The 72,089-nt window shown below is 35.0% G+C and overlaps 3 protein-coding genes across 21 annotated transcripts; all 3 read right to left on the reverse strand.

Moving 5' to 3' along the window:
- Positions 1 to 2,283: 2,283 nt before the first annotated feature.
- On the reverse strand, positions 2,284 to 5,453 carry LOC145305649 (uncharacterized). 2 transcript variants are annotated; one of them, XM_080147353.1, is made up of 2 exons: positions 4,717 to 5,453; positions 2,284 to 3,354 (listed from the first exon to the last, which is right to left on the reverse strand). In XM_080147353.1, exons 1-2 carry the CDS (start codon positions 5,371 to 5,373, stop codon positions 2,887 to 2,889), a joined length of 1,125 nt encoding a protein of 374 aa, XP_080003479.1. In that variant the 5' UTR covers positions 5,374 to 5,453; the 3' UTR covers positions 2,284 to 2,886. The 2 variants fall into 2 exon arrangements, with proteins under 2 accessions (XP_080003479.1, XP_080003478.1); XM_080147352.1 differs by having other exon boundaries at positions 2,284 to 3,429.
- Positions 5,454 to 6,316: 863 nt separating this feature from the next.
- On the reverse strand, positions 6,317 to 22,160 carry LOC145305648 (lon protease homolog, mitochondrial-like). Its single transcript, XM_080147351.1, has 27 exons — positions 22,047 to 22,160; positions 21,422 to 21,608; positions 21,015 to 21,084; positions 20,579 to 20,700; positions 19,964 to 20,057; positions 19,512 to 19,567; positions 19,019 to 19,130; positions 18,611 to 18,774; positions 17,913 to 18,028; positions 17,633 to 17,697; positions 17,349 to 17,413; positions 16,472 to 16,605; positions 15,777 to 15,882; positions 15,286 to 15,379; positions 14,771 to 14,870; positions 13,728 to 13,801; positions 13,074 to 13,162; positions 12,544 to 12,639; positions 12,068 to 12,202; positions 11,571 to 11,653; positions 11,192 to 11,255; positions 10,670 to 10,774; positions 10,274 to 10,340; positions 8,800 to 8,927; positions 8,347 to 8,449; positions 7,802 to 7,958; positions 6,317 to 7,344 (listed from the first exon to the last, which is right to left on the reverse strand). Exons 2-27 carry the CDS (start codon positions 21,524 to 21,526, stop codon positions 7,236 to 7,238), a joined length of 2,613 nt encoding a protein of 870 aa, XP_080003477.1. The 5' UTR covers positions 21,527 to 21,608; positions 22,047 to 22,160; the 3' UTR covers positions 6,317 to 7,235.
- A 556-nt stretch (positions 22,161 to 22,716) lies between these two features.
- On the reverse strand, positions 22,717 to 55,071 carry LOC145305650 (uncharacterized). 18 transcript variants are annotated; one of them, XR_013874672.1, is made up of 46 exons: positions 54,934 to 55,071; positions 54,258 to 54,371; positions 53,996 to 54,072; positions 53,177 to 53,217; positions 52,780 to 52,835; positions 52,386 to 52,457; positions 52,055 to 52,172; positions 51,742 to 51,847; positions 51,201 to 51,346; positions 50,928 to 51,042; positions 50,631 to 50,693; positions 46,262 to 46,371; positions 45,775 to 45,896; positions 45,384 to 45,474; positions 44,959 to 45,053; positions 44,435 to 44,543; positions 43,873 to 43,930; positions 43,233 to 43,365; positions 42,424 to 42,497; positions 41,796 to 41,882; positions 40,431 to 40,587; positions 39,808 to 39,870; positions 38,746 to 38,858; positions 38,025 to 38,139; positions 37,477 to 37,623; positions 35,355 to 35,450; positions 34,761 to 34,859; positions 34,418 to 34,539; positions 34,136 to 34,175; positions 33,534 to 33,656; positions 32,798 to 32,951; positions 32,491 to 32,564; positions 32,127 to 32,250; positions 31,637 to 31,764; positions 31,226 to 31,368; positions 30,822 to 30,935; positions 30,383 to 30,478; positions 29,891 to 29,978; positions 29,405 to 29,490; positions 29,073 to 29,130; positions 28,698 to 28,759; positions 28,450 to 28,552; positions 26,900 to 26,988; positions 26,228 to 26,781; positions 25,748 to 26,167; positions 22,717 to 25,587 (listed from the first exon to the last, which is right to left on the reverse strand). XR_013874672.1 is itself a non-coding variant. In XM_080147357.1 (45 exons), the coding sequence occupies exons 1-44, from the start codon at positions 55,021 to 55,023 to the stop codon at positions 26,145 to 26,147; spliced, it is 4,908 nt and encodes a 1,635-aa protein (XP_080003483.1). In that variant the 5' UTR covers positions 55,024 to 55,071; the 3' UTR covers positions 22,717 to 23,012; positions 26,131 to 26,144. The 18 variants fall into 18 exon arrangements, 3 of the variants coding, with proteins under 3 accessions (XP_080003483.1, XP_080003482.1, XP_080003481.1); XR_013874660.1 differs by having other exon boundaries at positions 25,748 to 25,818; positions 26,131 to 26,781; XR_013874659.1 differs by having other exon boundaries at positions 22,717 to 23,874; positions 23,966 to 25,587; positions 25,748 to 26,781.
- Between the last annotated feature and the right edge of the window lie 17,018 nt (positions 55,072 to 72,089).

The following is a 72,089-nucleotide window of genomic DNA, read 5'->3' on the forward strand; positions in this document are numbered from 1 at the left end:
TTTTCGTATTTAATTAAGATTTAAAAAAAAAAATTAAACTTTTTTTTTTTTTTTTGGGGGGGGGGAGGGTGGTTAGTCGACCCCACTATCGACAGACAGACATCGTTCTACTTTGTATTATAGATATGTTGAAATTCATGCAGCAAAGCCTCTCTTTAATTTTCACCAAAAAAAAAGATCACTACGTTTTCTCGTATTGTTTCTTTTAAATCACATTTTCATATTTTTGACATGCATTATTTTTATGGATGTAATTATCTTAGTTAAAAAAATTACCTTATAAATAGTGTATTTGAGACACTAATAAGCAGAATTTTCTTCATAAGCTTTGAGGATTCCTAGAAATTAGGGTTGGCAATCCGTCTAATTTTAGGACTGGATTCGGATTCTGACAAGATTCCGTCCAAAAATAAAACCGATTCTTATTTTTTTCACGGATTCCGGATTCTAGCAATATTTTAAAAGGCTTTAAAAAAAAAATAAGGGATTAAATTATACCGGGTACTGGGAAGAATCTAAAGCTGCGTTTATTCATATTTTCACAGAAGCTTTTCTCCTATTTCTTGGTGGTGTAGGTGGGTTGGGAGAGATGGGGGGGGGGGGGATCTTTGCCTTCAAAGAGGGGGGGAGGGGGGGAGGGGTCGAAAGAAAAAACTCAAGACGCTAATTTTATCCTAACAATTAAGAATCCGAATCCGCTATTAAAAAACGGATTCCGGATTCGGATTCTGGATTCCAAAATTGGCCAAAAATTGAGCGGATTCCGGATTCGGATTGACAACCCTACCAAACAATGGAGGCGTCTTTATAAATATGGTCCGTCAGTTTACAAATTCAGCTACTTTTTTTTACTAGGTACACTTATTTTTTATTCCAATGAGTGCTTTAAAATAATCGAATCTTTTACTCTAGCAAAAAGGGATAAATAAGCTTGAACTAAAATATGTTTTTATTTTTGAATATTATTGTTAGATTGCTATTTCTGTGGTACTGACAATAAAGTGATTTGTTTTAGTTTGTAAGGGGGAGGGGGGTATATTTTGACACATTTGCGTAAACCTGGTGTATAGGCTTTATCTTTGGACTGAGAGGATAGGTTATTAAAGATAAAATCATTCTTATATGATGAATTTTCACAATTTTTCAGATTTTTTGGATAGGCATACTGGTTTAGGAGCTGCAGGCCTACAATTGGTCTCTGGACAGGTAAAAAATAAATTTTTTTAAAAAAAGATTTAGAGGTTAACTTAAAGAACAAAATTTGCATTTTTTTTTTAATGTTATTTACATATTTGAAGAAAAAAGAAGCATATATTTTTTATAAGCTGGCCTCTATCTCTTAAAAAAATATTTTATTTCTTATTTATACCTGTACAGAGACCACCTGGAGGCCTGCAGCTCCTGAACCTGGAGGTTTACGCAAAGTGTTAAAACTCCCCCCCCCCTTACATCAAAAAGAAAAAGCTATCTTTTTACATTTGAATTTGGATATACGAAAGGCAAATTTAGAATCCATGCGTTTACTTGTACTGTAAGCAATCTGCTATTTTAGTTTTGTAGATCTTGACTTCCAGATTATTTGTAGGCATAGTTTAATAAATCTAATTTATTAGTACGAACATGGCCAGCCCTTTAGCCGTTTTTAGTAAAACATACCTATAACCAATGAAATAAATTACTTATAAAAATTTACCTCTTCAGAGTTAACCTTTGATAAAATGTACTTGAACTCAGAATCCAGATTTGAGAACTTAAGCTCATCATCAGTAGCAACGTTTTCGCTGTCGATATTTTCGTTATGATCATTTTCTTCAGTTTTAGTTAGTTTGTCCAGATCATTTGAGTCTACTTTTTTACATTAGCAGATAAAAAAAAATTGTGAGAAAAAATCATTAAAATTGTATTTATTGTGATATTATTAGGGTAGATAACTTTGATTTTAAGTATTAGTTTAATTAGATATTTAAAATAACTTACAGAAATGATGAAAAATAAACCGTTGAAGGCAGTATATTCCACACTTATCTTTTTTGACATCCAACAAAATATTGATTTTTGTAAGGGTAGCGAGTTCGAATCTGCTTTTTATTGAATTGTACGAATTCATACCTTGGTACCTAGAATTTTTATATTAAAATCCCTTTTTTATTGAAACAAATATTTTGTTAAAGTCAGATATGAGTTGTCTTATTTTAACTCAACATTGTTCTAACAGCGGTTTTTATCTTAATATCTGTTCCTGCTGCCGCATCTTCCATTCCTTGACTATTATCCTTCTTGGTGGGGGTAAGATTTGGTTTATTTCCATCCTTTGAGATATCATTCGACTTAGTTACAGTATTCTCTGAGTTATCATTTGACGCAGTTTCATCAGACTTGTTTTCTGTAATCTTTGAACTCTTCTTGATGATTTTATCTTTAGGTAGATAAAAGTAAAAGTCTTCGTTTTCGGTTTCTATTCAAATTGACACTCAATTATCGTTTGAAAAGCTGGCAATCTGTCAAATTTTTGGACCGGATTCGGATTCTAACAAGAATACGTCCAAAAAAAAAGACGGATTCCCGCGGATTCCGATTCTTATTTTTGGCAGATTCCAGATTCAGATTCTGTATTCTAGCATTTGGAAAGGCCTTTTTTAAATTAAAAAATTTAAGTGCTTCATATGTCCTAAAAATTAATGTTCTTGGTGTTCTCTATAATTCACTTCCGAGAATCGAACCAGATTTTAAAAGATATTGTATATAATGATGATAATCTTTGCCTTCAAAAAGGCGGAGTTGAAAGAAAAAACTCAAGATGCTAATTTTAGCCTACCTATTAAAAAATCCGAACCCGCTACCTATTAAAAAACGGTTTCCGGATTCAGATTCGGATTTCAAAATTGGCTAAAAATTGGGCGAATTCCCGATTGCCAACCCTAGGTGGGGGATTAAAATCAACATTTTAGTAAAGTCGATTTTTGTAAAAATATTTTGATGAAAAAAATATTTGAGTGTTCCTTGGTTATCATGAGCTTGAGAGTTGAGATTTTCAGTATTTACTTTTTGCGCTGTTTCTTCAGTGGCATTATAATCTTTATTTGCAAGATTAGCTTGATTCTCATTTAAGTCTTGATTTACATTGGCGTTGTCATCATGAACATCATTAGCATTTGCTCCTGCAATACCAGACTTGTTGCCTACAGCAGCCAATGGCTTCACATCATTTATAATTTCATCATGGATATCTCTCTTAATTTCAACCATATAATGATCATCATTTGAGTGCTCAGTGGCATCTTTTTCTTCATTTGGAACATTTTCTGACTTCTCTTTTTTAATATCTTCGACAGGAAAATCATCCACTTCGTTTTCCTCCAAAATTATATTTTTTTCTTCCGTAGATTTTTTTACTTCCACTGCACGTTGATTGGTTTTGTCTCTAGGGTTCTAAATTTTAAAATTTTGTTTAAAAAGGGAACTATCCACGAACGAGAGCAAGTGATTCTAAGCACCTTCCAGCATTGATCCATAGTATTTTTTAGTGAATATACTAGGTTTATGTTTATTATTTGGTTTATCAACTTTTTACCATGGTTTTATATGAAAAAAACTTTGAAATGTAAATCTTTTTTTTGTTGATGCAATATCTTTTTGAATTTAATCAAAATATAAACAGTTTGAACTCATCAAAACATTTGAAGATATTGCACCAAAAATGATTTACTTTTCAAAGTTTTTATATAAAACCATTGTGAAACCTAACTTTTTAGGTAGTCGATAAACCAAATATGAAACATAAACATAAATTTTCAAAATTGAAACAAACAAGAGGAGAACGCCAAGTTATTTTATACCTCTTCAAACAAAATAACAAACTTATTAATTGGATCTTACACCAGACTAGCATGTACTCTAATAAAGTGGAACTCGTAGCTGAATAAACTATAGATCCCACCTATACTAGGGTGGGTCGAATTTGAACATTTTTTTTCTGAGACCAAAGCGGGGATCTGCAAACGATTTTTATGAGTATAATACACCTCTGGATGATTTAAAATTTATCCTAAGTCTTAAAACCGCTGACGACCAGACGTTCAATTGTATAGCTATTTGTAAATGAGTGTCGAAAATTTATTGAATCAGAACTATGGCTTCATGGTGCTCCCAGGAAAGGCATTGAGGAGTAGAATCAGGAACTTTTGACCGTTTAAAAAAATCTCGTTCCTAGCCTTAGAAAATCTCAAAAACCTCTACAAATTGGACAATTCTCAATTAACAAAGAAGTTTTTTTGGTCATTTCTAAGGCTAGGAATGAGATATTTTGAAACGGACAAAAGTTCCTAAAACTACTCATCAAGGCCTTTTTAGGGAGCACCATCATTCTGATTCAATAATTCTTTAACTCTCATTGACAAAAAACCTCAATTTACGACTATTTTTCACCTGTCATATTATCCACGTTTTTTTTAATACCCATTCCTATAATTTACTTTGTTTTAACTACTAAAAATATGTGAAATAAAGTGTGACGCCTATTTTATTATAACAGCCTAGCTACATGGAGGACAGACGGACAAGTGGACTTTTATAGAAAATATTTTTAAACATTCAAAACTTAAATAAAATGCAAAAACATTTATATAAATTGAACGAATATTAAGGATTGATAATGCACAAGAGCTTTGATCCCACAAAAAAAACACTAGGTATGTATTTCCCTTTTACAAGTTTTACCTTTTCAGATGAAATGATAGCATCAGCATGATTTACTTCTTCCAAGATCTGCTGATCAACAAACCTTACTCCAACAGCTTCTATCTCATTGGTAGCAGTTTTGCGCTCAGTGCAGTCATCAATAAAACTGGTGAGTATGTTGATATTAGTATTATCCTTGTCATTATCCTCAAAATGGATAATATCTTCAAGTAAGTCAGCATTACTTGGGTCTTTCTTAACCTTGTTACAATCGTTATCTGAAGTAATTTCAACTTTAAAATCATTGACTTCATCAGTAGCATTTTCATCCAGAGTTTTAGTGAGACTATTTTCAATGGTCTCATAGTCAAATGTGGCAGCGGAGAGATCATTTTCGATGGCTTCTGATTCATAGTTGACAGAAGTATTAATGGTATTAACACCGTCATAGTTGTTAGCAGAAAGGTCATTTGCAAATAAATCAAAATTGACTGATATATTGGTATCAAGTTCATTACTGATACCAGTAGGAGTATGCTCGTTAGTAGCATCAACAATTTCAGAATCTGTATTTTCTTCTAGTATTCCAAGGAGAGGAGCACCAAACATAACATTCATATCATTGGTGGTGGTATCAAAGTCATCAAAGGTGTTGGAATAAAAATTGTCTTGCTCACTGCCGGTCGTTTCAACCATTTTTAGAATTAACTTATTTACCTAAACAACTTTACGATTTAAAAGATAAAAAAAATATATTTAATTTTATAATCAAGATTCCTTAACGAGGAATTTATTAGATAGTTTTGTGTTCAAATAATTCCTAGGATCTTATTATTGACATACCTCATGACAAAACCGTCCCTAATTTAAAAATTGACTTAAACTTGAAAACAATAGTATGTTTAAGAACACATTCTAATACTAGCGGCGTTAACAGCAGCCTTTAAGGGGGGTTGCTTTAGTTAAAAACAGTGGTATAGGTAGGTATAGGTCTAACCAACAATTTAATTTCATTAGAAGAAATATTTCGAAATTACAGCTTTTTTAAGGGGGAGGGGGGCGGCTACCTTAGGTAGATACGGAAGATTTTTTAATTCAAATATATTTCGCCATAGTGCTGCAGTAGTTATTAATTTAAATGTTATGATTGAGAAAGAATTAATTCAGCTGTACTGAATGAATGTGATAAACTAAGAATATCGCTTAAATAGAACAGTGCTTATAGTAAGCTTTCCTGAAATATATAGGGGAAAAAAAACACAATAACCAATCATTGCTGAGATCCTTTCCAATTCAGAAAACATGTCTTTATAGGATTGGATAAAAATAACTATTCGTTTACAAAGTTAAAAAATCACACAAAATATTCAAAATAAAACTAGAAAATTCGGATACATTTGTCATATGCAAAAAAAGGTTCCAGGACAAACGCAGGAGTCCCAAACGTTTGAGTGGACAAACGCAGAAGTGTTAAAATATTAATTTGATTCATTATTTCTATACAGATTAGGGTAGTCATTTAAAAAACCTATTATATAGTCTAAAATAAGATTAGTTTAGATTAAGTGTTCACTCTAACGTTTGGGACTACTGCGTTTGTCCAAGGGCCGCAAAAAAATTTAATCATCATTACTAGGTATAAATTTTCATAATTCATTTATTTACAAAACAATAAATCATTAATTTTCGTATAAAAAACATGATATTACAATGAAAGATCACAGAATTAGTTTGATTTAATAATAATATCCATAACAGTCGTTTATAAATGTTAAATTCTTAACAATTTTAGGTTTAATAACACTCATTAAAGCACGTAAAACAATTGCTTTGTTTGAGAGAGAAAAAATATTAAAATGCCGAAATATTAACAGAATAAAAAAAAGTAAAGATTCAACCTCTATATAAGCCCTGACCTCTTTTAATATGAATAATAGCTTTAGTAATATAACTTGAACGGCAATTTTGAATAGGAGATCAAAATTATTACAGACATCTAGTAATCAAGGCATGAAAGATATTTTCAAAATCTAGAAATGTATCTAATTTCTTCTAAAAAGTGAGTGTGTTGTCCAATTGCATATCTTTACAACTAATAAACCGTTATTTTTCGATATTTTTCGCCAATTAACAAATGTTCAACATCTTAGAAGTTACTAGAGGTTGCACCCCTAGCATTTAGTTTCTGCTTGTTTGGAGAGGTAGGACAGAGCAGAAAATAGCTTTAACAAAACAAAGATTTAGATCTAAAATCAAAAAAGTCTAAATCAAACCGGTACATATGCGAAGCTTTCCTAAAAAGAAGAACTCAATCGGTTCAGTAGTAATGGAAATCTTAAGCTTAAGACAAAAAACTTTACTAGGTATCTATATCATAGGATTATACACATTTTCAGCTTTCTAAAATATTTGTAAATGTACTAGATGCTTTGATTAAAAGATTGATACAATAATCCTTTGTAAACTAACAAAACATAATATAGGTATTTGATGAAAATTTTAGAAGTTTTCAATGAGATGATTTTCTTGGAAGATCTTGTTTATATCAAATTAATTTTTCAGTCTTCAGCCGACAGGAAAGCATGCTTGTATACGTCTTTATATTCTTCTGCAAAGTAGACTGTGACGTCATCCTTGATCAGCTGTGGTAGGTCATCATAGTCTTTCCTAAATAAAACACATATTTAGTTCATAAACTCACCGCAAGATGCTGCTACCAAATATTAAAATGTGAGATTAGCTAGGGATTTAAGAATAGGACAAGTGACGAAAAAAGCTCTTCCCTCTCAAAATAAGAACTTAGCAAAACGATGGTCATAAAATAATTTTTCAAAGGGCACAATGATGCCCATAGAATTTCAGATTAAAGCGCTTTGTCATTTTTAACCCAGCAGCTTTAATAAAATTGAGAACACGTGGTTATACAAACTAACAAAAAACTAGGGCACTTTCTCCCCAAAAGTTTTAAACCTTTACAGTAGCTATAAGAATCCACACTGTAAAGGAGAACCATATGATATCATATCGGTTCACCCGTTATCAAGATCCTTCGGTAAAAACGCACACAGACAGACATCCTGAAACATTTATGTAATGATAAATAAACAAATAATTGTACACAAACCTATTGTCTTTTGGTAGTATAACTATTGTAACTCCCGCCCTCTTGGCCGCGATAACCTTCTCCTTGATGCCGCCGACGGGCAGCACCTTGCCTCTCAAGCTCAGTTCTCCGGTCATAGCCAGGTCAGCACGGATTGGCCTTCCGGTTGCCAGGGACACTGAAATATTCAATCTATTAATTATTTGTTAACAAAGAAAATATATTGTACAATAAAATACCCAATGATGATAAATAAAATTACCCCTTATGTAGATTAAATTTATTGGTTGAAAACTTTTGAAACTAGTTTTTGTTTGATAAAAGTACCTTAAGTATTTCGCCAACTAATAGATAAATTGATTATAAAACTTTGGGTACCCGCGTAATTTACAGTCTAATGTCCCCTCCCTCCCTGTTATGTATATAAATGAAGAAAATACAAAATTTTCACTGGATAAATTTACCAGGTACTAACACTTTTCTATCTAACCGTTTGTGTATCAATCTTCAATCCAATAAGCAATCAATCAATCAATTCCAATAATCAATCCACTTGTGAAACATACCTAAAGCTGTAACAATAGTGACACCCGCGCTAGGACCGTCTTTGGGTGTAGCTCCCTCGGGTACATGCAGAAATATTCGGTTCTCGTTGAAGTAGGTGTTTTCCTAAATTAAAAAGTATTTGTATTAAAGCAAACTTTTTTTTTTTACATATTTTTATAATGCAACATACTCCATTTGGTTACTTGGAATCTGTTATTGTTTTATCCCTTTCACTGAAGAGTGCAGCCTTTGATTAATTTGTTTTTATAACTCTAAAATTGTTAAGAAAAATACACAAAAAAATCGGGGAAAATATAAAATACCTTTTTCATTTTGTTCAATTACAACTTTGGCATAAGTTCAAATCTAATTTTTTTCTGATATTGTAATATTAAGCCAGGAAGTATAAGTATCAATGAAAAAAGGCACATAAAACTTAAAAATTGAGGAAATTACAAGTATGAAAATATTACCTTTTCATTTTGTTCAATGAAAACTTTTGCATAAGTGCTGGCGATTCTAATACTTTCTTTCATAACATCTCCGAGGTTTCCTGTGAACTCCAGAGCTCCTCCCTGATTAGCTTCCCTGGCTTTCATACCTAAAGGGTGTTAAAAAAAATAACCAATCGCTCACAATTTGAACCACCATAAGTACTTCAAATCTTGGAGATAGGCCCCGAGTTTTAAATGGGGCACGTAAAGACCTTTCTTTAGACACCTTAACAAGGTTTCTAATTCAATCTATGCAAATTTGACATAAAAAAAGACATTCCCTTCCAACTTTAAGGCATGACGGCTCTGTCTATTCCTAGTTCTTGAGGATTGCCAGGTCTTTCTTTTTGATGCCAAATTGGCTAAGATTGTGTTAGAAACCTTGTTAAGGTGTCTAAAGAAAGGTCATGCCCCATCAAAAACTCTAAACATTATGGGGTCTATCTACAAGATTTTAAATACTTATGGTGGTTCAAAATGTGAGTGATTGGTTTTTTAAAAGACAAAGGGAGAGGTAGGTTTCTGGTAAAATACGTAAAGGTTATGTGTTATAAGTTAAAAACAGTAGTAGAACGATAAAAATTTATGTTAACTTTTTTTATAAAAAATTTGTCTATAGTTCTTTTCAATAAGAAATACACATATTTAGTAAATATTATCGTTCTACTACTATTTTTAAGGCTTAAAACACACACCTTTACGGATTTTACCCGAAACCTTCCTCTCCCTTTGTAATAAAATATGCACTTTCGGCGTAAGGCAAATTTCTCTGCAAGGGCTAGGTCTTAAGATCTAGGGCTCTGGAAGGGTGAGTAGATTCAAAATTCAATATTGTTTTCTCATTGTCATTGCTTGGGCATGAATTGTATTATTTTTTATTAGATTTGGACCAAAACTGTAAGGTTTATATGGAAAAAAGTGAAGCGATTGGTTTTTATTTAAACACCCTTTAATTAGGTAATGGTAAATATTTGTAATGTCACAGAAAAATATTTACAAAAAAAGGATTGTGCACAAAGACTAAAAAGAGCAAATGATTTTTAAAAATTATTCTAAATATAGATAAGCGAACAAATTAAATAGTTTAAATTAACGAACTTCTACAACAAAAAAAATTCGAAGATAAATACATCAAATGCTTTGCAGACTTCAAGGTGTCATTAAATATCAACAAAAAAAAGACGCGACAATATTGCTAGAAAAGGTAATTATTTAAAACATCCAGCCACTCCCCCCCTTCCAGTTCTTGCATGCTCCTTTCTAGGGAGGGAGGGAACACTAGACTTAAAACTTGTGAGGAATTAAATCTCGATTGGGTTTAACAACCTATTCCATCAATAATAATCTACAGATGGGGTTATATTGTTAAATTCCTCAACATCCGTATTATAGCCTATTTTTTCTAAGAATTTATTTTATTTGACAGTCAGACCTTGATGGAATCAAAATTTACCTATTGTTTCAATGTACAATGAAGACCCGCCATGCGAGGTCCACGCTAATCCCATGGCAACTCCAGCCTAAATGAAAAATTTATTTCAACTGGATGAATGAATCATATCGAATTAAAGACAATTTAAAAAAAAAAAAAATTATTCCCTGTTTTGTTGGGCAGGGCCATTAGCCCCATGAAACCATTAAATTAATCCCATAATCCTTTAAATTTACTTTCCGCGGATAACTGTCACAACTCATAGGTGATTTCAAAATTTATTATAATCACTTAACTCTTTGTTCAAAGCTTGAAATCGATAGGACGAGGCTACTAAAAATCAGTCCTATCCGATACAAATACATATTGTACAGTCTAATTATATAAAATCCTTGGTTCTACACAAAAAGATCTTACCGGTGTAGTATCGTACATCTTATCGGACGTAAAAACTGGTTTTCCAACAAAATCTTGCAAATTTTTCTCAGAAATCTCTATGCTCTCTTCCTTATCATTAACAACCTGAAATAAAACAAATAAATCCGCAATCCGTCCAATTTTTCATCCCAAAATCCGAATCCGCAATTTAAATAACGGATTCGGATTGTTAATTTATATGACTTTTGTGGCACTTAATAATTTTTTTATTTAAAACGTGGCAGACGAAAACCTAAAAGTACTTAATTGTTTCTTAACTACAAGTAATATGGTGGGTAGTTTTTTTTTCAACTTTTCATGCTTAGTTTAGGTTAGGTTAGTATAAGTAAGGGTTAAAAAATGTTCGCTGTAGGGGCTAGCATTTTTTATATATAAAAAGACCTTTTAAAATATTACAAAAATCCGCAATCCACGGATTAATCCGCTTTATTTTTTAACGGATTTTTGTAAGGATCCGAATCCGACCCATCGGCTGATTGCCAACCCTAATAAATTTCTTACCTTGAACGCAACTTTTCTGTATATCTTTTCTATTTGTTTTCGTAGATTTCTTACGCCAGACTCTCTAAAAAACGTAAACGTTTGGCAAATATACTTTTTTCAGTATGACTTTGAATTCATTCGAAATCGATAAATATTCGCTGAATTAGAATCGGTTCTTAGCCGGTATAAAACTTAGGTATGTATATCATCGTATTACAAACAATATCCCACGAATATCAAAATAAATTATAACCCGGTTTTGCTAACCCGGGCCTTCGATCCATCGGGTCTATCAAAACTGGCTTTGATCTTATTATTTATCTGATTTGTAATTGATTCATACATAGAAGGGACAATGAAAAATGTTTTTTTTTAAAGATTCTCTCCCCATTCATACCTGCAATATGATTTGATCAACGTATTGAGACCCTCGTTGGTAACAGTTATTTGGCTGGAGGTCAATCCGGTTATATCTTCAACCTAAACACAAAATATATTACGTTGATGAAGATCTTGGAAACTGCAAGTAAGAAAGAACGAAAATTTTCTATTAAAATAATAATAATACATGCATACGACTGTACTCGAAGAAAAACGCCTTTACCCAAGGAGGGAAGATTTATGAGTCATCTCAGAAAACGCCTTTGACTTGCAGGCAAAGGTTGTATATTTATAATGAAGGATTTGTCAGTTGGATTTTGACCTTATCCTATTATATATAGTAGTTAGGTGTTTTTTTGCCAATAAAAACAGAACTGAATGGGTTCCCACGTTATTGTAAAGTTTCAGATAAGTGGCAGTATGATTTTAGGATATTTTTCTTCATCTTTCTAATCCCATTAAAACAGAGCCTCTAGAAGCTAAGGACACAGCCGCTAGTATCTCAAATAATACCTGAGGAATAAGATATTTCTGTGCAATGGCCAACTTTTCCTCGGCTACATAGCCAGAGATATCAATCATCTCCATTCTGTCTCTCAATGGCTCGGGAATGGTGTCAAGAACGTTGGCAGTGCATAGGAATAGAACCTAAATAAAACAATCCTATGAACATAAGTTTAAGACAAAAAAAATTAACAAAAATCATAAAAGCAAAATTCACTTCACAAAAAAAATCAATTACAAACTTTTGAACAAGACATGCATCTTGAAGATTATAATTTTCAAATTCATAGATGAAAATTAAAATCAGATTACATTTGTATTAAAGCGGCATAAAAAGTGGCTTGATTTACAATAGACGTTAAAACATAGAGTGGTTTTGCTACACTAATTTAGTAATTGTAGAAAATTGGCAAGTTTACGTTGTTGAGTGAACAAACCCTATATTAGAAAAGCTACGCTTTAAAAAACAACAAGGACAAGTTTACCTTGGAAAGGTCGATAGGTACATCCAGGTAATGGTCCATGAAGGAGGCATTTTGTTCAGGATCCAACATTTCCAGCAGAGCAGCAGTGGGATCACCCTAAACAATAATTCAACTTTTATTTCACTACAACAATTTAAAATTAAACTTCAATGTGTGAGAATAGTAATTATCAATTTATCGCATCAGTTTTCCTCGGATAGGAACATGAAAAATTACAGGATTAATTGCAGTATATTGTTGGCAATGGTCAAAGGCCGCGGCTAATAAGAAACAGCGATTATTATTTAAATTTAATTTTCGTAGAAAAAGTCCTATAGTACGATAGGATACATGATTTTTCAGTATTGTTTTCATTCAGCGAAAAACAGTCGGATTCGGAGCTGTACTGTTATTAATTAGGTACTTTTTTTGTAGTTATTAATCAACGAAGTTAATCATATCTTTAAAAGCATATTGGTTCTAGTTTCTAAAACAGTAAGTTTATCTTCTGTACTAGCACTGGTTTCAGAACTGTAGTATTATAAACTGACCTGCCAGCCGCGACCCATCTTGTCAATTTCATCAATAAGAATGACAGGATTTTCTATCTTTGTCTTCTTCAGGGCTTGTACTGCTTTGCCTAAATATTTGTCAAGTTTAAGATAGATGACCTATTTAGGTTATAAAACCTAGGTATGGAATGCATTCTGAATTTTCACAACAAAAACATAGATTTTATGAGGTAGGTATTTTACTGTTTTTATCTTATTTCAATTCATCGGCTAATATCCTATTCCTTTAGATCCCTGAATTAAGTTAGCTCTAGGTGTGGAAATAGTTATTTCTCGTATCGTATTATAAACGGCTTTCCGCGGATATAGAATGTACAATTATAAGATTAAAACTAGTTTTTTTAGCCCCGTGGTGCCGAAGGCACCGGCTAAAAAACTAGTTTTAATCTTATGATTGTACATTTCTATATTCGTAGAAAACTGGATATAATACGATGCTAGACATAGTTTTTTCGTATGGATGAGAACCGGTTCCTATCCACCGGATTCGAATGAATACGAGAAAGAGATTTATCAGATATCTATTTTACATAGAAGAAGTGTATATCCAATTTTACTTTATTTTATTATTTTTAGACTTGCGAACATTAATTTTAGGGTGGCTGCGCAGTGCGCAGCTAGAACTATACATACCTGGCATAGCTCCAACATAGGTTCTTCTATGCCCCTTCAACTCGGCAACGTCGGACAACCCACCAACAGAAAACCTATACAAAAACAAAATTAGTTTTCATGAAATATTTGATGTCTAAAATGTTATTTTCAAACTAATATTTATTTTCTAATAATTATGTCCAGTAAGAGAGTTCAGGCAGGACACATATGAAAAAATTTTAAGGCATGCGCAACTTGCAAGCTATATGAGTCATGGTTGGTCTAAAAACTCACCCCCCCCCCCCCCCCCCAAAGGATTTGGCCCGTCCGGCATACCTATGGATTCGTCTTGCAATTTAGTACAAGGGTATTGAAAAATATTATGACCCTCACACTATGTTTTTTGTTGTATATGATCCCTCAAAGTTGCATGGGTATATTTTTTAAGAAAAATCACGCAACCTTTCCATTTTAACAATTTTTGGGGGGTATTTTTCTAAATTTATTTCCCATGTAAAACCTTAACCAAATTTAAAATCCTTTGGGGGGGTGAGTTTTTAGACCAACCATGACTCATATAGCTTGCGCATGCCTTAAAATTTTTTCATGGGTGTCCTGCCTGAACTCTCTTAATGTCCAGTGAAAGATATATTGTCCTCTTAGCAAGGAGGAAGGGAGGGGACAAAGGATCGAATATTTAATATTTTAAGGGTCTAAAACCTTGGGTACCAGCTTAAAGTATTCGTGAAGGATTTAGGCTGAATTTGGGGACTTTGGGTACTGGCGCAAAATTACCGCGGAATTTGTTATAAATATTGTTTGAAATAGTAAAAAAATTAACATTAAAAAAATATGAGGTTTACGTAGCACAAAAAGCTAAATATAACTATTTACCTTTCTAAGATGATTCTTAATTACCTAAACACTTAATTTACGGATTCTCTGATTAGTTCCTTCTTCCCTTTTATATAGATCTTAACAATTACTAGTTCTAAAATGAAAAGGGAAGAAAAACGTAAGTTTCATTTTATCTCCACTTTATAATAGCAAATTAAGACACAAAATTAGTCAATTTAACCAACCTGAAAAAGCTTCTGTTGAGAGCTCTTGCTATGGATTTGGCAATGCTTGTTTTACCAACCCCTGGGGGCCCAGACAGGCACACAATTTTACCCTGGGTGCTTCCTACAGTTTACCAACATTCATTAAGCTTTATTAATTCAAGAAGCATGGCTGACAACCTCTATAAATAACAAAGCACAAAAAATATACAAGGTTGAAAAACGGAGAAAGTGAGTTATATAGCAGATATTTAGTTGTTATAAAAAAGAAGTACAACAGAAAATGTGTTATAAATCATAAATATAACAAAACCCTAATTAAAAATTATTTTGAAGTATGGCCGACAGACCAAAGTACAGCTAAGTAAATTAAATCTAATCGGTGCAGTGTAGATAATCATTTCCCAAAAGTTCTGTCGTATACTTAGAATATCATCCTAGAAAATCACATTTCTCCAATAGCTTTAAGGACTGACGTAAAAAGTAAATTAGAGTAGCTTCGCTACTCAAAAATAAATATATAAAAGCTTAATAAATTCCTTTAAGTTGGCTGACAGCAATAAATTCTAGAATTCTCTTCTTAACATCTTCTAATCCGTAATGGTCCTCGTCTAAGATTTCGGCAGCTTTCTAAACATACAAAATTACAATGTTACTAGACAAAATGCTCTGAGAAATCGTCACAAAAAAACATCCGTTTATCTTTTATATCCGCCAAGCCAGGTTTACTATAGAAATTAAATGGCGACTATAGTTTCCACGTGTCAGAAGGAAAAAAAACAGGTTAGGATAGGATGGATGCTTTTAAAATGGAAAAAAAATCAATTTCTCCTTTCAATCAATAATAAGTTGTCAAAATCTATGTTAACGTGTAATTTTATAAAATTGTCAAAGGCCTTTTTGAAGTCAAAATGCATTAAATAGGCCATTGATGCACGTTGAATCTTTTAAAATTCAAAATAAGGGGTGGAAGTTTCAGTGCTAAACTAGTTACGTTAAGCGAAAGCGCCATAAATTACTTAACTACCTTGATATCAAGATTCTCCGGACTAGAGACTCCCCAGGGAATAAGGGTCAACCAATCCAGATAGTTACGGGTCACTGAGAACTCACTCGAATTACTGTCCAGAAATCTAAAAATAATTTAGATTTAGAAACATAAATACTAGAGATCGTAAGGGATAAGACAATGGATGTTAAATCAATGAACATTTCATTGTTGATAAAACAAAATTATCATTTCTCTGTTGTAAAAGTTTTTGTTAAAAAGTTTGAACACTGACAGTTTGCTAGGTATACACAATCAAGATTTAACATTAGTATATCCATAGATAAAGATATCGAACAAAAATCAAACTTTAAAAACTGTGTTAACAGTTTAATATTTCCCCTCCCTCCGTCAGAAATATAAAATTTTTAAAATGGGTTAAACCTAGAATTTTTTTGACTTTACAATAACTTAACAAATGAAACAAGGACAGTTTTGTCCTTGAGTGACGAAATAACAGCCACCTAATAATATTTTTAATTTACACCAAATGATATTATTATTAGCATAAATCATTGATTAATAGAAGAACTTCAAACAGCAATAGTATGAAAGTAATCTAAGATACTTCTAAATAAATCTTATTACAACATTGTAGTGAATCTTTTAGTTGTGTTTTCGATGTACAGAACAATATGCAATCCTTAAAGAGTAGCTTTGCGTTTTTTCTGTACCTCAATTTACTGATCTCTTCATCAATGACAGTCTTAGTAGATTCCGGCACGTTCAGACCCTCCAGTCTTTTTGTATATTTTTCTATGATTGTGTCAGTATCATCTTTCTCCATGCCAAGCTCTTTTTTGATCACCTTGAAAGAAAAAGTTTTATGTGTTGGTTCCTTTTACATTAGCAGAATACTAGGCCTGAGTGCCCTGTTGACACCCCCCTTCCCTTAATTTTTAATTTACTAGCGGCTTCGCCCCTAGCCTCTAGGGGCTGTGCCCCAAGAGATGATAAAAAAATTGGCAAAATTCGTAAAAGGACCAAGGAAATCCTCTACAAAAAAAAAAAATGGGGGGGGGGGGTTTTGGTTTTTGGGGGGGTTGGGGGTGTCCCTCATCCCAAGAAAATAGCCTAAAACCACCACAGGACCAGTAGGTATATTCCCTAAAGAGTAGAATCCGATCGGTTCAGTGGTTACCGAGATCTTAAGGGACGGACGGACGGACAGACTGAAAGACATCATTCTACTTTGTATTATTGATTATAAAAATAAGGGTAGGGGGGGGGGAGGTGAATTATCAGTGTGATGTACTTTGAGTGAAAGCAGTAACTACTATAAAACATGTGTCTTTTATACGAGAACGTCCAACCTCCCCACCCCCCATCGCCCTCGACAAAAATACATTTTTGTTGTAACCATATTAATAAGTTTTAGGATGTTTTAGTGTCTTGCAGTCGCATTTATCAAAAACTATAAATATAATTTCTACCTACTATTTTTAATTTTCTAAAAATTATCTTAATCACATTAAATAATCCATACTCCTAAGTCCTAACCAATAAATCCCTTCTCTTGAAATTCTTCAAATGAATTTATATTATGTTTACCTTAAGCTGTTCATTAAGCATATATTTTCTCTGTTGTGTTTTTACTTTGTCCTCTACTTCTTTTCCTAAAATATAATTTTCTTAATTATCTTGTTTTCTCCAAATTCTTAAGTTCATTCAGGGATCTTAAGGGATAGGACAATGGACGATAAATCGATATACACTCCCAATGAAAAGTTACCAAGTTACTGTAGTATTATTCACATTCTAAAGTGCCCAACCTGCCTGCAAATATGTGATTTCTGCCAGATAAGTTAATATTAAGAATAAAATTGAAATATTACCTATTTTTTGTTGTAGCTTGCTCAACTCATATTCTTTCTTCAACAGCTTCAAGCTAAGCATCAGTCTAAGAACAAGAAAAATGGTTTTTGTCAATTAACTTAAGTGTGTGGCGATGAGTTACGCCTGTCGTATCCAAATTATAATCCCAACTTGATGTCCTAAAGAATCTGACATTGCAGCAGGTTACAATTAAGGTTTACCAAAATCACATTCTTGGTTAGGCTTCGAACCCTTTACCCCCATATTATTAAGACATAATCATGTATTAGAAAAGTTTACCTGTTTGGGATATTTCTCTCCTGTAGGACCTCCATCAAATCCTCTGTTTCTCCAGCAGTCAGGGCTGCTCCAAGGTCAGACAGGTACACAGGATTGTCCACCACTCTCTGTCCAAACTAGATATACGGATAAATATTTAATATTATGTTTTGATATTAGGTGTTTTTCCTGTTGTTGTTGTTTGTAGCCAAACATCTATTCATCCATGATCATCATTCACTTCTGTTGCCAGGTTCAGGAACCTGGCTGCTTCCTTAGGTCTGTGCCAAAGATCAGTGACCGCGAGCTCGGTCACGTTGCTTGGACACGTGAAGAGGTGCTGAGTCGAGTGGGAATGATTATTGCAGTTGGGGCAGGTGTCGATAATATTTGGGTTTAAGCGGGCCTTGTAGCTGTTGAGATATTTGCTGTAGCCAGAGCGAAGTTAGGTGTTTTTCCTGTAAATTACTATCGAGCAATGACTCGACCCCCCTCTCTTACTTTTAAAATAAAGTGAAAAAATGAGTTGCAAGTTTTTTTTCCCCCCTAAGCCTATTCATCTACAGTGACCTAACACTGCGGTGGCATCCCATTAGTATTACCCACTATAACCTAACCTAACGTAACAAACAAACAAACGAAAAATGAACCCCTCCCCCTTAATAATACAAAAGAGGGATTGGGGGCTATCCAACAGAATTAAATTGATATCAATATACCTGAAGCATTTGTTGTAAGCTATCCCTGTACAAAGGATTGAGTCCCATAATATCTCTGATGGTCTTGATAACCTCTTGAGTCATGGCCTTCACCTCCTCTGTAGTCTCATATTCGTCATGAACCACATTCTCAGTTTCACCAATTAATAAGCCTTCTTTAATATCTTAATATAAATAAGATTTATGTTTCTTTGTCTGAAGCTCATGATCGCGTAATGCTGGCCCTAATTAGCCGTACTTTTCAAGTAATCTTTATAAATGCCTTGGGATGGCATTTAGCTATCATTCCTTCCTAGCCTGCCTTCCCACAGAGCCTAGAACCGAAGATACCCCCAAAAAAGAATTAGTGGTGTATTTCGTCCTCTAAAAATTAAATAAGTGCTTCTTATTTATTTCAAATTGATTTACCCGTTTGTTCAGTTTCAGCTTTAGCTTCTGGTGTAGCTTCAGTCCCATCAGGGTTCAATTTAACAGTGAATGTATCCGGAGATATTTGAACTTCTTGCTCAGATTCTAATACCTGAGGAAAAACAAGGATGTCAACATACATAAAAACGGAGCTTAATAAAGTAGACGAACAGACATCCGAACATTATAAAATATAGAAAAATAGGGCATTTAATACCTATTCCATTTTATTCATAAGTTTGAAAGAAAATTCATTATGTATCTATCCCAAAACGAAATTAAATGCAGGATGTCTAATATGGACGATGTATAATGACATGCAAACATTTTGAGTGGCAAAAAAACAAATGAAAACAACCTTTGGCGATATTCTCTTAGAAATTTTCAAAATTTAAAAAAATCCTGAGAGGATTTTACCCAACCCTTTTGTCTAGTATAGATTACCAGAAATACAGTGAATATGTGTAATTGTATAATAATCGTTGTACTACACCTGTCCATTAAGTTGAATTCTTCTATGTGCCATTAAAACCATTCGAAGCTTGTTTCCTAAGTGAAGATTTTATTATAAAGGCATTTTAGGTAAATTTCATGTTATAAGTTATACTTTTAGTTTCATTACATAGGTATGTTTTACTATATTTAATGCTAGCGGCTACGCCCCTGTAAGAGGCCTCTTAGGGCAAGTGAGTAAAGGAAATGAGTCGACCCTACACTTTCAATTTCAGATTTAAAAAGCATAGAAAAATTAAGTTGGGAGAATTTTCTCCTTTGGATCTTCATTGGTTCTGTAAGAATCTTTACTCTAATGTGAACCATATAGGTTTAGTGGTTAGCGAGATTCTTCACTTCACACTGATAGAAAGTCAGACATCATGTTACTAATATAATTATACAAGGATAAAAAGAAAATCTTCTTTCTGCTTTCCATTAAAATAAATTTACCTAAATCTTGAACCTCAACAATTTGAGCAAAAGTACCAATATTGTAAAGGTCGGATAATTTGTCCACTACTTCGTTAGTATTTTCATCGTTTTTCTAAATAAAATTTTAATAATATAAAAATAAACAAATGAAACATGATGACTTACTTGTAGCATTGTTTGATTATCTAAGCTTTTTAAATCAAATATAATAATAATGGAAAATTCCTTTTAACCATTTTTTGGGTGCTTGAATGAATGAATGAAAAAACCAACAACATTATTTTGTTTAAATTATGTATTCAGGTATACAAATACAGCAGATTGCTTCATTTGCCTAAATTCTTTACATAAAACCTTTAACCTTTAATTTTCATTACCAGCTATAAAATTCATTGACACAGCCACAATTTTGATTGCATAAATAAATTAGGTAAACGAGCGTAAGTTATACAGAAACAATATTATGTTAAAAAAATGTTTTATTGCAAGAAGCAGGACCTACATTTGACGTTATACAAATAGCAACAATATGTACATTCTTCTTTTTACTTTTTGGTTAATATTGTTATATTTCTACAAGATTTTCAATAAAAAAAAATTAAGCCGCAGACGGAAAATTAAAATAAACTGTACCTTGACAAAGATGCCACAATAGGGTTGATTCAGCTTCACCTTTCTTCTCAGTATTCCAACAAGCTTAGGGTCAGTTACTTCAACAATCTTGATAAACTTAGGAAACACGGGATGACGGTTTACTAAAATTAATAGATCATATTTAAGCTTTGTATTGAGTAGAAAAAGTTTTGAACATTGTATTATGTTTGGCTTATTGGTAATGATGACATTAATATTCCCTTAATAGATCTCGTGTACATTTGAAATGATTATGTTCTAATTTTTAGGAAAGCTTCAAATTTGTCTTCAGCTGATTTTAATAGAATTCTAGATCTAATGCCCTTTTTTAACTAACTATCTAGTTTAACTTCAAATAACATATTCATTTTTCGTGTATTTTCAGAAGGATGATTATTTCTCTAATATTAACCTTTCCCTAATATAAAATACTAACCCGCAATAATAGGAACCACAGGCCAGACATCGGGTACTGTCTGAGTCGAAGGCAGGGCAGCTTCTTGCTCCTAAAAAAGAATATTTACTTGTTACATCGACTTAAGGACATTAATAAACATAAAAAAGTTTATAATGGTCCTGCAAATATTCGTTTAGATTAAGTTTGGTCTTCAAAAGTAATAAAGATAATCAAAAGTTAAAGATAACACGAAGTTTTTAAAAAACACAAAAAATATGAAGAATCACATTTTAAATTAAATAGGTAAATTTCCAGATTTTGGTTTTCAAGTCTCGATAGGTATTGTGAAAACTACATGGTAAAACAACTTCTCAAATCAAAAATTATTAGTTCAGGTGCAGTTAGAATAACTATCCCATGAGTTGTCGAAACATGAGAATACTTACATAAAGCAAAGGTGCAGGAGACTCTGGTCTATTGATGTTGGAATTATCATCTGAACTATTGCTTGGATCATCCCCTCCATCCTGCCCGCTGCTACTGCTGGCCATCCATCTGGATCCAGGTATACCAAAACAGTTAGATTGGTTCCAGCCTCGCTGGCTTATTAATATTTCGTTCCTTGTTCTATTTCTAAAAAGTAATAATAAAGGATAAGGATGATCAATTAAAACGTTTATCTCATCTTTACATATAACTTATAAGTAACGAGAAGTCTGTCTCTAGCGAAGTTTCCCATAATTCCAAACAGATTACTTTTTTTAGGAGAGGGTGCCTCAGCCCTATCAAGAAGAATTGCTCCTAAAAAAATAACCTAACCAATCTTTTTCTTTAAATCAAAGAACTACTAATTAAAGTGGAGGGTCGTCTTGCCCTAAATCCCCTTTTCCTTCACGGGGCATAGCCGCCAAAAAAAAATAAAAGAATAAGATTATGTATTTGTAAATATATCTTGAGTTTATATTACAGTCTAATGATCGACTTACATTACATTTTTCCTTCTAAACAAGAAAATTTTGAAAAAGTATTTGCTTATTAGTAATTTTTTCTCACTAAATAGTGCAATGTTACCTGTTTAATGTTGGATTACTTAGACAATTATTATTTCTTAGTGTTGTTAATGTTCTCGATTGTAATTGTATTGAAGAATCTATATTTGGTTTTATATTGTTTGTCCATGAAGATGGTCTGAATGAGAAAGCAATAATTGCATTTTTTTATGAAATGAATTGCATAAATTGTGAATTTTAATATTTTTTCCATAAAAAAAAGTAAAGGGGATTTTGCAGCGGGGGATAGGAGACAATAGAAACAAACAAACCTACTGGAATTTAACTATTTATCTAAAAAAGCTATCATGTTCTGAAATTTCTCTGAAATGAAAGCCACAACCGCAAAATTACACAAACATAAGCCAGTTTTTATTTGAAAATAATAAACCTTATTTCTAGTTATTTACTTATCCTCATTTCTTAGTTAATAGACAAAAATTAAATTTATTCCTAAAATATATTAGAAAGAAACCTGGACTTATTAATATTAACTTTTCAAATACTCTAAAAGTAAATAGTCTTTAATCCTATAATCATTTACTTCATTTTCCTCTTAATATTTCATCGAATATCATAGTAATAAAAAATACAAAGTTTTGCTATCTTTCCTGTGGTGAATATCATTTGATAAGGCTCTTCTAATCATCATATTTGGTAATCTATACATCTTATATCTTTATATTCTAATCTGAAATAACAAAACAATTTCATAAGGAAAGTTTAATTAACAGTGGTATCATTAATATTTTTATGTACAAAAAATTTGAATTATTTTTTAATGTAAAGAATATTCTTCAAGAGGAATAGTAGAGACAAAACAATTAAATTAATATAGTGAAAAAGTCACAGAGAAAAGTTTTGATTACCAAACAATAAACAGATTTGTTGAGAATACAAAGAGTTTATAATATTACAATTACATAAATTCATACAAAGAGTAACATTGTCTTCAAAACTGGTTTAGTAATACTTTAGAGTTGCAAATCTTTTAAATATGTGGACTTTTTTACAGTAGTAATAAGTCAAAATTTAGATGTTAGAGCTTAGATTATTAGATGAATAAGGCTTTAGCAATGAAATTTGATTTAGGGAATTTATTTCATTATTATGAATCAGTGATTCAGTATTGAATATATTTTAGGAATTTATGTATATGAAACAAATTGCTAAAGCTTATCGTTTTTGATGGATTATAGACATGTTAGATTTTAGAAACAAGTCTATAATAACAAAGAGAAAATATGATTTTTTTTGTCGAAGGGCCCATTTTGATTAAGTTGGAATAATTTAGCAGTATTGCAGGGCCCCTCAGATAAGTGTAGATAAATTTAGTTGTCTTTCAAAGCCCGTTTTGATGTTTGTAGCAATAGTTTAGCAATATTGCAGGGCCTTCCATGGAAATTTGGTATGTGATGTTGTGTTGCAAGGCCCGATTTGATGTGTAGCATTACCAAAAGGGTATTGCAAGGCCCGCCTGATGAATATAACAAAGCAAGTATCACAGACAAGGTTTCATTTGGAATAGAAATGCTGTACAATTTGCTTTTATATTTCATTAATGTTTTTGTGTATGTTTGTGGATAGATTGTGTAAATAATAATACCTTATCATAATATCAATATAAAATTAATCAAATCTCTTTGGTTCAAAAAAAAGGTACTTCAAATGTAAAGGAAGATCTTTATTATAAAAAGAAATGAAGGTAATTTGAAGAAGGTTAAAATTTACTTTTGTAACAAAAAAAAAATAATAGCAGTCTTGGGGCAGATAATAACATACAACTTTTTTGGGGGGGAAATTTCAAATACAACACATAATTTAAATAGTTTCTTTTTTGGCTTTTAACTCTAGAATTTAATTAGATAAATGTCAAAAAAGTGAAGTCACCAACATTGTTAATTTTTTGGGGGATGGGGAAGGTTATTCTAGAGATTTTACCAACATATGTTTGAAATGTATTATTGAAGTAGCTCACAGCCAGAAAAAGTAAAACCAGGTACAAGTACAATTTTTTCAAGGATGAAAAGTTTCAAAGGCAGAGCAAATACATTATTCCTGACAAAATTGTCATATACAATAAAAATTAGCCTTAAAATGTAATATTTCAATTATTTAGATGTTAACAATTTTGGTGGATTGTTGAAATTGTTACATTTTAAAGCAGAATGACACAACAATGAAATTTGGGCTACCTTTAAATAATGTTGAACTTTTGAGATTCTTTTTTTTCTTCTTTGGAGTAATAAGGCTAAAGGTAAGTTTCTTTCAAAAATTATAAAATCTATGTAATGAAACATCTAGGTACTTGGTAAAAAAAATTGTAAGAGTTTTTCTAGTTGAACATATTCAAGCTGTAAAGTTGTTTGATTTTTATATTTCTCTTTAAGCACATCAAAATCTGAACTCTGTTTAATATGATAATCAGCAAAGTTACTACTATGTTTAGTAGGGAGGATACAATGAACGGTAAATTATACTGGTACCCAAGGTCTTTATTACCACATTATACAGCATGACCCTCGAAAAAGTATTTTTAAGCATCTGCAGCCTATATTTCTCAATAAAATATTAAAAGATTCATATGTACTTGTTCTCTATAATTTTCTACATCAAAGGATATCAAAATATTTTTTTTACATCAATTAACAGCCGAGATTTTTAAAGCCAAAGTTTGGAAAAAGTGCTTGAGAAACTGGATATTGCTAAATATTTCTTAGTTTTTTATTAGTTTATTACTTTTTATCAACCAGTTAAAAAACAAATAAGATTGAAGAGCAAGTTTACAATTAATACATTTTTTATTGCATTAAAAAACGTTACTTTTACATATAAAAAACTACTTTTCAAATTTTACTGAATACATTCTTCTTAAAACCATTTTCCTTCAAATCTTATAATATCTCCCACTTATTAATATGACCTTAAATAAACTTAAAAATCATTTAAATTGTTAAATGTTTAATAAAAGTTTGTAGCTGTAACTTTTTGGTTTTTTGACTTATTTTGATAAAATAAAGTGTTTGATTTCTGTTTATGTAAACTTTCAATTTGCTACTATTTTTTATAGGATTTCTTTCTGTAAGGGTGTTTTTGCAATTTACACTAATCAAAAAATGCCTTTTAGAGCAAGTGAAAAAAGTGCTTTCAGCATGAAATAAATTTCTTGGAAACATCTTTATATAAGTTTTATAAAAAGTATTGAAATTATGAGGAAAACACGTCATTTCACTTTTAAAAAAAACATTTTTCTTGAAAAGTTACTTTTTCCTCAGCCACTTTTTCAAAACTTTGGCTCTAAAAATCTCAGCTGTTAATTGATGTAAAAAAATATTTTTATATCTACTTATGTGGAAATCTACAGAGAACAAGGACATATACATTTTTTGATAATTCATTGAGAAATATGGGCTGCAGATGCTTAAAAATACTTTTTCGAGGGTCATGCTGTATTATTCATTGACTCAAAAACTTTGGGTAATGTTCAATATTATCGTCCATTGTCTTTTCCCTTCAGATTCCAAATGTTTAGTCACAAATGGGTTAAATGGTACAGATTATAACTTAAATAACCATTCCATTGCAAAAAACGCGATATTGGGTTTGTTTAAATATCCATTTATTTGGCATTTTTCAGGAATTAAATGATGAGCTAACGCTCGATCATTTAATACCTTGGGATTTAAATATCCATTTATGCTAAATTTTGTTTGCTTAAATAACTCATTTTGTTAATTTATCTTTTGTAATTTTATTCTACTACTAAAAAAACTTCTAACTTCATGTTTATCCACCTGTAAACATTAAAATTTGAAGATTTTTTTTCAATCTTTCTAAATAAAAAAAAACTTTGTTTAATAGTCTCATGTCGTTAACTTATGTAGAATTTATATTGTAGTAGGAGATTTTTGTGTATCATAAAGTACGAAACAAAACAAAACCTGTCAATTACATAATTAATTCAACCACTGGATTGTTTGTATAATATTTTCAAATTGATAATAATAAAGAAAAACTAAATTTTATAGGTATAATCACTAAGTAACAAATTGGAGAATAGGAATAAGTATTCTGTTAAAAAAGATGGTGAATTATTTTTCGAGTACCTGTCACTAAACTTCTAATATCTCTGTTGAAATCCGCCTCTACCACCCCTAGAGTCGCCACCCCCTCCTCTGCCTCCCCTGAAATCTCCCCCTCCACCTCTACCACCCCTAAAGTCGCCACCTCCTCTACCTCCCCTACCACCTCTAAAATCTCCACCCCCACGACCGCCTCTAAAGTCACTGCCACCCCCACGTCCATTTCCCCCACTAAATCCGCCTCCTCTCAGACGTTTGTTTTCATCCACATGTTGAGCCATCTCGGAGCTATCACCGTGCCTCTTATATCCTCCAGAATAGTCTCCGCCCCCGGATCCGCCTCCTCTTCCTCCTCCAAGGCGGAAGTCATTTCCTCCGCCTTCTCCACCGCCCCTTCCCCCTCTGAATCCTCCCCCATCACCTCCCCCTCTTCCGCCTCTGAACCCACCACCATCACCTCCACCCCTGCCGCCTCTAAACCCTCCACCATCACCTCCACCCCTGCCGCCTCTAAACCCTCCCCCATCACCTCCACCCCTACCGCCTCTAAACCCTCCACCATCACCTCCACCTCTTCCTCCCCTATATCCTCCTCCTACACCGCCACCCATCTGTTGACCGCCATAATTTTCTCCTTTTGGCGCGAAAAATCTTTCAATCTTCGCCATGTTGTTTCTGAATGAAAATAAAAAAATATTGTTAAACACAAACATTTCTTAAAGAGGAGGTATAGTTGCAACTTTGCAACTTTTGACAACTTTAAAATTCATTAGGCATCAATAATATAAATTACCTAAAATCAATGAATTTTTCATGGAATAATTTCAAGGTTGATTCCACAACTTCATTTTTGTCCGTTTCTCCAGTGGCAATTTTAGTCACCTTAAAATCAAAGGGATAGTTCTATAAAGAAAAATGATATATTCAAGAGTGAGATTCTTGTAGATTTTTGATAAGAAAACAAGTTTAGAAGGTATCAAAAATTGTAATTTGTATAAATAAATGAGGGTGGAGACAATTTCAGGCTAATTTGCCAGTATGGCTCTAACATCCGATTAATTTCACTGCTCAAAAATCATGTTAAGTAAAACATTATGGACAATTTTATGTGAAAGATAAAAATCATAAAATTCATCACTGTTTTGTTGGCTCGAACCTCAACGCCTAAAACTAATAATTTAGAAATTCCTGTAATTTTTAGTAGCGAAGCTACTCTATAATTCACTTTGTCCGTCCGTCAGTCCGTCAGTCAGTCCGTCAGTCAGTCCGTCAGTCCGTAACGCTATGGGGGAAATGGGATTTACTCAGCTCCTATAAAAGATAGAATGCTGAAATTTTTTGACAACATTCGCATTATTAAGGAGCACAATTGACTATAAAACATCATTTGCGGTCGGACCGATTTTTAGCAGGTTTTAGGCTATTTTTATATTTTTCACATTTTTCTCCATATATTCAGTGTTTATGGTCCGATTTTCAAACTTTTTTCAGTTACAGATATCAGAATTAAATTTCCTGTCGTTTAAAGAAACAATCATGAAGGCCAGACTGCCTTTTTAGCAGGTTTTAGGCTATTTTTATATTTTTCACATTTTTCTCCATATCTTCAGTGTATGGTCCGATTTTCAAAATTTTTTCAGTTATAGATATCAAAATTAAATTTCCCGTCTTTTAAAGAAGACAACCATGACGGCCAGACTGCCTTTTCAGCAGGTTTTAGGCTGTTTTTTTTATATTTTTAACATTTTTCTCCATATCTTCAGTGTTTATAGTCCGATTTTCAATATTTTTTCAGTTGTAGATATCAAAATTAAATTTCCCGTCTTTAAAGGAAATAACCATAGCCAGACTGCCTTTTTGGCAGGTTTTAGGCTATTTATAAATATATTTAACAGTTTTTTCCACATCTTCAGTGTATATGGTCCGATAATCCAAATTTTTAAAGTTTTTAAGGATTTAAAAATTAATTTTTTTTGTCGTTTTTTGAAAACAACCATGGCGGCCAGACTGCCTTTTTATCAGGTTTTTGGCTATTTTTATATATTTTACATATTTCTTAAGATCTTTGTTTATTTTGATCCAATTTTCAAACTTTTATGGGATATCAGTATCAAAATAATTTTTCCCATTGTTATGAGCATCTTGTACGTACCTGTACGTATTCCCATCTACGATTTTTTGTGCTTCGCTACTTATGGATGTTGTCATCCTTGTTATTTTACTACCCGTTGCAAACTATTCTTTAACAAATAATTTAAACTCTACTAACGGGAGAATTCCATTGATCTACAAAGCATTGGAAAAAAGTAGGTATTGATCAAAATACTTTAATTTTGAATTTACCTGTTCTTCCATGAAGGCCCTGATCTTGGGATCACAGAGTTCCTTGTCTAGTTCCTCAAAGCAGGCAAGGAAGGCAAGACCAAAAGGACGGGGCACCATATGTCTAAAACAAGATTAGTTTTCATGAGAACTGAAGCCTTTTTTAAATGAAAAACTAGCCATAAATTTTTATATTTCTTCTACTTTTCATACAAACAATCAATGCATTATGTATACTCTTTTATTGTTATTTTCTACTAATTCTTTACCTGGATGTTGGTTTAGGTTGTTGTTGTTGATTGTTACCACCTTTCTTGAAATGTGGTCTCATCTAGGTAAACAAAAAATCATAAGACTGACAGTTGGACAAAGTAAATTATAAAGCAAATGTTCATTGCATTGGTAAAAAAAATACCTAAGGGAAAAAACAAAGGATATAAGAATAGAGGTATAAGAATGAAAGAAAATTACAACCTTCATAAAAAAATCTTTTGTTTCATGACCGACTGACAAGCTATATTATTTACTGAATGCTCTTCGGCATTCTACATATGTTAGCAGCCGATAACCCAAATAGCGTTAAGGACTGACGGACGGACACATTATATTATCGAGTAGCTTTGTCACACAAAAAAAGAATTTACCTGAATAATTTGGCCTCTCTGTCCGTTTTCAGAGGGTCCACAAACATCCACATAATGTCTATTTTTTTTACATGTTCATAAAATCATAAATAATTCATTTGCCATTCTCAAGAAGAGAACTTCCAATTATTCGGGGGGTTGGGGGATTCTTTTGCCTAAACAAAGTGGAGGCCCAACCTTACCGGACCATCAAGTACCAAATTTGACCAAACTCAACCAACAAACTAACAAATTTTAGCAAAAATAAGAGGTGGATGGGAGGGTTATTAAAGCTCAACAAGATCCAAGGCGTGAAAATGACTAATGATTTGATTTTATGTAAACAATCATTCCTGTCACAGATGTTCTTAATATGTTGTGGAATACTGGCATCTGTTCCAATCCCATGCTGATCCATCAAAGCAATCAACTCGCTCTCCTACATATTATTAAACAATTTAGAGATGTAAAGATACAAGATAATTTTTTGGTTTGTATTTGCCATAGTTTCTTAGTGTTTGGAACGAAGTAGTCTCGCCGAGTATGGCTGGTGTTTCAAATTAAAATGTGACGCCATCCACACAGAAGCTTCGGCTAGAGGAAAATAATCTTCTTATTCTACGGCATAACAAACTTTTGACGTGGGGTTAACAACTTGGGATTAAAATTTTTTTATATCAAAATAAGGTTAGTTTTCACCAAATTCTTCGAATAAAGGAAATATAGGACTTTAATAATCAATCAAATAAGAGCAGGATAAATAACTTTCTTTATTTGAGTTACATACAGTATTGTTATTGATTAGCATGGCTGCTAAAAATCAAGTGAGATAAATGTACCTGTAAATAATCTGGAGGTTTGGTATAATCTGTGTGGGTTCTAGTGTCCACAATTCTTACTCTGTCACCCTCTCTCATTTGAGGAATTCTAATATACACATTTATGACTATAAAACAAATTGTTGCAAAGAGTACAATTTCATAATTTATACACAGAGTAGGTACCTATACTATACTTGAAATGCAAAGATTTTACATTAAGTAAAATAGAAATATGTAAATATTTCATATATTTGAATTATTTAAAATCTAAATACCTGTTCACTTTTATAAAAAAAAAATGCCAAAAAATCATGATTTTTAAGTAAACAAAGATTTCAATTACAAAATGAACTAAGAGTAAATAGTTGACTTTGCATTACACAACATCATTTATGAATGCAAAGAGTTCAGCACTAAAAATTTAAAATACAATAAGAATATGATATCATATCTAAAGCATACGAAGAGCTCACTTCAATTGACAATATAGGACGAAATCTAAAGTTTTACCTAAAATCCGGAGTATTGAGCTTGAGTGAAGTAAGCCTCCATGGCATTGCGAACATAAAACCACGGTCGGTAACTTCTTGCCAGGCGTAAGAAAACCTTAAATGAAAATGCATTGTAAAAATCTAAAAAGACTACACCATTTTTATCTTAACTATATTACTTTATCTAACTATCTTCCTATCATTCTTATGTTAAGAGAGGCCAGTATTTGAGTCAACCCTCAACTTTATTAGTTAAAAAGATAAATTTTTGGGTGTAATCTTTTTCTCTAAGAGCAATTTATCTTGGGAGGGTAAAGAACATCAAGGTATCCTTCCCCAAAAAATAGTAATCAAAAAATTTTCCTGATCCTGTAGAGACCAATTTCGAGTTCCTTTGTTAAAACATACATACATCCTAATACTTTAATATAAAGATGTTTATCCAAACATAAACCTACCTATGGCCACCAATATCCAACACGACAGTTCTCTCCCTGTAAGTCATATCATCATGAAGAGTGGCAATGAAATGTCTCGTCACATAATCGTATATCTTCCACTCATTTCCCTTGCTATAATAAACAGATACTATATTATTATTTACTGAGTACAGGTGTTTGTGTGTGATAAGTTCAGTAAAAATAACTGTAAGTAAATACAGCAACAGAACATCAGTGACGACAAAAGCACAAGAAAATAAAGTAAGAGGCAGTTCAACGAAACTAAGAAAAACTTCTATTTGAAAATTATGAAAGTTACTAAATCTTAAAGAGGGGTAGACACATAAATTACAAGAGTATCACGAAACGGCAACTTTATACGGCTTAAAAAAACCGACGTAAAATTTTTATAGTATCTGTTCCTGAATTCATCACGCGGCGCAGCGCGCATTGGAGTAATGGGAGGATGGTCTCCGACATCTCTTCCCCCCTCTGGCGGGTTAATCCTGCCGCTGTTGAGCAGGTAGGAGACCACACGTCCCCAACTGGGGTGGTCAGCTTGTTCCTATATAAACATTTTATGAAAGTTTGGACGAACTCGCGTAAAATCAAGTGTGGGGCGGATGTTCCACTTTTTGAAACAAAATTCAAACGAACTTTGACATAACAATCACACATTGTATCTCATTAAACCAAATACTTTTTTTATTAAATGAATTTTAATCTTCTCTTGGTGGTATCTTTAGGTTTTAGGTTTGGTTTCAAAAGTCAATAATTCAATTGAATTTGGCTTCTACTCGATATCCTTGGATAGAAAAAAATTATAAATGCACCTGCAGGGCTCCAACAAGATCAAAGCTTGGCGCATACGCAGTAGTCTCAGTTCTAGGGTAGGAAATATATCCGCTGGTATACAGATGCTCAGCAGCATGCATAGCAGCTGTTGGAGACATTCCAAGACCTTAGGTGGAAAGATATATAGGTTAATCTATATTAGAGGATTCAAAATTTCTTAGAATTGCTCGATTTAAACAGGCACAATTGATATTGGATCTTATGTCCATTAGTTTGGTCCTCTTAGACTTTAAGAACTAAAATTAACGCAGCTTTTCTAAAATTTGGTAAACTTTCAATACTTTTGGCACCAGTGCAATATGAAGTTATATATTACTTTTGTCTGTTTTTTTTTTTGTTGTTCTAAAAATAATGAACAAAGACAATTAAGCTCAAAATATTCATTACACTTCCATAGCTTCTAGGTAATGATAAAAAAATCCACGAAATTAACTCAAGAATATTACAAAATTAAGAAGTTAGTATTACCTTTCGAGCAGGCTTTTAGTAGGGTAACAGTGTTGAGACCAACTGGTTTCTTTTGAATCTTTGTCTCCTCTGTGACACTGACAATAGTGGCTCCTTGCTGTCCGTTCATACATGCTCGCACAGCCTTAAGATAGATAGATTAGAACAAGGCAAATTTGAAAATTGCAGCTACCCCCTCCCTTATTTTTTAAAATTGAAAATTCAATTGGGTAATTTTTATTTGTTTGTTAATCACTTTAAGGTTAGGTTATATTGGGGGCTGGGTAGTATACACTTCACTTCACGCAATTGCATATGCCGGGCGGAGGTACATACATAAATTCCTTGATTGTTTAATAGCTGCGCTACTATTAATAAAGTTAACCTGTTCAATTTGTTGCAGCTGGTTCCTCTGTGTAATTTGATCTCCATCACACCATTTTAGATCCAAATTTGTTCCTTAATAAATCAACTTTTTTAACTATGAAGACAAGGCTATAAAAGCTTTATTTGTAAAAAAAAAACACAGTAGGTACATTTTGTCTCAAAAACGACGTAAAAGGCAAAAATAACGGCTGATCATAACAGATGAATTATCGGTAATAAAACTTGATTGACAAATAAGCCTATTACCTTTAAATAAATACACAACACATGAAACAAAAAATAATTTTCATAATTAATTTGCCTACCTTGAATATTAACCCTGACATCAACAGTAAAATATTCCTCAGGTCTGAACTCCTTGATGAGTTTATCTCTCTGGACACAGAACCACAGTGTGGGTGTCTGACAGGGACCAAAGCTGATCACCTTCTGGTCTTTCAATCTGAACTTGGCTTTAGCCTAAATAAGATCATTTAAAAAAAAATGTTACTAATGGCTAGTCCATACATTAAAAACAACATAAACTATTTTTCATCTTTCGTCCATATATGTACCGAATTCTTAAATAAACTCTTCTTTGAATAATAGCTATCCTGAGTATCCATCTATCATTCTTTTAATTCAGTAAAAATCTAGATATCTAAGAATCTTTCTGTCTACCTGTTCCAGGTATGCTCTGGTTATCTACCTGCTGAAGGTCTCGCCAGATATTTAAATAATATCTATAATCTATCTCCTTTCAATTCTGTAAAAATCTATGTATCATTTTATTTATCTATCTACCTGTTCCAGGTAAGCTTAGATCTGATGAGGGCTGAGCTAGATTCTTAATCAAACTATTATCTATTGTCTTTTAACTCGATAAAAATCTAGGTATCTTATTATCTACCTGTTCCAAATATTGTCTGGTTATCTGCTGCTGAAGGCCTCACCAGATCATTATTCGAACTCTTCTTTAAAAAATATACCTACCTATATTGTATATATTTTCTCTTATCATTTAGAAAAAAAATCTATGCATCCAACTATCTTTCTATTTACCTGTTCCAAGTATGCTCTTGTCATGAGCCTGCTGAAGGCCACACCAATCTTGAGATCCAACTCCTGCCTGGCGTCCACAGACATGGCAGCATACTTGTCTGGCCGTCCAAGGTTGTCGTAAGCCTAAAAGGTTGAGCTTTAAAATATACAAAAAGATACCTAATTAAACATTCAAAGAAAAGCAGGGGTGTATATTCTGCATAAGATTTATTTTTTTTCCCCGGCTACAAATTTTTTTTATTTTTTTTCCCCCCCTAGTTTTTTCTCTCCAAGTAGGGGGGAAAATGAAAAAATATTTAAAGAACTCTATATTCTATTTATTTTATCCCTCATACCTCACATTTTTTTAGTTTTTTTCTCCAAGGAGGGGGGGAAATGGAAAAAATGTTTTCAGTTTTCTTAATTTTTACATTTTTTTTCCCTCCAACCACTTATGTTTATTTCCCCCCCCCCCCCTTAGCCGGGGATCCCATGCAGAATATACACCCCTGAAGAAAAGTGCCATTTTTTATAATAACTACAAAGGAAATCCACAAAAAAATGGAACATGTAACTTTTATTTTGATCTATCCCTATAAAACTAAACTATAATTAGAACTTACCGATACTAGTTCTTGAGAAGTCAAAGCAGAAAATTTTGCTCTGAGAATTAACAACCGTATTACTTAAGAGTAAAAGTTAATTAGATTTGTTAGGTTTAAAAAAAGAATATTGTTACGTAGTATTACTGGGGTTTTGATAGTCATAATTGTGCTTATTCTAAATAAAAAAATTAACAAAATTTGAATTCAACGATTTTTTTTACAAAAAGTTCGTGGATTATAAAAATATTTAGGCGCATTGTATAAACTTTGAATATTAAGATAAAACTATGGTTATTATTCCTGTAAACATTATCATAAGTGATGAATTCATTGCAGAGTGAGATAACTTCAAAGCCAATATTTTCTCCCTCTCTATCGCAGTCAAGCCACAGAGCTAGGTAGTCAGATTCAGCTGCTAGCTCCTTAACAAATAATTATCTGTTAGTATGATTTATGTTTTTTATTTTACTCTTGATTAAAATCATTTTTCCATTTTAGAAAGAGGTAGAGCTAATACTTATCTCATCCCATAGACGTCAAATCTTTGGAAACCCCTTATTATACCCTCTTCAAAATAAGCTTGGACGTCCTTGTCTGGTCCCTATACTTTAGAATACAACAATAATATTATTAGCTAAGAAACCTGTAAATGTTCCACAATCCTCAGTTTCTTAGTTGTGTCCTCAACAATCTTTTTACACTTGGCAGAGAATAGGTGTGCCAGGTCTCGAACTCGACCATCCTAAAAGTAAGAATATGTTTTAAAATTTTAAAATTTCATTAATGTATGTATGGCTTGGCTTGAAATTAAAAAAATATGCTATTTGTTATGCTTTTATTATGACCATCTAGAAAATTATATTTTAATAGGTAGGATTTTTCTGCACAATTAACTTGAGATTATAGACTTTTTGAGGCACTTTAAGTATAACCCCAAATATTATTCCATTTTTATTAGTTATTTATTTATTTATTTAGAGAGAGGACATTGTACTTTAAATTATACAGTTAGCCAAAGATTTAAGCCGCTTTCATCTTATTCAGAGGTTCAAAAACTATCGGTACTTTTCTAAGCTCGTGATTGGTTGGTTTCAAAATAGTAGTGTCCAAACTTATTAACAGATAATTCTTTTCTACAGAAAGAGTAATTTTGTTTATTAATTCATCATTTATTGTCTTATCCCTTGACTCCCTAGTTAGAAATAACTTATGGTATACCTGCTAATAAAAACCTCACCTCAAAGTTGAGACCATAGATATGACCCACAACACTTGTCACCATAATTTTGCATCTTTGCTTGCAAGGTCCAAAATACTTGATGAACTCAAAAATCTGTTAATTTTTGTGGATTAACTAATTAATCATTATGTAACTAAAGAAAGACATAAAAACCTTTAACAATATAAATTGACTAGTAAATCGGTGGTGCAGGCACCACCTAAAAAATTATATTCTACGTTATCTCACTTCTGAATATTAACCCTATTCTTCCATTGACCTATCCCCGACTATTAACTTTTTTTCCATTGACCTATCCCCGAATGTTAATCATTTTTCTTCCATTGACCTATCCCCGACTATTAACTTTTTTTCTTCTATTGACCTATCCCCGACTATTAACTTTTTTTCTTCTATTTACCTATCCCCGACTATTAACTTTTTCTTCCATTGACCTATCCCCGACTATTAACTTTTTTTCTTCTATTGACCTATCCCCGACTATTAACTTTTTTTCTTCCATTGACCTATCCCCGACCATTAATCATTTTTCTTCCATTGACCTATCCCCGACTATTAATCTTATTTCTTCCATTGACCTATCCCCGACTATTAATCTTATTTCTTCCATTGACCTATCCCTCAATCTCTCTCTCTCTCTCCGAACCGTACTACAAATCAAGTTACTCATAAAGATTACTACGACTTTTATAGTTTCGTTTATTCATCATTTTTTAAAGATTTAATGTCCCTCTCTCTCACTTCCCTTTTCTTCCGTCTTTATTTTAATTTCATTATTTTTATTTAAAACCGTATTTATAATTTTGTCTCTCTTTCTTTAAAATATTTTAGTATCCTAATGTTTTTTGTTTAAAATTATCGTCCTGAAAGGGTTAAACTATTTAGCTAAATGTTAAATTTTAGTTTAATATCTGAACACATTCGGGCGCGTCGCTAGTATCATATTACATTAAAATTTAGTTTTCCTTGATTTACTATATTATAAACTTAAATTTTCTATTTTATGAATAGAAATTTAATACTTCAATATAATCTGAATAGCAACATGAAATAAAAAATTTAATTTATTCCTCATAGAGTAAAATAATGGGTCTTATCATTCTGGTCATTGAGAGTTTATTATTGATTATTGAACCAGTAGGAGTTTTTAACATGTGACCTTTGGAAAACTTGAGCTCATTTATAGACATTTATTTCCTATAAAGATCTGTCATGGATCTTGATGCAATACAGCAGGCCGTTTTGTAAATGTTAAAAATTGGAAGATTTCATTAAATAAAAGTAATCGCAAATATAAGTATTAAATGATATATTCACAAGAACATAAAATCAATAACTTAGAAATTAAAGAAATTAGAATCTGTCACTGAATAAATGCTTTTTTAATTGTGACAGAAACAGAGACAAATCTTTGTTCAAATGCGTTTAGAGCCATAAAAACGACGAAAAAGCATAAAAAAAGTTATAAGGGGAGGGGGGGGGGGGTTAATGCAACCATCTCGTAATCAACGTTTAAATGGCACTTAGAATTCGAATTTCGATCTGAAATTTTGCATGAGTAATCCTTGGTAGGTCTATTTTCCCTAAATCGAACAAAAAGTTGAAAAAGTAACGGCTAACGGCTCAGCCGTTTAGCCGTTTTTTGGCTATTTTTTGGGCAAATCTGTCATAAATTACGTAGAAATCAACACTTTAAAACACATTTTTGCTTTAAATCATGTGAAATGATACAAAAAGTATTTTTTTAGATTTCTAATACCAGCAACTACCGGCTAGAATCGTTTGAAAACGTTTTGGAGCAGCAAAGAGTAATATGTCGAAATAGGTTTCGTGATTTATTTCCATAGAAAAAAGCCAAAAAATGGCTAAACGGCTGAGCTGCCAGCCGTTAGCCGTTACTTTTCCAACTTTTTGTTCGATTTAGGGAAAATAGACCTACCAAGGATTACTCATGCAACATTTCAGATCGAAATTCGAATTCTAAGTGCCATTTATACATTGATTACGAGATGGTTGCATTAAACCCTCCCCCCCCCCCTTGGTGGAAAAGGTTAAAACTAAATCCTGAAAAGATATAAAAACGCAGGCGTGTTATTTATTTGTGAAGTTAACCACTTTCCTGATTAGCGCGGGACTGACCCTTGCGGGTGCGGAACCTTCCGCCAGACAAATGTTCCGCAATCATCTTGGCGACACTTGGCTTCTCCGCTACCATTAGAACCTTCTGGAACTGCTCGTTTTCAGCCATCCGCCTTTCTTTATTCACCTTATTTTTTATATATTTATAATTTTAATATTATATACTTTAAAAGAAATATTTAAGATAGCTAGACAATAGATTATAAAGATTTGAATTTCATTCTATTTTTTAGCTTCTAAATGATAAAAATAGCAAGAATTTTTAAGGACAATTAGGTACCTAAACACAAGATTCTGTTAGATTAGTTTTAAAATGTAAGATTTCTGCTGCCCTCCCATTTCCCCGGTAAGTTGGTAATCCGCTGATTATTCTATAGGTTAAATGTTGGATTTCTAGTTGATGGAATCTGGCATGTATATTAACTTTTACAGATACGCAAGGAAAAGGCTACATATTAAGGCCACAGCTAACTTTACTCATGGGAACTAACCGTCAACTTTTAGTATGGCAGGTATCCATAACATTACCTGTTGTCTCTCTAGCTGGCGGTCAACCAGTTCCTGAACTTCTGGAGGGATGTACTGGTGCGTCTTCTGCATTACTTCCACTATTCCCATTGCTTTCCATATATCCTCTCCGCTCCTAGGTAGACAAATAATTTGATGTGATAATTTCCGTTTCTTATCAGAGTAGTTTTTCCGTCCATGATAGACAGTCAAATTCCTAGTCACATATGAAAACATAACACACAAATAACTTCAAATGTATACTAAATAATTGAACATTAAATTACTGAAAATGTTATAATGTCATATATTAATAAACTTATCCAAACATCAGTCTTTTTACTTAACTAACTGACTATCATCCATGGATGCACCTTGTCATAGACACGAAGACTTCCACTCTCCGTGTGCATCTGAGTCCTAACTTCAAATAATCATGGCTACAACAACAACAACAACCTTGTCATAGATTCGGTCATAATGGGCCCCTAAATTCAACTATTATTCATACAACCACCTATACATCTCTATATATATTGAAGACAGACAGCTGAAATATTCAGTGAAGATTAGTATGACATATGAGCATACAGTCTATTACATTGATTTGTTCGTCTGTCTGTCGGTAATGCTTTAACAGACATAAACCCTTTTGGACTTCGCTAATCATGGATGTATTCATCCTAGTTTTAACTACTATCCATCTATTCAACTTTCAACAAGAACAACAACATCTCATTACCTGGTCAAGAAGGTGAAAGATTCTCCCTTGCAGCCAGCCCTGCCTGTCCTACCAATCCTGTGGACATAATCTTCAGTATTGTTGGCAAGATCATAGTTTATTACAGCACTTACTCCTGTTTTGTTAATATTTTACAATCATACTTGTATAAAAGTAACAGGATCTGTGTCTGTGTGTTTTTCACAGGATATCGCTAAATACTGAACCGATATGGTTCTCTGTTACATTGTAGCTTCTCATATGTACTGATTATAACTATTTAGGGGATGGAGAAATCGACTCTGGAGTAGATAACATTTTAAAGTGAAGCCTCTAGGGGCGTAGCCGCTCGTATTTCATAATGACATCACAACATCCATTAGTCAACAAGGATGACAACATCTATAAAAGCGAAGCACTGAAACGGTAGGACAAACGGACATGAACACTTACATAGTGTCAGAACTAAATAATCAGAATATAAATGTATAAGAGTCAAAGCAAATCTTTAAGTAAATTTGTTGAAAAATTGCTTTATACAGGATAATGTTTATGGACAATGACATACTTACATATTTAGGACTTGATTATAGAGTTGCTTCACTTATAACATTATACTTTGTTGTCCCAGGAATCAATATACCAAAAATCAGACCAATCGGATGATTAGATCACATAAAAATTAGTTGTTAAAAAAGTGAAAAAATCAACAAGTTAAAAATGGACGTACGGAAATTTTGGTAATGATTATAGAGAAGCTACGCTTTCTAAATCGTACCTAACTACTAAAGGAATCATCATGCAAAATTTGAAATCGAAAGGACAATTCTAACATGCCTAAATTAACGAAAAAAGCTATCCGTTACGGACGGACGTACGGACCGACCCTAATTATAGAAAAGCTTTGCTTTTAAAAACCACAGAAACACGAAATATATAGCTTAGAAATTGGATTGTCAGTTGTCAAAAATCTACCAATGCTAGGAATTTCTTCTAAAGTTCAACGAATTACTGACAATCTAGGAAAAAGCATCTATTATTTTATTAATTTTTATAGTGTTAGGTATATTGTTTGTAAAATTTTCCTTTGACATCAAGACCACGTGAAGCAACATCTGTAGCAACCATAACATTGCAACGTCCATCCTAAACAGATAGTTTTTGACTGGTGGAAAAATTAGATGCAACACAGTCTTCCTTTAATTGTAAGGCATAATCCAAAACTGCATATGAGATATCTACTTTACAACAACCAGGGTGGGAGAGGATATTGGGCTGTTTATTAGACAAGTTCCCAAAATTTTATGATTTGGTTTTTTATAAGTTGACTGTATAACTTTGGGGACTGATTTATTGAATTTAATTGGCTGTATCATTAAGTTGAATGTCCAAACGTTTCAACCACTAATTATAATATACATAAGGGGTAATTTTGTGCGTCATCATTGGGGCTGTACTTCAATAAATCGGTCATTAGTCCTTTTATATCCCTGGCAACAACCCATTATTTTTGTTATATACTAGTATCTATATCCAAAGGAATCAAAGCTACCGTAAAATTCGCCAATGTCTTCTCTCTACCTATTCTTGGGTCATATCACTGTGTATTGCACTGGAACTCGTTGTCTATCTAATTCTCTGAATTATCTATCTGAATTTCTATCTATCTTTCCTACTAAATATTTCATGCATATTATAGAACCTACCTTAAAATTAGCCAGTGTCTTCTCTCTATATTCTTGAGTCCTATCACTGTGCATCGCGCTGGCCCTGATTCCTTGTCTGTTTAACATATTAGCCACAAAGTCACATGTGTTCTTACGGGCCACAAATACAAGCACTAAATGCTGATTTGAGTTAAACCTAAATAAAAATCATTTTATTTTATACATTCTACGAGTACTAAGAATATTTATAGGTAAAGGGGACTATCCACGAACAAGAGCAAGTGATTCTAAGCACCTTCCAGCATTGATCCTTGGCATTTTTTTAGTAAATATACTAGGTTCATGTTTATTATTTGGTTTATCGACTAAAAAGTTAGGTTTCACCATGGTTTTATATGAAAAATACTTTGAAATGTTAAATATAGTTTGGTGCAAATTCGTCAAATGTTTTGATGAGTTCAAACTGTTGTTTAAAAGCTTTGACACAAAAATATTTCATTTGGATTAAAAATGTATGTTTATAAAAAGGGTTGATAGCTTGTAATATTTTAAACAGTTTAAACTTTAATTAATGTACTTTTGCAATTTACAGCATTTAATGCTTTTATTTAATTTTGTCCTTTGAACTCAACAAAGCAGTAGATGATATTGTATCTTAAAATGCTTTACATTTTAAAGTTTTTTCATATGAAACCATGGTGAAGCATAACTTTTTAGTCGTTAAACCAAATATTTAAAATAAACCCAGTATATCTATAATACAAAGTAGAACGATGTCTGTCTGTCCGTCTGTCCGTCTGACCGTCTGTCCGTCCGTCTGTCTGTCTGTCCCTTAAGATCTCGGTAACCACTGAACCGATCGGATTCTACTCTTCAGGGTATATACCTATTGGTCCTGTGGTGGTTTTAAGCTATTTTCTTGGGGGGTGGGACACCCCCAACCCCCCAAAAACAAAAAAATCCCCCCCCCATTTTTTTTTTTTTTTTTTATATTTGCTGAAGATTTCCTAGGTCCTTTGGTAAAAAATATTTTTTATTCCAGCATTTATTTTGAATGAAAGAATAGCAACATTCTCTCACTAAAAACAATAAATATTAATTTTTTTTATCACCTCTTGGGGCAAAGCCCCTAGAGGCTAGGGGCGAAGCCGCTAGTTCACTAAAAAAATAATACGGATCAATTTTGGAAGGTGCTTAAAAGGATAAAATCACTTGCTCTTGTTCGTGGATAGTCCTCTTTTAATAAATGAAACATCAAACCCCATATTGATCACTGAATGAGATTTTTGTGTGCACTTTAATTGAATTTAGATAACTACATAAGTGGTATTATTGTTTCTCAAAATTGAAGATTATATGTATTAATTTTTTTCCATTGCCTTATCCCTCAAAATCCCTGCTTACCTTTGTCTAAAAAGAGTGAGAAGTTCATTGTCCTTATCCTCCCCGGATCTCAGCAGTATCAAATGCTGGGTAACATCCTCATTTGCCCTGCAACAAGATATTAAAATTTAATATCTATTATACAAAGTAAGTAGTAGGATGACTATCTGTCCGTCTATCTCAAGCTTAAAATCTCGGCAGCCGCTGAATCGACGAGGTTGTACTTCTCTGGGAATTCATACTATTCCTTCTAACGCTGTGGTGATTAAGTCATTTTCTACCCCAAAAAAATAGTTTATTTTTTTTCAACTAATAAGGGGCATCACCCTTCAGCTGTTCTTGCGAAGTCACTAGTAAAGAACCAATAGTACTATCGCTATCAAGGCACCAAATTATATCTATTTTTGCTAGATAAAAACATGTTCCTTAACGTGGTTTAAAAATTAAGCGAAAACAAAAATAAAAGGAGACTAGGTACCTATTGAAATACTGGCGTCTAATGTCTACTTGAATAAGGAAATAATACAGCTGTAACCAAAAACTGAATTTATTCGAAAATATTTGCTAATTTCAGCAGATTTTTCTCGCAATTTTGGTGCGCAACGCTTCGTAGTAAAGACGACCTTTAACTGCCCACCAATAATCCTACCTGAGGCCTTCTTCAGGTTTACCCATTTGGATGTGGACAGGCTGATACAAAAACTCTCCTGCTAGTCTTCGAACCTAACACAACAAAATTAAATATAAATTATTTCCTTTTTTGTCGTTTTTTTACAGGAAGTGAATCTTTTTACTAGTGATGGCAATCCGTCAAATTTTTGGGCCGGACTCGGATTCCGGATTCTTAAAAGAATCCGTCAAAAAAAATGGCGGATTCCGGATTCGGATTCCGGATTCTAGCAGTATTTTAAAAGGATTTTTTTTAATTTCAAAAATTAAGTGCTGCATATGTCCTAAAAATTAATGTTCTTGGTGTTCTCTATAATTCACTTTTGATAATCGAACCAGATTTTAAAAGATTGTATATGTAATGATGATAATCTTTGCCTTCAAAAAGAGGCAGTTGAAAGAAAAAACTCAAGACGCTAATTTTAGCCTACCAATTAAGAATCCAGAATCCGCTATTAAAAAAACGGATTCCGGATCCGGATTCGGATTCCAAAATTGGCACAAAAATTGGGCGGATTCCGGATTCCAGATCCGGATTGCCAACCCTACTTTTTACTCCGGATAACCTTGTGCAAGTAAAAAACTCAATTTTTCGGCATTTTTCTTTAAGTGCCCTGTTAAGAAGAAACCTAAACACTTTATTTAAAAAAAAAAAAAAAATAAGGGGTAGGGATAGTTTTCATTTCTTTACGATAAGAATGCTGAACTACTAAAGAATGTTGTCATCCATCTGAAGATTAGGTAAATATTATTTCTATCTAAATCAATTAACTGAAAACTTTGAATTACCTCCTGTGGCCAGGTGGCTGAGAACATGAGGGTTTGTCTCTTTCTCGGCACTTTCTTCAGGATGTCACGAATCTGGGGCTCGAATCCCATGTCCAACATTCTATCTGCTTCGTCCATAACCAGGTAAAAAACGCTAAAAATAATATATTTCCAGTATGGCCTCGAAACCGATTAATATCCGCTGAATTAGAATCGGTTCTAAGCCATACTGTAAAATCATTTATCGAATCGTAATGTATCCAGTTTTCTACGACTATAAAACGGAAAAATCATGATATTAAACCAGGTCTGTTAGCCCATGCCTTCAGCATCTCGAGGCTAACAAAATTGGTTTTATTCTTATAATTTTACATTTTTATATCCGTGGAAAAAAAATAACAATTTAGTATTATACAGTGGGGCTATAACGATCGCTTTGACATTTACAGCATTTTATTCTATCTTCTTCTAATCTTTTGCCTTAGTTACTACTTTCCACTCAGCAGGCAACCAACCCTTTGATTGCACATTTTTGTCTAAAAATACTAACTTTAAAAGGCAAAAACTATTTTTTTAGCCAAGGCTCTTTTTTGAAGCAATTAAACTTCTGCTAGTCCCTCCTTTTTTTGGCATTTAAATTAAAAATAATATTTAATCTTACTTGGATAAATCAACTTGTCCACCTTCCAGAAAATCTAACAATCTTCCAGGTGTAGCAACTAAATTAAAATATTTGTTAATAAATTTAATATTGAAAAAATGTCGTTTTGACTAAAGCGAAGTTTTGAATAAAAAAAATAATTAACCATAGAGTGTAAAAGATTATAAATAAAATAGTTTTTATTTTAAAAATGGAAAATGAGGGGGGGTGAGTAGTGATCTCATTACCGACTAGGGGTAGAAGTTGGATTATTAACAGGAATCTTAGGCAGGGGTGTTTATGCTTAACAAGATTCATATTTTTTTATTTTTACTTTATTTCCCCCTCCCACGGATTTTTTATCTCTCTCCCCCCCCCCCTCCCTTTGGAAGAATATACATAGGATAGGGCAAGGTCAATGGACGAAAATAATTATTATGTAAATCAAAATTATTAGTGGAATAGATTGCACAATCACACTATTATTTCCATTAAAACCATCACAAATCAATCTTGAAACCTTATTTTATTTAAGTTAATAATGTCAGAACGTGTTTAGAAGTAACAGAATTTAACAACCTACCTAAAACAGAGCACCCTTGAATAGCCCTCATCTGATCTCGTTTGCCAGCCCCGCCATAAGCTACGGCACAACGGTAACCTGCGCCCTCGCTGTATTTCTCTGCCTCTTCCTAAATATATTAGTAGAATAATAGGATGTCTATGTGGATGTCTGTTTGTTCCAAAATAATTCATTATTCCTTAGATCAATTGAGTTCTATAATTTATGTAGGTACACTTTATGGGGACGCGGAAAGGTTCTCATATTATATATTTTGTTGGAGAAGAGCTTGACCCTAGAAAAAGAAATTGATGCTTTTACACAAATTAACTTGTTGAGCAAGGAAACCCTCAAAGGAACGTAGACTAACCATACCATAGTTATTAAGTATCTAACTCAATTGATTATAAAGGGTCTTAGAAATTCTTGTATCTGCCCCCAAAGTGTGATGGAGCCTTAGACAAACCTTTTTAGAGACTACTGTTTTGAAAGTCCCAAAGGCCATATCAAGGGCAATTAGCAAAAAGGCATGATAAAAACTATACCTGGATTTGGGTGGCCAGTTCTCTGGTAGGCGCCAGTACTAAACAGTTAATAACTCCAGCTCTACCGCGACCACTTGCGTCCATCTTCTTGAAACCTTACAAAATTATTATGCATTGTTTGATACTCTACTAATCTGAATTAACACTGAGCTTCACTCGGGATGGTTTCAGGTTTAGATTTAAGCCTTGGAGTGGTTTTAGGATATTTTTTGCCATCTTATCTCACTAAATAGGTACAAAGTCCCAAGATAATTGGAAAATAGATTGATGTACTTACTCCATGAAATTAAACACATTTCTGTAAATTAATTGAAAAATTTGAACTGAATAAGCGTTACCGATTAATGTAGAGTAAATAAAAACCCAAGATCTTAAATAGAATTGTTTGGAGAATTTTGATCACCTTTATTCCAAGCCAAACTAACCTGGCAACAAGAAGGCCAACGTTTTGCCAGAACCAGTCTTGGCAATGGAAATAAGGTCTCGGTCCTGCATAGCAATTGGCCAGGATTGTGCCTAAATAACATATCAAGTTAGAACAAGATATTTCAATTAGTAAGATGGCAATTTTTAGTCCGTCATATTACAGGATTAGCTCAGGTTAGGTTAGAGTATTTTGGATACTAGAAGCCCCGGAAAGTTAGAGAACCCCGCAGGGGTCAAGCAACCACTTCACCATATTTAATCTTATTTAAAACTTATATTTCAGTAATCGATATGCTTTTTGAGTGAAAGAATCGCTGCATTGCACAATATTTCTATAAAATACCTAGTTTGTATCGCATTCCAATGCATAAAAACTTTTAATAGTCCTACCTGAATAGGAGTAGGTGCTTGGAAGCCTGCTTGATAGAAAGAATTGAGCTGGGACTGAGTGATGCCAGGAAAATCCTCAAATCTTTCATAAGGATCGGGCACTGAACTCACCGGGTTCCGGCCTTAAAAAGTAATGGATGATTTCAGATAGAAGATTTTATTATCTACATCTAAAAGTACCAGAATGTTTCTCTGTGTTTGCTTTTCACCTTTACATCATCCTATAGGTCCAAGAGAAAGTATATGGCTATTTTAAGAAAGGTTACCTGCATCCTCCCAAGAGAAATCACCCCCCTATTTTTAACATTTTTCTTTTTTAAAGTTGTAATTGAAGTTAATAGTCGAATTGCCCCCCCCCCCCCCTTACCCTCCTACTAAGTGCCTCGAGGGGCATAAGTATCAAATAAATACCTAATCAATTAAGGAATAAATAAATGATTAATTGTATATTTCTTGGTTATCTAAGTTTTGTATAGTGTCTATCTACCTGCATATTGTGCAGCCCTATCCATAACAGTAAGACCATGTGTATTCCTATATCTATTATGATCTTCAGGTCTTGGTTCCCGGGCCTCATCATCCCCTTCTCCACCCCAGTCCTGTTCCATTGTTCTTATAAACCATATATATTGGGTATTACAATGGCCAAAGACTTGATGATTATTTCAAAGACCAGAAATGGTTATGTAATTGAAAGATATATCAGACTTTCAATAAATTCCTAAGTAACATTTTATAATTAACCTTCATGAAATGTAGGCGTCTCTATTATATTTATATTTTTTAGGTCCGAGGGTGCAAGCTTTTCCGCAGTGGACCTATCCGGGGAGGAGGAGAAGAAGATGTACACCCCCGGGCAAACCTGCACCAAACCACCTGTTCTGACAGCCATGTCTCCCGTCCGGGTTTCCCCCACGGGGCTGGCCTAAAGGGCTTTTAAGTCAGCCCCTGTCAGCTCTGGAGGCCTTGGAGGCCTTTCAACTCCAACCCTCCATAACCACATCCAACATCACCCCCCCTCCTCCCCTCATCCTCTCTGGCGACATCCATCCAAATCCTGGTCCCAAATACCCTTGCTCTACCTGCTCCCGCAACATAACCCGCTCCTCTGGTGCCTTCCTCTGTAACTCCTGCCAACTTTGGGTTCATCCCAAATGTTCCCTCCTCTCATCCAAATCCGAATACAATTCTAACTGGTCCTGTCCACCCTGCATCTCTGCCTCCCCTACCCCCTTCTCACCCATTTCCCCCCAACAATCAACACCCCCACCTAAATCCCGTGGCCCCAAATTTCCATGCCCTATCTGTTCCTTAGGTGTTACAAAATCCACTGGCTCCTTCCAATGTAACTCCTGCCTCCAATGGGTCCACCCCAAATGCTCCCTCCTTCCATCCTCCACCCACTACTCCCCCTTCTGGATATGCCCCTCCTGTTCCCCCCAAAATTCCCCCCCTCCCTCACCCTCCACACCCAACTCCCCGTCTCCCCCACCTTCCCCAACAGCACCTCCATCACCACCACACCCACAATCACCCCCGCCCCCTCCTCCCCCCACCCCTGCCCCCCGCAAACCTCCTGGTAAACCTTTCATCCTCCAATTCAACTGTAACGGTCTCCTTACCACCCAAGATGAACTCCACAATATTTCAACCCTTAACATCCCAATTACCTGCCTCCAAGAAACTAAACTCTCCTGCAAATCCAATCCTAAACCCCTCCCTGGCTATAACTTCATCAGGAAGGATCGACAAGACCGACCTGGTGGAGGAATAGCCTTCCTCATTGCCGAAGACATCCCCTTCACACACCTTAACCTCAACCACCTCTCCAATGGCCCCCTTGAGGTTGATGGCATCCAAATTTCCCGCAATGGCTCCCCTCTACAAATCATCAACCTTTACCTCCCCCCACACTCCTCCTGCCCCCCACAATACACCCCTGACTTTAACCTCCTTTTTGAAAATCCAAATGACCTTATCCTAGTCGGTGACTTCAATGCCCACAACCCTGCCTGGAACTCCATTACCCTTGACCAATCTGCCATGAATCGTGGGGAGGCTCTGCTGGAAGCTCTCAATGAGAGCAGCCTTTGCCTCCTCAACGAGGATTCCCCTACCCGCCTTCCCCCCAATGGCCAACCTACCTCCCCTGACCTTTCCTTATGCTCTGCCCACCTTGCCCTTGATTTCTCCTGGCACACCCTTACCACCCTCCGTTCTGATCACCTTCCCATTCTCCTCTCCATTCCCGAAATCACCAGAACCCCCCGCCCTGTCAAAACCTTCCACAACTTCCATAAAGCAGACTGGGACACCTTTACCCTAGAAACTGAAACCCTTTTTGAAGACCTTCCTGACCCTTCCTCCTGCTCCCAAGGTGAAGCCACTTTCCGCCAAATCCTCCAAACTGCCTCCAAACACACTGTTCCTGCTGGCTTCATCAAAAATTCCAACCCTACCCTCCCACAGTCTGCTAAACCCTTATCCAGCAAAGAGACTCCTTAAGAGAAACCAACCCCCATGATCCTCAAATTCAAATCCTTAATGACCAAATCTCCTCAATAGTAAACCAACATTCCAACAAAAAATGGCAAGAAACCCTTTCCAAATCCGACCATAGAACAAATCCTTCCAAATTCTGGTCCCTCCTCAAGTCCCTTTCCGGCAAAAACAACTCCCCTCCCTCCAACCAACCCATTTCCTTCAACAACAACAAAGTCCACACCTCCCACCTCCACATTGCCGAATCCTTCACCAGTCAATTCACCTCTGTCTCCCGTCATACTTCCAACCCTTTCTCCAGAAAAATTATCCGTAAAATCCGCCGCCGCAACCACCTCAACAGAAACTTCCAACCTTTTACCCCTGCCCTTGTCCTTGAAGCAATTAAAAATTCCTCCAATTCCTCTGCACTTGGCCCCGACAACCTTAACATCCTTCACCTTAAACACCTTGGTCCAAATGGCATCTCCTACCTCACTAAACTTTTCAACCTCTCCATCTCCGCTGCCAACATCCCTGCCATTTGGAAACTATCCAAAATCATTGCCCTCCTCAAACCTGGTAAACCCCCTGACCTTTCCACCTCCTACCGCCCAATCTCCCTCCTCTGTCCTGCAGCAAAAGTCCTTGAACGCCTACTCCTCCCCTACCTTAAACAATCCCTCTCCACCCACCCCTCACAACACGGCTTTAAACCCCTCCACTCCACCACCTCCTCCCTCCTCAACCTCTCCACCACCATTGCCAATGGCTTCAATCAAAACCTCCCCCCCAGCCGCACAACTGTTGCCTCCATCGACCTTTCCAAAGCATTTGACTGCATTCCCATCCACCTCCTTCTCCAAAAAATCTCCTCCTCCAACCTTCATCCCAACATCATTAGATGGCTATCCTGCTACTTGCGTGGCAGGATGGCTTTCTGTTCCTATCAAAACACCAATGCCTCTCCTAAAATTGTCCACACTGGCGTCCCCCAAGGCTCTGTTATCTCCCCAGTCCTCTTCAACTTCTACATAGCAGATGCCCCCCACATTCCCCCTGCCCACACCTCCTCCTATGCCGATGACCTTAACTCCTTCCACTCCTCCCCTAACATCCCCCAGTCAGTTGAATCCATCAACTCCCACCTCTCCTCAATCGCTGACTGGGCCTCCACCAACGGCCTCTCCATAGCTCCCAACAAATCCACTGTCACCCTCTTCACTTCTGACCGCAAGCACCAATCCAACCTCCATCCTCAAGTCCAAATCAACGGCTCCACCCTTCCCCTTGAGAAAACCCCTAAAATCCTTGGAGTTACCTTTGACACCTTTTTCAATTTCAGTTCCCATGTCTCCACCATTTCCTCAAAAATTTCCTCCCGCCTTAGAATCCTCAAATGTCTGGCTGGCACCAAATGGGGCCACCAGAAGGAGACTCTCCTCACCACCTACAACACCCTCCTCCGCCCCATCACCACCTATGCCTGTCCTGTTTGGTTCCCTAACACCTCCAAAAACAACATTGACAAACTCCAAGTCCTCCAAAACCAAGCCCTCCGCATCTGTACTGGTTCCACTAAAAAATCTCCCATCAGCCACCTCCACCAAGAAACCAAAATCCTACCAGTACGGAACCACCTTTCCCTTCTTTGTTCCCAATACCTGGCCTCCTCCCTCCGCCCCTCCCACCCATCCTTTCACAACGTCACAACCCCCCCTGGCCCTAGATCCAAAAAATCCACCCTTCAATCCATGTTCCTTCCTACTCTCCAACCTTTTCTTTCCCCCGACAACACCCTCCTTCCCACAAACTACAAATCCACAATCTCCAGACTCCACACCTCAGCTGTCACCCAAGCCATAAATTCTTACCCCCCTAATCCTGTCCTTAATCAAGCTCCCCCTGACATCAACCCCTCCGAAATCCAACTCCCCAGGCACTACAGAACCATCCTCTCCCAATTAAGATCCAACTATTGTCCTAAACTCCAAAGCTACCTCCATTCCATCAACGCTTCTCTTACCCCCAACTGCCCATCCTGTCCTGTTAATCCTACCCCAGAAACAGTCCAGCACCTCTTTTCATGCCCAAATAATCCTACAAATCTTACTCCTATGGACCTCTGGCAAAATCCCACCCATGTAGCTGCCTTCCTCTCCTCCCATCCAAGTTTCACCAGCCTTCCTCCCCTCCAACGCCCCCCTCCAGAGCCCCCACCATAAGCCCACGCCCCCCCCCCTCACCCCACTGATGACTACCCGGACCGGAAACTGACTATGAGCAGCCAAAACAACAACAACAGCTATTAAAAGAATTTTATCATTATCACTGAAACACTTTTGAATACATTCTTAAATAAATTAAAAGAACATTCCTTTTTCTTCTTATCATTGCTGGCATAATTCTTGGCAGCCGCCCCCATATCTCCAAAATCACTAAATATTTTTAATTAGATGAAAATATATGATTCTATATACGAATGTTTTAACGGAACAGAAAAATCGGGGTTTAAATAGTTTTTCTCTTGGTGATTTATCACTGTCTAACTTTAATTCTAATACTTCACTTCTTTCCCTTGAAATTCCCAATAATTTCTTCAGTTGTATCTCATCCCATTACATAAATTTAGAACAATACAACCAACAGACAAACATGTTCTTAATATCTACCTAAGATCAGCAGAGCTGGCAGCTGTGGCCGCGGGAGAAGGTGATTGATTCCACCTGGAGCCTCCAGATGATCCTCCAGGTCCTCCAGAATTTCTACCATAACTTCCTCTGTCACCTAAATAGATTTGAATCTACTAATGTAATTACCAAATAGATATTAATATTAGAATTTGAAATTTAAAAGCTAATAATGTCTTCAATTAAAAATAAGGTTTGATTAGTGGTAAGACAGATATTACTCTCAGTTCAGCATTCAACTGAAAAATAATTTACCTTGAGAGCTATTTCCTGCGCCCCATTGTGAGTTATTATTCTTGTTATTTCCTCCTTTCCATTGTTGGTTATTTCTATCTCCTCCCCCGCCGCCACTGTTTCCACGTGGGGGTGGCGGGGCTTTGAATTGATTATTGTCCCCATATCTATTTGTTATTTTCATGTTATTTTCAATTGAATTTTTTAATATTTAATATAGGGAAATTTTTCTATAATGACGATAAAATATTCGCTACCAAAGGCTGAATTTTCACTTTATTTGAGGAGGAGGGCGAGGAAGTAATATTTTTTCGTCCATTGCTATGTCCCTGTAATTATTTTTTTATATAAAAGAAGCTGTTTGTTTAAAGCTTTGAAATAGTTTTCATATCAAAATTATATACATAGTATATACCTACCTAATGTTCAACTTGATCTCTTAAGTCTGAATTTTGTGTGTAATGTCCTAAGTGTTCTAACTTTCATTTGGTAAAATCAAAATTCAATTAAACTCAAAGTCAACGATTAAGAGAACATTTTGTAATGTGTGAAAATAACAATCCTGTTATTTGTGAAACTATTTTCTCTAGACCCCCTCCAGGAGGAAGAGGAACTGTTATTTTCTTGCGCATTCCAGTTAGCCTCACTGCTAGTAGCCCAATCTGTGCCTAGATAGATAGATCATTAGACATATAGATAGGAAGATGAATACTAAAGAAAGTATCTCTACGAGGTAGATTAACAGGGACTGTTATTTTCTCGCGCATTACAGTTAGCCTAGATGCCCAAATGCTTTACAGATAAAGGAAAAAACCATCATAGAATCAGAAAAGTTTTACTTCAAAAAGGATGCAAGCAAAATGACCGAAAAGTACCTTGGCTCTTCTGGTTGTTCCAAGAAGATCCTTCAGAAGCGTGTGCTCCATTATCCCATTGGTTTGAGTCCCTTTTCCATGTGGAGCCTGAGCTTCCAGCCCACGAATTATCATCGCCCTAAAATGGCAAAAGATTTATTCATCAATAATATTGGATAGCCCCGCAGGGTTAGGGCCCCAGGCAGGGGTTAGGCTAGGTTAGGTAGGATTTATATGGATGATGTCATTTTATATTTATGTTATATTTCATCTTGGATTTTTGTAGGATTAGGTCTTTTGTAGCAACGCCCTAGCTAAACCCAGTGCACACCATTGAATGGAAGCAACATACCTGAGATCTTCCCCCCATAGGGCTGGGCTGACTTAGTTGCATAGGAGTGGGTGATGGTCCCAAACTCAACCCCTGAAAATTAAATCAAATGATAATTTTTGTATTTTTAAAGCCTTTATTTTAAGCTATTACATTATAAACCTATACTTAAAAACTTTTTAAACGTGCATTAATAAACTGTTCTGTAAACACTAGGGGTATTTGCATATTAAACTTTTTGGCCAGATATACAAATAAAAAAAGCATTCCCTAATAAAACAATTACAAAATCCTAATATCCATTGAAATGTAGGTAGTTTGTTTTTAAGCATACATTTTTTTTTCCTGAACAAGATTAAAAGATTCCTAATTGCCGTTCTAGAGATTCTGATCAACATGAAAGAAAAGTTATAACCTGCATAGATTGGTGGCTTTGTTGCATAAGTAGATTACTGGATCCAGGTGGTGGGCCTTAAATGTACTACGTAAAATCTGTTCTTTTAATAGCGAACGGATTCATGTAACATTTAGGTAAAATCTGGAAACGTAAAAGTTCTACTATTACTACCAGAAAGATCTTTTTCCTAGCTCTTTAACTAAATTGACAATCGAAGCTTTAAGAAACGACCGGCAATAGATATTAAAGCCCGCTTTAGTTTTCTTAAAATATCTTATTGAAATGAAAGATTAACGCGACACTAGTTTAAATATTGCACGGATTTAAGCACTTTAAAAAGCTGGTGTAAAACTTTTAGGTTTCCGAAGTATGGTGAAAAGGTAAAAACTAAAATGCATAGAAAAAAGATACCTACCTGATAAAGTAGTACCAACATGGAGAGCTCCAGTGTGGACACTAAAATCATAACATTATTATGCATTAGGATAACTTTTTAGGATAATTGGGTTGGGTAATGGTGCTACCAGGGTTTCGGATCCGGATCCGCATATTTTCGAGTCCAAGGATCCGGATCCTTGGACTCAAAAAAAATGCGGAAAAAATGGAAAAATCTACCTAAATTTATATAAAATCTCAGACATTCTCTTGATGAGAGCCAATCTTTAAGGTTTAGGGTCAGACTTGAAAATTAAAAGTATTTTTGACTTCGAATTAAAGAATAAATATTTTTTGAAAAGTTTGGTGATTTTATTTTTATTGTCAAGGATCCGGAACCGGATCCGATAGGATCCGGATCCGGATCCGCACTGACCAAATTTGGAGGATCCGGATCCGCAAAAAATCAATGCGGATCCGAAACCCTGGGTGCTACACTTAAGTTTAACACTTGAAGTTGAAACGACATGTGAACTATAAATTATAAATCTAAAACCTTTGGCTACCTTGAAAGGAGGGATGGTCCTTAAGTTTCAGATATAGGTATAACCAACAAGCACAATAGAATATACAAAAAATATCGTCATTACTAGGTGCTAAAAGAAACCACCCTAAACTAAAACGAAAAAATCAAAAATAGTAATTCGGTTGCTGGTTGTTATTGATTTCATCAACTTGCATAATTGAACCCCCTACGGCCTGCACTCTTTGTTCGTTCTCACACGTATGACTAAGCAGATGAAGATTTTTCTATACATTCAGTAGGTCTGAAGCAGTGTGGTAAAAAACTTTTGGTTACCTAGAAACAGGTACTGGAGGAGGGCCAGCAGTCAAACCATGCAGAGTTTGGAAGCCCATCTGACCTTGCAATAGACTCTAAAGATAATAAGCAAGATTAGTTTCATGGAATGTGCATTGTAATAAAAATAGGTAGATTGTTCCTTTGTTTTTGACCTGCAAACCTATATAATAGAACGACCTAATTTAAAAGGGGGTAGGAGGGAGCTAACTTTTTAAAGCCAAACCTAAAAGGCTAAAATAATCAACAACAAAAAATTAACCTGCATAGCTGATTGTTGATTGAACTGGGAGACTGGAACCCCGGGCACCATAAAGGCTCCGGGAATCAGTCCTTGACTGCCAGGTGGAGCTGTTAGGTAGCCGCCAGGTGCCATCTAATGTAAATAAAATTTTAAAGATTTATCATATGAACATTCAAAGATTTATAAATATGCGATTAAACTAAATATAACAGGTGTTAATTGTAGATACTTAATAATCAAATATGAATCAAAAATAGTCCTAAAACATGCATTACAAAGTCAAATTGAGTTAAAAGTTATTTAGGTAATGGAAATATCTAAAAAAAAGGCCGCAATTTGTTATTAATACCTAGGTACCTAATTAGAGATAAATGGCGTTTTTTCAAGAAAATATTATGCTATGTATTTTATTTGATTGTGATGTAGGAAAGCATATAGGTATGTTCTTAATTTAAATAATATTTAGGTATGTGTTAGTTTGGATCCAAATAACATAAAAATCTAATAACGCGACCTGTAAAGTAGCATGCTAAAACTATAGCAATGATAATGAAAATTTAAAGAATTTTAGATAGGTAATTAAAAAGTTTTATTTTGGAGGGTAGAGGTAAATTGTCCCAGCAGTTTACAAGATCTTTTATAACATAGAGAAAGGCACACAAACATCCAGTTACTTTTCTATATATAGATCTACCTGCTGATACCCAGCGGCCTGGAGTTGATAATGGGAAGGCGGCTGCCCCGAGCCGCCGTACGGCGGCTGGTTCCCGTAGTTGCGAGACATGGTTCAACAGAGATAATTATAAAGTTGGTAATCTTAGTTTTTATTTATCATCTGAAATTTTCATATGCTTTCATTAAAACCGGAGATATTAACGGAATTCAACATGTACCCCCAAAGTTTTAGTTATTTTGATTATCATAATTGGTTAGTTCAAACTAACTAACCAATAAAACAAAATTTTTAACCTATAGTTTAAAAATGCATGGAGTTTTTAAAGCTATAAAAAGAAAGATATTTAAGGCTGCTCTTATCGTAAAAAATAATTATGCCTAATAATTTTCACAGGAAAGCCATATACAGTGTGTTTTTTTATGAGAACTTTTACGAAAGCAATTTTACCCCCCTTAAAGTTATCAGAATTTAATGATTAATGGCTTATTTTCTTCGTTTTTTAATGCAATTAATAGAACAACAAAAAATATTTCAGTTTTTATTTAAAAAGTTCAATAAAATCTAAAATTTAAAACTTAGGTGTCAACATCTAAATATGGTTTTAGCGCATTTTTCTTATGCTCAAATATTCAACCTTTTGCAAGAATGGCTGCTAAACACTTCAAAGTTGAGATATAGAGCTAAAACAGATACTATTAGGGACATGTATTAGAACACATAAAAGTCATGAAGGCCATATCTCAATCAGGGAGAAAGTACTGGCCCCCCAAAGTCGACTACAGAAAATCCAATTTTTTTCTTGCAAAGGGTAGAAGATTTAAGGCATAAGAAAAATGCGCTAAAACCATTTTTAGATGTTGGCACCTAAGTTTTTAATTTTAGATTTAAATATACTTTTTAAATAAAAACTTAAATATTTTTTAATGTTCTATTAATTGCATTAAAAAACGAAGAAAATAAGCCATTAATCATTAAATTTTGATAACTTATAAGTGGAGTAAAATTGCTTTCAAAGAAGTTCTCATAAAAAAACACACTGTATATCGTTTTTTTTAGCTTAATGGGACATTTTAAAATTAGTTTACGGAACCTTCATTTACATTTTTAAATTTTTTTATCATGAAATCATCAATATCGATATACTTTAGTATTAAATTACGTAAAAGTTATGAAATTTTGCCGAACGTAATATTTACATGATGAAAATTGCACAATATTCACCGCGGCATTTGAGCTCAGATGTAATCAAGTTGCCAACTTTGGTATTTAGATTAGAATTAAGTTGCCAAAATAAAATTTTAAAAGACCATAATTAACATAATCCTTATTGAAAAGTAACATGAAGATTTCTGTTTGTACCGAAGGATCTCTCTAACCGCTGAACCAATACGGTTATTCTTCACAGTGTAGTTTCTCTTATATAACTATGTGGGAGAGGATTTGAAAATTTTGCCAAACATTAATAATTTTGTTCAACGACAAATTTATGTACAATCTTGTTTAGAATTACAAATTAATGTTCTGCTTATTAAGTTCTGACACTCTACAAGTATTATTGTTCATTTGTTCTTATTTCTAAATTTAGAGCTTCGCCTTTTGGATACTGTCTGTATTTTTATAAGCAAAGCTTTTCTATAATTAGGATCAGTACGTCCGTCCGCCCCTCCGTAAAGGTTAGCCTTTTTCGTTAATTTGGATAGGTTAGAAATAGAATTGTCCTATCGTTTTCAAACTATGCATGATAATCTATAATACAAAGTAGAACGATGTCTGTCTGTCTGTCTGTTTGTTTGTCTGTTTGTTTGTAGCGAAGGATCTCGCTAACCGCTGAACCGATCGGGTTCTCCTTTACAGGGTAGCTTCTCATAGGTCCCGGGAAGGTTTATAACTATTTTCTTGGGGGGTGGGACACCCCCAACCCCCCCCAAAAAATGAAAAATGCCCCCCCAAAAAAAACTAAAATTAAAATAGTATAACTATTTTCTTGGGGGGTGGGACACCCCCAACCCCCCAAAAAAATGAAAAATGCCCCCCCCAAAAAAAAACTAAAATTAAAATAGTGGGGTCGATTTTTAAATTTTTCTTTTAAATCTAAAATACGAAAAATTGGTTTTATTAAACCTCTTGGGGCAAAGCCCCTAGAGGCTAGGGGCGAAGCCGCTAGTCTATAATACAAAGTAGAACGATGTCTGTCTGTTTGTTTGTCTGTCTGTCTGTTTGTTTGTAGCGAAGGATCTCGCTAACCGCTGAATCGATCGGGTTCTCCTTTACAAGGTAGCTTATCATAGGTCCCGGGAAGGTTTATAAGTATTTTCTTGGGGGGTGGGACACCCCCAACACCCCCAAAACATGAAAAATAACCCAATCAAAAAAAAATTTAAACTAAAATTAAAATAGCGGGGTTGACTACCCCCTCCCCCCCAAAAAAATCCCTCCTCCCCAAATTTTTAAAAAAATATTCCTTTAAATCTAAAATACGAAAAATTGGTTTGATCAAACCTCTTGGGGCAAAGCCCCTAGAAGCTCGAAGCGAAGCCGCAAGTCCTTATAATAAAGTAACAGGATGTTTGTTTGTCTGTGTGTCTGTGTATCTGTGTGTCTGTGTGTTTGTCTGTATGTTTGTACCGAAGGATCTCGCTAACCGCTGAACCGATCGGGTTCTCCTTAACAGGGTAGCTTCACATAGGTCCCGGGAAGGTTTATAACTATTTTCTTGGGGGGCGGGACATCCAAGGGGTGGGGTTTTTTTTTTTTGGGGGGGGGGGTAATGGGGTGATTACCCCCGACCCCCCAAATCAAAAAGCTTAGACGCCCTTGGTAGTGTGCGTTCATTCTAACGCATGTAAGTCTGTAGCAAAGTTTGTTTAAGATCAAATTGTCCTAAAAATTGTAGGATTTATTTGTCAGAAACAAATTATGCTTTGGTTGAATCAAAGAATAAGATAAAAGAAATAATAGTTATATATCGAATTGCATTATAGACTCTTTCCGAAGAGATAAATAATAGTATAAATACTTTTTTTAGCCCAGAGGGAACGAATGCCAGGGCTAAAAAAAACTGACATCATATTATGATTTTTCATTTTACTATTCGTTAGAGGGTAACACGTACTTATTAGAATTGACAATCTTTTTACATGCCCTACAAGTATTATTTTAGATATATTTCGCTTGTTGGCAATACTTTATTTCTGTTTATCAACACTGTATAACACCAGCTTCTACCAACAATGAAATTAATTCGTAAAAAATCACGAAACCTATACTTGTTTTTCAGCTGTCGTTGGGGGGCAACACATCGTAAAATTGACGACCTCTCCATTTGCCCCCCAAATATTATTTTAGATTTATGTTGCTTGTTGGTTATACCTTATTCCTGGTATAACACTAAGCCTAAGATAGTTAACAAAAGTCTTTGTACCAAAATTTATTTTAGTTGTTTGTTGTTTTGAATTCACATCTGTACATACATTTTTAACCAGAGATGGAGAAAACATCTGAGATTGATTTACAACCCTTTCTTTCCACAGCATACAAAAGGCAAAATCTTACACATAATAAAAGAGGGGAAGATTAAATTAACGTCTGTTGTCATTTCCCTGAATTCTTTCAGTTAATGCATTGCAATTTCTGGATGGATACACAAAAATCACTTTAAAAAATAATTTTCGATGAAAAAGGACGATTATATCTAATTTACTTAATTTTTGTTAGTTAATATTTGTCTTTAAGAATCGCCCATATTTTGAATATTTGTACATATAATTATTTATGTTTAATTTAAATGCATAACGATCATATTTAAAGACTGAGCGATTGTTTGACTTTTAAATAGATCATAGGATTATGTCTTACACCCCCCCCCCCCCCCCCCATTAGGATTATATAACACTACTCTTGTATTTTGTATAGGAGCAGGTCAACATTTTCTGGTGCGCTTCACGCTACTCCAGCTAGCAAAACCCTGTGCACATCACTTGTTTTTCCTTAATATGCCTAAACATTTTTTTTTAGAGTGTGTCCACAAGAACTCTAAAATTTTCCGCAACAATTGCGCCATAATTAATTGTTTTTGAATAAAGCAGAAATAATTTGCTGTAATTTGTATACTTGTATTTACTGATTAACAGTGATAAACATAAGGGATTTTCAATTAATTTTTATTCAATTTAAACTTATGAAATTGAAGCTCTAGAAATAAATAAAATTACTTCATTTTTTTTCATTACATTTCATTACAAGTAGCTTGTTGTCTGTCCGTCTGAAGCCTAAAATCTCAGTAACCAATGAACCGATCGGATTCTACTCTTCAGGGTATATACCTATTGGTCCTGTGAAGGTTTTAAGCTATTTTCTTGTGGGGTGGGACACCCACAACCCCCCCCCTAAAAAAAATATGAAAATCCCCTCCCCCCCAAAAAATAGTTGTTTTTTGGGGAAACTATTTCAAAATAAATCATGGCAGTACCAGAAATACTTTATTTTAAAAAAAATTACCTCTTGGGGCAAAGCCCCTAGAGGCTAGGGGCGAAGCCGCTAGTCCTTATAATAAGTAACAGGATGTTTGTCTGTACATATGTTTGTACCGAAGGATCTCGCTAACTGCTGAACCGATCAGGTTCTCCTTAATAGGGTAGTTTCTTATAGGTCTTGAGAAGGTTCATAACTATTTTTGGGGAAGGTACCACCACCCTTCCAAGAGAAATCGCTTTTAGAAAAAAAATTCAAAAACTAATTTTTTTACTTTTTAAGATAACTAAAATGAAAAAATATTTTTTAGGATTCAACCCCCCTAGAGTCTAGTGGCGTAGCCACTGATTTAAAATAAAACGCTTAAAAAATCTGACCATTGCACATCTATACTTCATTTCACTTTGTTTGTCGGCCAGTCTGAGCTGCATTAGAATAAATAAATTTTTCTCAGCTGTTACTGAAGATAAACTGAGGAAATTTTGAATGAAGATTCGTATGACTCAACAAAGAATAGGCCCGTCTGTCTTTATGTTATACTGTGTTTTAATCTGCTGGACTACTTGCGTATGGTGTCATCCTTGTTTTTATAACTACACAATGCTTTCCTACTATTGGACGCAATAGTCATTGTATTTACTAAAATTTATCTCTATCTTTTTTGTAAAAATGAAAGGGGGAAGTGATATTATGTAATACACACAAAATACATTCAATGCATTCCTATCGTTTGTAAAACAAGAATGACCATATCAGCAGTAGGGCCAGTATTGGGTTGAGATTCGAAACCGCTACCTTTCCTGTTAACACAGGTCTTGAGGGATAAGGCAAACACGATAATTTGATGTAAATTCCCAATAGTCAAAACATAATACCACTATACCATAATACAGACTAAGCTTGGTCTGCTAGGAGAATATCTATCTAGCGGAATTCTTAGCTATACTTCCCAAAGTTAAAACATTTGTCCAAATAAGAAGTTTCTCTGAGCTGGATCTTTAAATGTGTAGCCGTTGGCGTTGCCGCTGCCAGAGGTAAATCCATTAACCTAATAGCGATCTTTAAATTAAATTGGCTACGCATTTATTTAGGCATAATAATTTTATTTCTTTGATGGGTGGACCATAGAAGATTTTAGATATCCATATTTCAAGGATAGCTGGTATTTCACTGCTGTAAAATCTTTTGAAAATCCATGTTTTATTTGCAGCAATGGCAGTGGCGACGGCTACGACTACGACTACGGCCACGGCCACGGCTACGGCTACGGTAGCGGCAACGGCAACGGCTACACATTCAAAGATCCAGCTCTGGTTCTAGTACCCAAGGTCCAAGACAACAAAATAAATAAATTTCAGATCCATTGCCCTTTCAAGCTACTGTCGCAGGATTTTAACTTGTTAACCACGAAGCCAATAAATAAAATCAATAATTTGTGCAAACCGCAACAATCAATAATCCCAGGGAAAAGGTATCCACATCTTTCATGAAACACGCAGCGGATTCACTCGTCATTGGGGGAGTTGACGTTTTCGAATATGGGTCTAAATCATGTTTCAGATGTGCGAAGAGTAAGGGGCAATGCCTTTTTTAAAAACAGGCGGAGCCTAGTATCATGCACAGCTTGGACTTTAAGAAAAAAGTTATGATTATGTCATCCGTTATGATATTCTTTCTTGTCATTTTGTTCCAATGTGATTTATTCGGCTGCTATTTTAGATACAGTGTTCAAAATGGACAAAAATTAAAAATCTTTAAAAATTATGTTGAACGAACTTACCCCTTATGTAGTGTTGGTGGAACAGTTTGGATTTTGTAAAGACTAATCAAAAAATAAAACAAGACCCCCAAACTTGTAGATCAAGTATTTGTAAATATAATATGGGGTCAGGTATAATTTGTTTGGGTCCAATGTCCCAACCCTCCCTGATTTTTCTCATCTCTTAATTACCCCTCTACCCCTTCTCTAAAAATATAAAATGAACATAAATATTTTGCACAAACTATAAATTAAGTGATAACTATACACAACTCTTCCTTATTAGGAGCACAGCTACTATGTAACTGGAATATGTCCGTACGGTCGTTTCATTGTGTGTTTTAGTCTGGGAGGGAGGAGAAATTGGACTGTAGGTTTTGTTAGTCCTCAATTTTTGGCTAAAAAACTTTGAGTACCCTTTAAAATCTTGATTGGTTCGTCCCAGCTTCCAAAAAAAACATTAATCTACAAAAGGGTAATAATTGTTTATCATAAATGGGTATATACTTGAAATTATCGCCTAATGCCTTTGTTTTAGTTAAGTATATTATATGTCCTCTACCATGAAATAGTTTGACTGATTATTACATGAAATTAATTTTAAAGAAGCTTAATGATGTACAGTAACAAATCTTTCAATATTAGCCGTTCTAGAGTTTTTAATTTACATACCTCAAGCAGACTCTCAAGAATGAATAATGATTGCATAATAATAACATGTATATAACTGTAAAACAAAAAATATCACGAAACCTATTCCAATATTTTTTCAAAATTTAATTGTAAGGTTTTTAATAGTTTTGTATAAGTATTAAATTTTCTAATATAATGTAGCAAAGTTGTTTTTGTATCTCGCTAACCATTTTATAGAAGCGTTTGGATTATTGAAGGCTATTTCATAATTTAAGTCTTGGGAATATACTAGGTAGTTTTAGTCTATCCATCTTCCCACATTTGAACACAGAGCCCCTAGATACTAAGGGGTGCAACCTCTGTTCATATAATAAGTAACACGTTTTTTTTTAACACGTTATCTAACCTTTTCTAACCTAACCTAAATAAAAAAAAACTTTAAAAGCAATAAGTATTGTAGTCCATATGCAGGAAATGTAAAATTGTGATGAAAATAAATTTAGATTTTTAGTTATTGTTAGTTTTATTTATAAATATATTTAGAACGCAGCTACTCTACAACTGTACGCATTATATTATGCCCCTTAAAAACCCAAGATCAATTTGTTGTTATTTACCATAGAGTTAATCATAGGGAGGGAGGGGTCATTGGACTATAATTTTTATGGTACTGAAAGCTTTAAAATCGCGCTCCCTCTTTCGCTGACTTCAAAAATTGGGTAACTTTCATTACAGATTGATTGGTTGGTAGAAAATAGCATTTTCCCAACATTACCATAAAAATATACATTAATTTGTCTCCATTGTCTTATCTCTGAGTTAATAATCAAAGATAAATAAGGATGACAACATCTATAAAAGCGAAGCTCTGAAACGATAGGAAAAAAGAGCATTAACACTTGTAGAGTGTCAGAACTGAATAATCAGAATATTAATGTATAAGAGGCAAAGCAAAATTGTGAGTAAATTTGTTGAAAAACTTCTTGATACAGGATAATGTTTACGGACATACTTACATTTTTAGGACTTGATTACAGAGTTGCTTTGCTTATAATATTGTACTTTGTAGACCCAGGAAGCAATATACTAAAAATCAGAACAATCGGATATTTAGATCACTTAAAAATTTGTTTTTAAAAAAGTGAAAAAATCAACATGTTGAAAATGGACGTAGAGACATTCTGTTAACGATTATAGAGTTGCTACGCTTTCTAAATTGTACCTAACTACTACAGTGAACACCATTCAAAATTTGAAATCGATAGAACAATTCTAACGTGGCTAAATTAACGAAAAAAGCCATCCGTCACCGACCCTAATTATATAAAAGCTTCGCTTTTAAAAAGCTTGTTCTACTTTTGAACTATCAATATCTATATCAGAGTAGCTACTATTTAATATGAACGTAATAAGATAATCAACGACGTACGTACCATATGATAATATACAAAATAACCACTTACACAGATTAAAATTATTGGTTTAAAAGTATGGAGTCCGCAAGTTTGAAGTTAACGAAAAAATAACTAGATAATAAAACTTTGGGTGCCAGTGTAATTTACAGTCCAATCTTCCTTTTCCCTCACTGAATAATAAGAATATCTCAAATTTGTGTTGCTATGGGCGTGTGAACCTCTTGTGGGGTTTGTTTGTTTCACAAACAAGTATTGAAGAATTTTGCTGTATTCGAAGATGGAGGGAGGATGTAGAGATTGCTTAAAACCACCACAAAACCATTTTTTTAAATAGCCTAAAACTAGCCCAAAGCTTAAATCTGAAATAAATAGCATCAAACCAGTGCAGTGGATACCTGATAATACTTTAGAGGATGGTTGATAAGGGCCCAAAGACTATCATATGGCAATTAGCTGCGCCTATTTTGCGCCAAGGCATTCTCCCTACTTTTACAATTAATGATATAGCAACATCAACAACGCTATCTTGACCGAAATTCATACCCATTCCCTCCCAAGTGATGAGCGATTGCACTACATGTTTCGCTAGGGTCACTGGTTAAACGAGTGGTTAGCGAGATCCTTCATAACACACATCTTATTACTTTTCATATAAGGATTGATTAATTAACTTTCTTTATAATGGATTTACTCCTCCTAGTTAAGATATTTTTAGAACTAGGAACTAAAACTTGTAACTAGACTGGTTCTATAATCACTCTGATCCACCTCTATCACAGCAATATATCAAGCTTCAGAAGATTGAACATTCTAGTGGAATTATATATATCAAAGGATTATAGAACTTTACTAGGAATGTGCACCAAGCCAAAAAACACGGAAAGATAATAAAAAGAGATATGAAAAAACCTTTCCTTTAAATTTTATAGACTAGTTTTTAGTATAATTGTACCTTTCTTTTTCTGTAAAATTTAACATAAATGTGAAGATATTTCTACACCAAAAGCACTGGGCATTATTTGAGTGTAAGACATTCATTTAGAAATACGAACTGCTTATGGCGATAAGATCCGCCTGTTTATAGGCAAAGCTATTTCTTCTACCAACATAGCTAATAGTATATGCCATTTTTAACGTCTTTATTATGAACTGTACCAGATACCTTCTTGGTTACAATATTGTGTTTAACCAAATAAACCTGTCACGTCACATGATGTGAATTGATAAAAATCCGTGAAAATATGTCCATGTTTGTGCAGCCCGCTACAATGCATGTGCGTGTCTGTATGCCATAACTGCATCAAGTCCATACATAACCGCTAAAATTTGTTCCACTAGAGGCCTCTAGTGGCACTTTAAATGTTTGTTTTTTTATTTCAAATGTCTAATTTGAAGGGGAGGGGGGAATTGTCTATTTTGCGTTCAAGTCTCTACGCAAAGGCGAGACTATAAAAAAGATTTCCCCCAAAAGAGTTATAAACCTTCCCGGGACCTATGAGAAGATACCCTTTGGTACAGAGGTTAGCGAGATCCTTCGGTACAAACACACAAACAGAAATACATCCTGTTACTTTATTATAACGAAAAAGATATTGATTTAGATGTATTTTTATGACGTCACAAATGACACTTTTTTCTTCCCCAACATTAGCAATAAGGGCAGGGCACTATAGACATTTAACAATTATTTTTGTATTTAGCTTATAAGAACCATTTCCTTGTAACTTTTTTAGACTGAATTGTTAAAACAGCATCATAACTTAGGCCCAAGTTCAGTTTTAACCTTTTTATTCCTATGACATTTCTATATAAGCTTATATGTATGATGGAGTACTTAGGGAAACAAGGAGAGGTACATTGATGATAAAAATTAATATTTTCCCACTTTGGTTGTGTAAAATTCTGTTTTTTGTACTTACGTAATATTATTATTGGTTGAAAAAGATGGATGAATTTTTGTGCCATTGTCCTTTCCCTCCCTAAAGTACAGTAGGGCTTGGTTTGATATGGGATCTTAAGGGATAAAACGATAAATTGGTATTGATCCCTAATGATGATAAACAAAATTAATCTTCCGTAGATTAATTGATAAGTTCAGACACTACTATTTTGGAAACAAATGGTCAATATTTAATAAAAGTACCCAAAGTTTTTGCTCCAACTTTAAAACTTTGGGTACCAGTAAAATTTACAGTCCCTTCCCTCCCTGGGTTTGTTAGACAATAGATAACCCCCTCCCTGGTTAGGGTTAACCATGTTATCTTTAAAAAATCAAAAATAACTTTAGCTTATTTTATAAAAAAAATATCCCAAAAATTCAAAGCCTTCCATTGTCCAATTATAAAAAAACAAGGATGACAACATCCATAAGTAGCGAAGCTCAAAAACTATAAATAGACAACTGGAAATGATCTATAGAGTATGTAATAAAAAAACTTCAATAACAAAAATCACGAAACCTTTTAAAATGTATATTGTATAATGTTTTTTTGAAGCATTAAGCTAATAAGAAAAAACGTTAAAATCTAAAATTCGATTTAGCACCCCAAAAAAAAGTAAGTCTTTAAAAAACTTGGTCAAAATATGAAGAATGTTGACTTAATTAATCACTAAAAAATCCAACCGTTTATCTTGAACAGGAGTTGAGAAAATCACAAAAACTTGAAAAACTAGGAATCGATCTAGCACCCTAACCAATAAAGGTATCTTAATAAAAATAGGTGGAATTATGTATAAAGTAAACTTGTTCAATCCCTGAAAATTTCAACTGTCTATCTTGTATAGGGATTGAAAATATCATGAATACTTAAAAATCTAGGAATCGATCTAGCACCCCAACCAATAAAGGCATCTAAATAAAACTTAATCGAAATATGTAAAATCTAAATTTCAATCCCTGAAAATTCCAGCCATTTATCTTGAACAGGAATCGAGAAAATTACAAAAACGTAAAAATCTAGGAATCGATCTAGCACCCCAATTAACAGACAGACGGTTAAAACAATGTATAGATTAGATGGGCATATGTCATATGAATCTTCACTAAAAATTTCAGCTGTCTATCTTTAATAGGAGCCGAGAAAATCACGTTTCCCCCATAGCGTTACGGACGGACTGACTGACGGACGGACGGACATAGTGAATTATAGAGTAGCTTCGCTACTAAAAAGGATGACAACATATTATGATATTCAAAGTTTTCGATCTATTTAAACAAGGGCAACGGTATACATAAAAGACAGAAAGGATTAAAGAGACAGACAGAAGAACACACACAAATTGTAAGATAAATTAATAATATTTAGCAAATGATATAATTTGTAATATAGAGGCATAAATGTTTTGTCTTTTGTTTGCTCAGCTTTGTAACATTTGGACGTAAGTACTTAAACTTGTAGCTTCGCCACTATGGATGCTATATTTACTAAAGATGACTATAAGTATAGAGTATTTAAGATATAAGGTTTTGAGACAATGTAATTACATGTATGATTTATGCTTTACACCATATGTATTGTGTATTTACTAAAATTTAACAACACAGGAATATAGGTGATACTTGCCTAATCACAACGAATTGAGAACAGAATTATATCTAGCCAATTTCTTTACTCTCTGGGGCTCTCCTATTACTTACTTAACCTAACCTAGCCTAGATAACTAACTAAAGAATTTTCAAAAGCTAAAAAAGGATGATATCATACTATTTATAAAAGCGAAGCTTTTCTATAATAAGGGTCGTACGTCCGTCCGTCCGTCCGGAACGGATACCTTTTTTCATTAATTTAGGCATGATAGAATTGTCCTATCGATTTCAAACTTTGTATGGTGATTCCTTTAGTAGTTAGGTACGATTTAGAAAGCGTAGCAACTCTATAATCATTACCAGAATATCCGTACGTCCATTTTAAACATGTTGATTTTTTTTACTTTTTTAACAACAAATTTTTATGTGATCTAATTATCCGACTGATCTGATTTTTGGTATATTAATTCCTGGGACAACAAAGTACAATATTATAAGATAAGCAACTTTATAATCAAGTCCTAAAAATGTAAGTATGTACATAAACATTATCTTGTATCAAGCAGTTTTTCAAAATATTTACAATTTTGCTTCGACTCTTATACATTTGTATTCTGATTATTCAGTTCTGACGCTATACAAGTGTTAATGTCCGTTTGTCCTACCGTTTCAGTGCTTCGATTTTATGGATGTTGTCATCCTTGTTAATTTACAGCATGATTATTGTGTCGAGTCTACTATTATGGCAATCATTACATAAAAGTAACAGAAATTTTTTCTGTCTGTAGTTTAGGATCCCTCTAAACGCTGGGCCGATATAGTTCTTCTTTACAGTTAAACTTCATAAAGGTCCAGGGAAGGTTTATAACTATTTATGGGAAGGTACCTCCACCCTCTAAAGAAAAATTACCTGAGAAAAAAATACACTCTCCATAATGACTTACTTATCGAAATAGTCCCTTTCGTAACATCGCTCCTTATGGGGCGATTCTTCGTATTTTTCACAGTAGCTTTTCTCCTTTTTCTAGCCCTTTGCGGGAGGCTCTAACCATGCGGGGCCAATTACCTAACCCTGTGGGACAATCACCTAACCTAACATAAAATAACATATAAAAAGACATTATAAAAATACGAAGAATCGCCCCTTATGGGGCGATGTTACGAAAGGGACTATTCCCAAATTTTCTAATCAACGCCATATCACTTATAGCACTGAATGCGCTTAGCTTTTACATTTAGCAGTTAGACACGAAAGGGATAAAAAATCTCATAAAAATTTACATTTTAAAGTTCTGTAAAAAAGTATCTAGTGGATGGAGGGCAGTAAAATATTATAGGGCCATATAAAGACTTAAATTTATAAAGATCATTATAGTAAATGTAATGATACACTAAAATGGAAAACTTAATTTGTTCAGTGGTTGGCGAATGACAAAAGAATTTTCATAGTTGAAATAAAAAAAAGTTTAAATCTTACTAACCACTGCACTGGACCAATTGGGTTCTATTTGGGGAATAACATTGAAAACATATACATTTTTCAAAATTTACATCGACTTTGTTGATACTTATTTCTGTTCTATTCACAACGTTTAATTATGATGATGCTAATTTTGCTCATAAACCACTTATCATTTTGTGACATTTTAAAATAAGCCTAATTGTTCATGCTAGTCAATATTTTAGCAAAAATTTTGTAGCATAGATTTTATAAAAATTGTTATTTATTTAATTAATTTAAATAAAGGTCAGGAGGGTCGCAGAGGAAAGTGGACTGTAATGGTTCCACAACAAACGCAGGAGTCCCAAGCGTCGGAGTGGACAAACGCAGGAGTGTTAAAATATTAATTTAAGTAAGTATTTCTATACAGGTTAGGTTAGGTTAAGATATGAATGTATAAATAATCCCCCCGCAGGGGTTAGGCATTTAAAAAACCCAAAATATAGTTTAAAATAGGTTAGGTTAAGTATCCACTCCTGCATTTGTCCACTCCGACGTATGGGACTCCTGCGTTTGTCCTAGGACCCTGTAAATTAATTTGACCTTAATAATTCTAAATGCATTGATTATGTTATACAAAACAAAAGGTTTAAATATTTCTGCCAATTGAAATCTAAAATGGGGGTATTTTGTATATCATAATTGTGGATCCAATCAATATACAGTCCAATTTCATTTCTTTACTATCCATACAACCAAAAAGTTTTTATAAAAAATCTGTCATTATTAATCTAAAAATCTTCTAACATTTGAAAAATACCATTAACCAATGTATAATATGTAGTGTGGTATCCGCCTAGGATAAATGGCAGACACCAGAGTTCAAATGACTACGGCAGTGTGAACAGACGTGGACACCTATACTATAGAGAAGCTACGCTTCTCTAGCAATCACTAAATAATAAACAGAGTCTATTCAGTTGTTTCTTTATTGAGGGTCTAAGGATTACTAACGTTATATACAACAAACAATAACTACACAGATAGGAATAAATAATCATAAATAACATCAATATAATACATATACAATAGTCAGTTTGGGCAATAATGATCCCCCATCCCTGGAAAGGGTGGGGGGAATTAACAATACAGCTTAACCATAATAAGGCTGTCAGAATCTATCATTAATTTTAGGCATAGGGAGGGGGTCGGCAGACCCCTTCCCAAGGACTCGGGGGAGGGCCCCTGGCCCTTCCCCGAACCCAGGTCAGGGTTGCCATAGGCATGGCTCACGGTTGCCGAATACCACAACTCTCCCCTCTGAAGGCTGGGAGGGGGTCTCCCTGCCAGACTTCCGACAGTGGTTGAGGCCTTCGGCCCGCTCCTTAGGGCTAAGTTATATACAAACGATAATGATTCAATGGAATCCTAGTGGTGATTTTCAGGGCTGATGGGCTCCCAACGTGGGATAGAAGGTAGAGGCTGGCTTTTGTTGGACACGTAGCTCGGCGCCAGCAGGTGTCAGATTGGCGTGGGGCACAGCCGCTGCGGGGCCGGTCAGTAACGGGGCATTCTGGTTGTTGTTGGCAGCGACTGGGGCACTGGCTACCAAGTTGACCGTCTGAGCGACAGCCTGGCCTCCCGAGGGGCCGCGGGGCTTCCCAGAGTGTGGTCCAGGCCTGCCTGGGCGGTCATTCCCACTATCGGCTGATTGCATGGACACCATTTCCTCGGCTGCTTCCCGGCCGATAGGAATGGCATCCCAGTCTACTGAAAAGTCCCGGGACTTGGCATGGGTGAGTCTGGCTCTGGCCAAGGCCTTACGGTACAAGGTTGGGTGGTACAGGAACACTTGTGACATCGCATTCATGGCGGCCCGTACACCTCCTTGTGCGGCTGCCAGGGAAATGATGGTTAAGTCCCCCAGCAGCTTGAGAATCAATAACAGCAAACACAGTATGGCTGCGCCATCTCCCCACTTGTGAATAGCTTGTCTGAACCCAGCCCAGACATCCAGGGCTGCTTCTCCTTCCTCCGCCAGTCGGTCGATATCGTAGGACACGATCCCATGGTCTCCGGTGGCTGAACAGCTACCTTGCTGAATGCATGAGCCATAAGACAGGCCGGTCAGCATGGCGGCCTTATACGCTGGGAACGCTAGCAGCTGCTGCCAGTCGTTCAGCTCAGCCTGCGAATACAAGCCTCCCGAACTAAAGTCATCCAAGGGTTCTGTCAGCAGCTGCTTGGGCGTATCCAGCGGGGGTGGCCTCTTCTTAGGTGCGGGGGTTAGCTCTATCCAGCCTTCCTCCGCGTGCACAGTTAGGGGGTAGGTGGAGGAGCAGGGAATCTTGGTGGCGTGGCCGCTATACACCTTTGTCACGGCATCTACGAATCCTGTGGGTTCCACTGGCACCTTGTCCCAACATTCATCGCTCTCACGGACAACATATTTGTTGCGTTGGCAGGTAAGCTGGAGCAGTACATCTCCCCTCAGCACAGAGAACGTGCTCCCCTGGACACGCACCGGGTGGGCCGGGTCTAGTTGCTGGAGCTTCCAGCAATTGGCCGCTACTTCTTCTGCCGCGGTGCTTCTCATTCGTGTCTCCAGGGTAAATCCAATGTAACCTGCATGTATCTGGGCCTGCAGGGGGACATCCACATCCCTGGCCGATACTCTGGGCAGCGCTGCCGCGGCCGGGTCAGCTGCCACGAACAATGCTGGGTGGTTGGTGGCATGGGCCTCAAAGTCGCAGTTCACTATTGAGGTGGGGGTGGTCATATTGATGAAGAATTGGGCTTGATGGTCAACCAGGAACGCATCCATCACTAGGCTAGGCTGGAGGCTGCGGATCAGCCTCAAGGGGCAATCTCTCCCCAGGTGGTCCCACACGTAGGTGGCCTCCCCAGTGATGCAAGACAGCTCAGAATGGGGACATTCTAGGGTCAGGTGGTCAGACTGGGACTCCACCCGTCCATTCTCCACTACATAGGTCTCTTCCTTGACCAGCAGCCGTCGTTCCTGGAGCACTAATTCATTGCGGTACAGCTGGCCCTCAAAATGGACGTCCTCCCCTTCACAACCCACCCCCTCGGGGCTGTTGACCAAGGCGCCCACCATATCGAGGGTGAAGAACAGGGGATGGTTCAGCTGGAACGTCAGCGGCTGGGTCTTGCCTGGCAGCGTGTAGACTCGGTTCCTGGCCAGGTCTCGGCACGTTTCTGGATCAATCTTGGTTGGCCTCATGAGGGTGGGGACCGAGGTCACCTTGAGGTGACCCCATACCCCACACCTAAATGTCCACTGGGACACGGTGAGCTGACAGCTATATCCTGTTGTTTCCCTAATCTTGACTTGCTGCAGGACATGTACCTCATGGCTCAAGGGCACCTCCTGGTGTAGCGGCTCCGTGCTACACATCTTCTCCTTGTTGTAGGCTGTGACATGGGTGGGGTTGGCACAGTCCCACCCTACCAGGACGTAGCTATTTGTAGGCCACACGGCTGCGAGCAGTAGCCCCCACAGAACCATCCACCAGTGTGAGACAGCCATCGACCTCGCGCACGCGGCTGGGGATCTTCGGCTCGGACCACGGCTGCTTCTTGGGGCTGGACACGGCTGGGTTGCTCCTGGCTAGATACAAATTTCCATTGAGCGTTATCTTTGGGTGCCTGGGGCATCCCAATACCCTCCCCAATGACAGACTGACAGGCGACTGGCGCCTGCCTGGGTGTCGGCTCCCCTAGCCCCAAGGGGTCCCTTCCCTTGTCCATGGCATGCCCAGTGGCATGGGGCTGAAGTGCGTGTGGCACAGGCTCGCCCTGGATTACGTCCCTCCCCTGCCCTAGGAACTCAGGTGCATGTGGCACAGGCAAGTCCTTATTTCCCCAAATTTCAATCTCCCCAGCCTCTGGTGCGGGAGGCACAGGCAA

This window comes from Acartia tonsa, chromosome 14, assembly GCF_053477335.1.
Source record: "Acartia tonsa isolate MP-2025a chromosome 14, ASM5347733v1, whole genome shotgun sequence".
Classification (NCBI taxonomy): Eukaryota; Metazoa; Arthropoda; class Copepoda; order Calanoida; family Acartiidae; genus Acartia; species Acartia tonsa.

Excerpts from the sequence above, each read along its gene's own strand:
- LOC145305649 (XM_080147352.1), bottom strand. The coding sequence starts at position 5,373 with ATGGTTGAAACGACCGGCAGTGAGCAAGACAATTTTTATTCCAACACC. Across the intron at positions 3,430-4,716 it reads CTATCATTTCATCTGAAAAG|AACCCTAGAGACAAAACCAA; the intron begins GTAAAACTTGTA and ends TTTAAAATTTAG.
- LOC145305648 (XM_080147351.1), bottom strand. The coding sequence starts at position 21,526 with ATGGCCAGCAGTAGCAGCGGGCAGGATGGAGGGGATGATCCAAGCAAT. Across the intron at positions 7,959-8,346 it reads CACTATTGTTACAGCTTTAG|TGTCCCTGGCAACCGGAAGG; the intron begins GTATGTTTCACA and ends TGAATATTTCAG. Across the intron at positions 7,345-7,801 it reads ATACTACCAAAAGACAATAG|GAAAGACTATGATGACCTAC; the intron begins GTTTGTGTACAA and ends TGTTTTATTTAG.
- LOC145305650 (XM_080147357.1), bottom strand. The coding sequence starts at position 55,023 with ATGTCTCGCAACTACGGGAACCAGCCGCCGTACGGCGGCTCGGGGCAG. Across the intron at positions 50,694-50,927 it reads GCCAGCTCTGCTGATCTTAG|TGATTTTGGAGATATGGGGG; the intron begins GTAGATATTAAG and ends AAAAATATTTAG. Across the intron at positions 34,860-35,354 it reads TCTATGGTCTCAACTTTGAG|GATGGTCGAGTTCGAGACCT; the intron begins GTGAGGTTTTTA and ends TCTTACTTTTAG.